The sequence below is a fragment of the Zingiber officinale genome, chromosome 11A (assembly GCF_018446385.1).
Source record: "Zingiber officinale cultivar Zhangliang chromosome 11A, Zo_v1.1, whole genome shotgun sequence".
NCBI classification, from domain to species: domain Eukaryota; kingdom Viridiplantae; phylum Streptophyta; class Magnoliopsida; order Zingiberales; family Zingiberaceae; genus Zingiber; species Zingiber officinale.
The window spans coordinates 34984248-35056336 of record NC_056006.1 but is presented as its reverse complement, the minus strand read 5'-3'; the positions used below and the strand labels follow the sequence as shown (position 1 = coordinate 35056336).

Here is a 72089-nt window from a genome sequence, read left to right as displayed (position 1 = left end):
GAGACATCGCTCGATATGTCAGCACCTGTCTAACCTGTCAGAGGGTTAAGGCAGAACATCAGAGACCAGGGGAGTTTTGCAGCCCATACAGATACCAGAATGGAAGTGGGAAGACATTTCTATGGACTTCATAGTGGGATTACCCAGAACCACGAATGGTTTTGATACCATCTGGGTAATAGTCTACAGGTTGACTAAATCAGCCCACTTCTTAGCAATCAGGATATCCTACTCCATGGAACAGCTAGCTCAGTTGTATCTCAGGGAGATCGTTAGATTACATGGAGTCCCACGAACCATTATTTCAGACAGAGACAGTAGATTCACATCACACTTCTGGGAGTGTGTACAGTCAGCTTTGGGCACGAAGTTGAAGTTTAGCACAGCTTTCCATCCTCAGACAGATGGACAGACGGAGCGGGTAAATCAGGTACTCGAAGATATGCTCCGAGCATGTGCCCTAGATTTCAAAGGAAGTTGGTGCAAATATCTGAGTCTAGCAGAATTTGCATACAACAACAGCTATCAGGCCACTATCGGTATGGCACCTTACGAGGCTCTCTATGGGCGGAGGTGTAGATCTCCAATCTGCTGGTATGAGAGTGGTGAACAGAAAGAACTAGAACTTCAGACAGATCTAGTAGCAGATACCACAGCAGCTATCCAGCAGATCCGCCAGAGGATAGAGACAGCTCAGAGCCACCAGAAGAGCTATGCTGATACACGGCGCAGACCCTTAGAGTTTTCAGTTGGGGATTCAGTGTTTCTCAGAGTAGCTCCCATGAAGGGAGTAATACGTTTTGGGAAGAAGGGCAAGCTAAGTCCCAGATATGTGGGACCATACCTCATCAGCAGAAGAGTGGGCAAGGTAGCATATGAGCTAGAGCTACCCCAGGAAATGTCAGCTGTTCATAACGTATTTCATGTCTCTATGCTGAAGAAGCATACCCCAGATGCCACCCAGGTGATTGAGCCCCAGTCGGTAAAGATCCGCGAAGACCTCAGCTATGACAGTCGGCCTATTCAGATAATAGACCGAGCAGTTAAGAAATTGCGGAACAAGGAAGTACCATTAGTCAAAGTCATTTGGCACAGTCACACAGCAGAAGAGGCAACTTGGGAGACAGAAGCCAGCATGAGACAGAAGTACCCAGAATTATTCTAAGTTCGAGGATGAACTTTTTATAAGGTATGGGGGATTGTAACACCCGAAAATTCTCAAAACTATTTTTAGAAATATTCTACGACTTTTCTAGAATTTTAGGATATTTTTACAGAATTTTTAGAGTAGCGGAAGTAGCAAAAACAAATAGAAAACAAAAACGGCCTAAGCGGGAATTGAACCCGAGACCTATGGTTTACGGATAATTCTAGTAACCAGTTGAACCCAGCAGGGCCGTGCTGAAAGGAAAGGGAGACAATTTTATTTAAGTTAGAGTTGGGCCGAAAGTTCCACTTAATATAAATAGAAAAGTTAAGTGGGGTTTGGTTTATTTTATTTGGTTCGGCAACTTCTCCTCCTCTCCAACCCTTACCGCCGACGCCCCTTCTCCCTCCTCTTTCTCTCTCGGCACACCAAGCCTAGGGCCCCAGGGACATCTTCCGGCAGTGGCTCCGACACAAGGATGCTCCCCTCCGCGAGAGGAACGTGTTGGCGCAAGAAGACTATCGAAAGGATCATCTTCTAGCGGAAACCTAGCGACTAGAACTGTAAGGAAACTAGCGTACGAGGTAAGAAACCCCTCACCTGCAGTATAAGTAGCTTCCGTGTGGATTTTATGTTTTAGTTTAGCAGTACATAGACTTTCGACACAAGGGATGTGAATTAGCGCACACCAAGTGTTCGATTAAATTGTTTATCGCAGTAAAATGTAACTTAGGCATTTTAGTAGCTTAGATAAATGCAATAGAAGCATTTTTACAGATTATTTAGCTTTGCTTCAGCTTTTACAGGACTAGATGTCCAATGGGTGGGCTCCCATAGTCGCCTCTAGGTTTAGATAACCTAGCTCTAGGTTCAGATAACCTAGCTCTAGGTTCAGATAACCTAGAAAGAGCAAGGCAGGCAATAATTAGTTATATTCAGTATTTTACTTTTCAGTGGCACTGTACAGGATTAGATATCCATTGGGCTGGGCTCCTATAGTCGGTCCCCAGGTTTAGATAACCTAGTAAACCCTATTAAATTCGGGACTTGCAAACCCGGGTCTAGTTAGGGACGCGCGCATAGCACGTATAGTTGCCGGGCCCAAACAGCAGCATGTATATGTATTTTCATCTATTATGTATGTAGTTTTAAACTCTCACAAAAACAGTTAGGTGAGATCAGTATAGCTTAAGCATTTGCTAGAATTAGCTCAGTTTATGCTTCAGTTCAGCTTATTTCTTTTATGATTATGTATGATAACACTATGTTCAGCTTGTGGTTACATATGCTATAGATGATAGTATGCCATGTTTAGCTCTTGATTTCCATGTACTGTTTGATAGCATGTCATGTTTTAGTTTAATCAGTACATATTTCAAATAGCATGTTTTAAAAGCATAAATGCATCGTATGCACTGTTTTTGTGAGGTAGATGGTTTCTTACTAAGCGAAAGCTTATAGATACTTTCTTTTCCATATACTACAGATAAAGGTAAAGGGAAGATGGACTAGAGGAAGCTGGGGTCAATGCAGAGATGATGTGTGTGGTAGGGACCTGGAATGAAGATCCTTAGGGAGTTTAGCAAATTAAGAACTTAGTTTCTTTTCTTAAGACACTTTTATGCATTTCTAGTGGTTTAAATGCTATGAATTAATGAACCTTGCATTATGGCATATTAGAATGTTAGTTAGTAGATATTAGAATGTTTTCCATGCATTGTATAATTGTTGTGTGAGATTTTGGCACGAACTAGTGCTGAAATCAGAGTTTCAGTGCGAAATCAGAAACTCCGATCGATCCATAGATCGATCGGGGGTCCTCGATCGATCCATGGATTGATTGGGGGATGATTCCGCGAACAGAAGGCTTCTGGATCGATCAGCCGATTAATCCAGACACATTCTGTCGCGAACAGAAGGCCTCTGGATCAATCGGTCGATCGATCCAAGCTATTCCTCGCGAACAGAAAGGTTTTTGATCGATCATTGGATCGATTGACTTATGTTTGATTGATCAGCCGATCGATCCAAATATAGTCCCGTACACAGAAGCATGCTGGATCGATCACTGGATCCATCGGTGAGCCTGGATCGATCAGCCGATCGGTCCAGATTATCACCCGAGCACAGTAGCAGTCTGGATCGATCCATGGATCGATCCAATAGAGAGCAATCGATCCAGTTCAGTCTAGATCGATTGGGAAGTTCAGTTTCGACCAAGAAACTTAGCAGATCAGCTTCTAGTCCATAGGGAATGTAGGATACACCTTGTATCCTTTAGATTATACCCTTCAGCACATGTAGAACCAAGAATAGTTATCAGTTAACAACTAAAACTTAAATTAAATCAGTTTTCCGCACAGTTAGCACAGCATAATGTGACGCTCAGCCTCACAGCCTAGTTAGTAGGAGGCGGGGCGTTACATCCTCGAGCAGCCTTCCGTCTGGCTTAACATCCCTCGAACGTCGCGCACGCTCTTCACGCCCACCGGAGTACTCTTCCGTAGCTCTCTCGTCCTTCGGACACACCGAGCCCGTCGGCTCCCTTCCCGTGCCGTCCTTCTCGCTAGCTGCGTCTTCCGCTCGACTTCCTGTGCTCCTAAGCTCCTGCACACTCAGACACAGGGATCAAACACAACAGGATCTAACCAACTTGGTTGATCACAACAAAACTACCACGGGGTCCAACAATTTCCCCCTTTTTGATGTGCATCAACCCAAGTTCAAGTTAGGGTTAAAAATAGACAAAAAAACAGTAATTTTAAAGAAAAATTACTAAACTAACAAGTTAAGAATATTTTTTTTTTTACAATTAGTAAAATTGCAACACTTTTTTTTTAAAGAAAATTTTAAGTTTTCTCTAACTCCCCCTAAACTTGTACTTTTCTCTCCCCCTTTGATTACAGCAAAAATGGGGTCTTTAAGAATATTCAAGTAAGATTGAAGTTTTTTGAAAATTTTCTAAGTTAAAAATGAATTTTTGAAAAAAATTGCTAAGTTAAAAAAAAATTCTAAAAAAAAATCCTAAGTAAATGTTCAAATGTTCCCAAAAAAAATTTCTAAGTCAAGTGAATAAACTTTTAGAATTTTCCAGAAGAAAATTTCTAACCCAAAAAATTAAGTTAGAATTTTTTTAAAAAAAAAATCTAAGGAATTTTTGTTTATTTTAACAAATATTTGATAAACTTTCAAAGCATTATTTAATTCTTGTTTAATGCTTTTTCAGAAAGTTAATTAAACATTTTCTTTCAATATTTTAGCTTCCAGGTCATGGCGAGGCACTAGGCCTTCTTGGTTATTGGAGCAACAACCACTTCCTTAGACAAAGCTTCCATAAAGAATTTCAATGTTTAATTTTCTTATTGTAAGCTTTTAATTTTTGAAAAAAATTAATTAAGCACAGATTTTGGAACCCAATAGAGGTTCCTTCCTACAGGATTATTCAAAAATCTAGAGGGTACATAGTTTCTTGGTATTTTCCTAAGTTGACCTTGATGCTTCCTTATATACCAATTTAATTTACCATAAATTCTTAATTTTGAATTTGGAAATTGATTTAAGCATGCATCAGATTTCAGTTTTTCAATTTCTAATTTCAAATTTTCATTTTCTGATTTTAGATGATCATACATTTCTAACGGGCATGCTCTTGCTAGGTTCAACTTTAGTTTAGCATTCTCTTTTTCTAATTGATCTAACTCTTTAGAAAGAGACTTGATAAATTTAAAAGATTGAGTTGGGGTTAAATTGCGTACTTTACTTACCTGGTCTGGTGACGCTCCCCCTTCACTGCTACTTTCTTCTTCTGATGTTCCTCCCCCTTCATCGATGCTCATTTCTGAGCTCGAGTCTTCTTCCTTCGATGATGCCTCTGCGATTTAAATTTATTAGAACTGAAAAACTTATTGAAGTGTCTTACCAGTAGTGCCGCTTCAGATTCGTCGACTGAGGCTTCGGAGTTAGAATTGTTCATCTTTGCCTTTAAGGCAATGTTCTGACTTGTCTTCTCTGCTCCGTTGGGTTCTGAAACTCGAGATTCGTGAAGTTCAAAAGTTGAAAATAATTGTTCTAACGTACTTACCTCGAGGTCCTTAGAGATGTAGTACGCATCTACTAAGGAGGCCCACTCTGGAGTTCTCGAGAAGGCATTGAGCGCGTATCGGATAGAATCCCGGTTGGTTACCTCTTCTCCAAGGTTCGTTAGTTGCGTTATCAGCTCCTTGATTCTCGCTTGGAGTTGCGCTACCTTCTCGCCTTGGTTCATCCGGAGGTTCGTTAACTGGTTCCGGAGGATGTCGCGCTTCGCTAGCTTCGCATCGGAAGTACCTTCGTGAAGCTCTAGGAATTTCTCCCAGAGATCTTTCGCTGAGTCGTAGCTTCCGATCCGATTTACCTCCTGTGGCGGCAGCACACTGAGCAGGTGGAACTCTGCCTTTTCGTTGGCAACGAAATCGGCTTGCTCCTTCTTGCTCCATGTGTTTTCTTCTTTGTCTTTCGGCGCTGCAAAACCATATTTCATTGTAATAAGAATATCAAAATCCGTTTTAAAAATACCTCCATTTTGCGCTTCCAAGTGGCGAAGTCTCCATCGAACTTCGGGGGATGGATGTTCGCTCCGGCCATCGTCTTGATCGTAGTGCTTCAGTTGGCTGTTAGTCCTTCTGAGGCGATCAGGCTCTGATACTACTTGTTGGTGCAGCGGAGACCGGCAAGAGGGGGGTGAATTGCTGAAAACAAAAACAAACTATACCCTCCTCGGATTTCAACTCAGAATTTAAATCAGCAATAAAATAACAACTAAATTAAGGAGACAGAAAAAGAAATAGAAACAGAATTTAACCTGGTTACAACCAAGGAGGTTGTTAATCCAGGGCGATGAAAAGCTCTACTATTAGAATCTCCTTTACTGTAGGCGGAGAAGCCTTTTTACACTTAGAACGCTCACTTAGTTGCTAGGAATTGAGTACAGATTGATTGCTTGAGTTGTTGTTGAATTCCTAGCTCCAGGGGCCTTTTTATAGCTCCTATAAAGTCTATCCCAAGGGTCCAAGGCGCCTCTAATAAGGTTTAAGGTGCCTCCAGCTCGGTCAGCGAACAAAACTTTATCCGCAGTGCAAACGGTCAAAACAGACCTGTTGAATGCACCTTCAATAGGCTTGAAGGCACCTTCAAGGGTGCCTTCAAGCTTGTTTAAGGCGCCTTCAAGCTACAGTAACTTCTGCTACAATAACTTCCTGCTACAGTAATTTCCAGTCTCTTTTGACTCCTTTTCTTCTTCGCTTTGACTTCCGAAGCTCCGTTCTTTTGGGTGATTGCGGCCAACCGGAATAGGGCTCACCCGAACCTAATTCCCGGGCTTCTCCTCGAGCAGCCTTCCGTCCGACTTAATGTCCCTCGAACGTCGCGGACGCTCTTCACGCCCACCGGAGTACTCTTCCGCAGCTCTCTCGTCCTTCGGATGCAGCAAGCCCGTCGGCTCCCATCACGTGTCGTCCTTCTCGCTAGCTGCGTCTTCCGCTCGACTTCCTGTGCTCCTAAACTCCTGCACACTCAGACACAGGGATCAAACACAACAGGACCTAACAAACTTGGTTGATCACATCAAAACTACCACGGGGTCCAACACCCACATGATCTTATACTCCCACAACAGTTACTTCAATTAATAAACACACATAAACCTGATTTAAACTCTCTCATTTCTATATTAGAAAAACTAGAAATAATTGGAGAAAATCCTACTAAATATTGGGATAGAGACAAAGTATACTGCAAACTATCAATCATTAATCCAAACCTTACAATTAAGGCCCAAGACTTAAAATATACAAATTGGGAAACTGAAGAATGCAAAATGCATATTAACCAACTCTTAACTAGGAGTCATTCAAAGGTCTACATCAAGGCACCGAAGTCCAGCTTTTATAGTTAATAAAGGATCAGAACAAAAACGTGGCCAATCTAGAATGGTATTTAATTACAAGAGACTAAATGATAATTGTCAAGAAGACGGTTATAAAATCCCCGACAAAGACCAACTCTTAAATAAAATCCAAAACTCAAAATGGTACTCAAAATTTGACATGAAGTCAGGATTTTGGCAAGTCAAAATGCATCCTGAGTCCATTGAATGGACAACCTTCTCTTGTCCCGAAGGACATTTTGAGTGGCTTGTTATGCCTTTTGGCCTCAAGGTCGCTCCTCAAATATTCCAAAGAAAAATGGATGACATTTTTCGAGATTTTTCTCTCTTCACTTGTGTATATATAGATGATATTTAAGTTTTCTCTAAGACTAAACAAGAACATTATGCTCATCTTTATATTATATTTAACTTATTTGAGAAACATGGTCTGATTATTTCTCGAAAGAAAATGATAATAGCTACTACTCATATTGATTTCTTAGGAGCAGAGATAGGACAAGGACAAATAGCCCTTCAACCTCATATCTCTGTTAAAATCTTTGCTTTTCCAGACAAGATGGAAGACACTAAAACTCTAAGAGCCTTTTTAAGACTCTTAAATTATGCTAGACCTTATTTAAAAAATATAGGAAAAATCAGTGGCCCCTTATACAACAAAACCTCCTTAACAGGACAAAAACACTTTAATCAACAAGATATAGCACTTGTAAAACATATCAAAGAGTTAGTAAAAATAATTCCTATGTTGACACTCCCACTTGATGCTGACTACTTAGTCATCGAAACAGATGGATGTGAAACTGGATGGGGAGGAATTTTATTTAGAAAAACATCCAAGTATGACCCTAAAACTACAGAAACCTTATGCAGATATGCCTCTGGAAAATTTCAAGAAAAAAGACATCTTACCTCGTTAGATTTTGAAATATTAGCAGTTATTTATTGTTTAGAAGCCTTCCGATTATTCATTTGTAATAAGCAAGAAATCACCATTCGAACCGACTGCGAAGCTATAGTCAAGTATAGTAAACAAACTAAAGGATTAAGAAAAGGATTAAGTACTAAGAGATGGCTAAAATTCACAGATACTATTATTAATAAAGGTTTACGCATTAACTGGGAACATATAAAAGGAATTAACAATTTTTTAGCTGATACTTTATCTCGTTTACTCCACTAACATTTTTTTGTTTAGGTAATGGATCGACCAAGGAAAGTACGCACCTCGTTTGCTACTAAAACATTAAGATTTGGAACACAAGAATTACAACAGTTTACACAGCAAGAAGATCAATTTTGCTCTTTATTCAGAGACAAATTAGATCACATTCAACACTGTTTGATAGATAACATTTGGCACATTCCTACCATCCCTGGTAGCTCAGGACACAAGATAGCAGTCATGAATGCTTTAACAAACTATTTTCTAACAACCATACAAAAGCCAGCAGGCAAGAAATTCTCTTGTTATGTAGTCTTTTCTGGGCCACAAGCTGGGGTATATGCTACTTGGGAGGAAAAAAATATGGCCATACAAGGCCTAGAACATCCTTTCTTCAAAGGGTATTATTCACTTGAAGAAGCTTTTGATGCTGCCAGAACTCAACTTGGTGCTAATTTCTTTATTAGCACTTTATTAAAAACAACAACAATGGTGCCAACTAGCTCACAATCAGAAGAGCCTCCTACATATGCACAAATTACTGAAGGAACTCATGGGTCTCCTTCCTCTTCCACAACATTAGAAGAAAAGAAACCACAACGGGCCAACTATCTAACACTGGCCCAGTTAAAAGAACAAGCTGCAACAACTTTTGCTCAAAGAACATCCGCAACCCATATATTGGGCCTGCCCAACACCATACCTGAGGATATCAACTCCTACGTTCGAAACCTAGCAGAACAATCTACACTACAAACATTTTTTGAATTATGTGAAGCACTAAAGGCCTTCCACAAAAATCCCCCTCCTGGGATAACTATTACTTATGAAGCAGAATTTGGCCCAAAACTTAAATGTCAGAAAATTGGGCCAACCTGTGAAGACTCTGCTAAATACGGATGTCCATGCCAGCTGCTATATTCCTTCCAAAAAGCCAACTTAGACTATGAAAGGTATAAAGCAATTTCATACAAAGGAAGGCTTATCACTCCTTTTCTTCTGATGGACTACGGACTGCTATACAAAGTTTGGGTACATGATCCAGATTCTGTTAAAGATTTTCCTAAAAAGCTTGGTACTATTATTTCTCTGGCCCTCGAAAAAGAGGAAACGTTTGTTGTATGTACTTTTGACAGCTCTCCACCGGAATGGCTTAACCTTAATATTGAACCAGCCAAACATCTGGTTAAGCTGAATATCAATGAAGTCGGGGGTATCCAAACAGAACTTGAAGATTACCCATCTGACCCCGATCTCCATTGGGAAGCTCTCCCTACTATTGAAGATCAATTAAAGCATTGGAGAGCATCAGTACAAGGAACTAATTGGGCTTGGGATCGCTTGACAGATCCAGACAATTACTTCCTAGTAGGAGAAACGTACACTGAGAAGATCTATTGGCCAAAAGATATGGGAACTAGATTCCTCCCTTTCTCCTTCAAAACACAGCATACGACATAGCTTTAACATTATAAAAGAAAATTTGAAAGATACTGTCAGAAGATACTAGCCAGCTCTATCCTTTCTGCTAGAGCATATAGAGTAGCACTCCATAGAAGTATGCAGCCAGACTTAGCCGGAATTTCACAAACTCCCTCTCTGGACCTTACCAGTGACAATAACCTCGACAACTTAATGGAGACTTAATGAAGTAACGTCATCCATGACGTCCTCTCCCATAAACACAACACTACAGTAACATCTACCCAAAACGTCATTCCTGACGTTTTTCTGTCAACCAGCCAATATGTCCGTCCACCCACCTAAAACGAAGCCATCTGCCCCCCCCCCCCCCAACTAAACCCTTCTTTTGCCAGGCCCCCTTCCCATTTCTTAGTGCTTTCCACTTGTCCTTCACCAAGCCTTCTCTTTTCAGGCCTCTCTCTTTCTCTGCTTTCCTTCTCCTCCAAGAAAAGCTCTCTCCTCCTCCTATAAAAGGACCCCAAAACTCTCTTGCTGAAGTATCCACTTCCCCCACTGCACTCACTACTGCCCATACTCTTACGTTGTTATTCAAGTGTGCTCAAGTGTGTTTGTAAGTTTTCTTTGTCAAGTTATGTAAAAATTCTGTACCTTTATGTAATATATGTTGTTTTCTATGTAAGCTATCTTTATGTAAAAAATTTTATGTAACTCTTTGTAAAAATTCTCTATTAAATAAGATCTATGCTTGTTGCTTGTTTTATGATGACAATCTAAGTTTAGACTCAAAAACAATCTGTCTCTCTCGTCTTGGTTCTTTTCCTCAATCCTTGTCATAGTAACCAACAGGTGAACAGTAACTGTATCAGGAATAACCCAAAATCATATAAGACCTGTGTGGGCTAAGTAAGAAGGGTAGCAACCCAAAATCTTACGCATAAGCCGGTGCACTGATTGAAAGGTGAGGTCCTGAACAAGTGGGTAATTTGTGCATATGTAGGGAGAGCTGATTAAAGCACCAATGCTTTAATTGATCTTCAATAGTAGGGAGAGCTTCCCAATGGAGATTGGGGTCAGATGGGTAATCTTCAAGTTCCGTTTGGATACCCCCGACTTCATTGATATCCAGCTTAACCAGATGTTTGGCTGGTTCAATATTAAGGTTAAGCCATTCCGGTGGAGAGCTATCAAAAGTACATACAACAAACGTTTCCTCTTCTTCGAGGGCCAGAGAGATAATAGTACCAAGCTTTTTAGGAAAATCTTTAACAGAATCTGGATCATGTACCCAAACTTTGTATAGTAGTCCGTAGTCCATTAGAAGAAAAGGAGTGATAAGCCTTCCTTTGTATGAAATTGCTTTATACCTTTCATAGTCTAGGTTGGCTTTTCGGAAGGAATATAACAGCTGGCATGGACATCCGTATTTAGCAGAGTCTTCACAGGTTGGCCCAATTTTCTGACATTTAAGTTTTGGGCCAAATTCTGCTTCATAGGTAATAGTTATCCCAGGAGGGGGATTTTTATGGAAGGCCTTTAGTGCTTCACATAATTCAAAAAATGTCTATAGTGTAGATTGTTCTTCTAGGTTCCGAACGTAGGAGTTGATATCCTCGGGTATGGTGTTAGGCAGGCCCAATATATGGGCTGCGGATGTTTTTTGAGCAAAAGTTGTAGCAACTTGTTCTTTTAACTGGGCCATGTTAGATAGATGGCCCGTTGTGGTTTCTTTTCTTCTAATGTTGTGGAAGAGGAAGGAGACCCATGAGTTCCTTCAGTAATTTGTGCATATGTAGGAGGCTCTTCTGATTGTGAGCTAGTTGGCACCATAGTTGTTGTTTTTAATAAAGTGCTAATAAAGAAATTAACACCAAGTTGAGTTCTGGCAGCATCAAAAGCTTCTTCAAGTGAATAATACCCTTTGAAGAAAGGATGTTCTAGGCCTTGTATGGCCATATTTGTTTCCTCCCAAGTAATATATACCCCAGCTTGTGGCCCAGAAAAGACTACATAACAAGAGAATTTCTTGCCTGCTGGCTTTTGTATGGTTGTTAGAAAATAGTTTGTTAAAGCATTCATGACTGCTATCTTGTGTCCTGAGCTACCAGGGATGGTAGGAATGTGTCAAATGTTATCTATCAAACAGTGTTGAATGTGATCTAATTTGTCTCTGAATAAAGAGCAAAATTGATCTTCTTGCTGTGTAAACTGTTGTAATTCTTGTGTTCCAAATCTTAATGTTTTAGTAGCAAACGAGGTGCGTACTTTCCTTGGTCGATCCATTACCTAAACAAAAAAATGTTAGTGGAGTAAACGAGATAAAGTATCAGCTAAAAAATTGTTAATTCCTTTTATTGTTCCCAGTTAATGCGTAAACCTTTATTAATAATAGTATCTGTGAATTTTAGCCATCTCTTAGTACTTAATCCTTTTCTTAATCCTTTAGTTTGTTTACTATACTTGACTATAGCTTCGCAGTCGGTTCGAATGGTGATTTCTTGCTTATTACAAATGAATAATCGGAAGGCTTCTAAACAATAAATAACTGCTAATATTTCAAAATCTAACGAGGTAAGATGTCCTTTTTCTTGAAATTTTCCAGAGGCATATCTGCATAAGGTTTCTGTAGTTTTAGGGTCATACTTGGATGTTTTTCTAAATAAAATTCCTCCCCATCCAGTTTCACATCCATCTGTTTCGATGACTAAGTAGTCAGCATCAAGTGGGAGTGTCAACATGGGAATTATTTTTACTAACTCTTTGATCTGTTTTACAAGTGCTATATCTTGTTGATTAAAGTGTTTTTGTCCTGTTAAGGAGGTTTTGTTGTATAAGGGGCCACTGATTTTTCCTATATTTTTTAAATAAGGTCTAGCATAATTTAGGAGTCTTAAAAAGGCTCTTAGAGTTTTAGTGTCTTCCATCTTGTCTGGAAAAGCAAGGATTTTAGCAGAGATATGAGGTTGAAGGGCTATTTGTCCTTGTCCTATCTCTGCTCCTAAGAAATCAATATGAGTAGTAGCTATTATCATTTTCTTTCGAGAAATAATCAGACCATGTTTCTCAAATAAGTTAAATATAATATAAAGATGAGCATAATGTTCTTGTTTAGTCTTAGAGAAAACTAAAATATCATCTATATATACACAAGTGAAGAGAGAAAAAAATCTCGAAAAATGTCATCCATTTTTCTTTGGAATATTTGAGGAGCGACCTTGAGGCCAAAAGACATAACAAGCCACTCAAAATGTCCTTCGGGACAGGAAAAGGCTATCCATTCAATGGACTCAGGATGCATTTTGACTTGCCAAAATCCTGACTTCATGTATTTTCAGGATATAGGTTACACTGCTGATGCGAGGGTTGCAAGAAAGAGTTTACAAGACTGTAATCAAAAGAAGGAACAACTTCTTCTATGTCATCTACAGAAACAATAGAGTAGATGGAGGATGTATCAGAAACATCTGATTGTACTTCTATTAAATCTAGATTTGTACAGGTAACTAGTTTTGCTTCTCGGGTATATAAATTCTTTTTATTTGGGCAGGCAGAGGATAAATGACCTGGTTCATTACAGGCAAAACATGTGATAGTATTGGCATATGTCTTCTTTGGTTTGAACTTCCGTACATGTTTTTCTTTATTTAAGTAAGGTTTCTTTTCTCTACTTTTACTAAGATAATAAGTCTTTTTAGGTTTTATTGCCTTTGGCCTTGTTACCAATTTTCTAGGTGTTCTTGCTGAATGATTTAGTCTTGGTCTAGGTTGGGTGAGGCCATATTGTTGAGGGGTATATATCTGGCTACAAAATCCATATTGTTGATTTTTTAATTGCTTTTGTATGTGGATATAGGTACATTTTTTTTTAAGTATGGAAATAATGTGTTGAATTCTTACTCCAATGTTATCGTATTATGGTGCTACATTCATGTCTGTCCAGGCTTTATGTATTTCCTTTCCTAAGTCTCCTGGAAGTTTGCTAAAAAGTCTTTCCCCTAGTTCCGAGTTACAATAGTTTCCCGAGACTGCTGTTAATGCTAGAAAGTCATTACAAAAAGGTTTAATCCAGTTCCAACTAAAGAGTTGTAATTGTTCTAAGTCTCTCATAGCTTCTCTTTGTCTTATATCTAATCCAGTATTAGCATCTTTGGCGGTAAACAACCTATGAATTGTATAGTAAAAATTGAGTATGTTATTTCCTTGTGACGCCATTCTGGCTACTTGCTCGGGATATGTAGTTTTATATGTTGGGGTTGCAAGGTTGCAAACATAGTCCCATATTGGAAACACGTGGGAAAGATCATGAGTTTATAAGAGAAAAGATATCTTCATTGGCATGAGACATTTTGGGGAGAGTCCAAGAGCAAAGCCATGAGGGCTTAGGCACAAAGTGGACAATATCATGCTATTGTGGAGATATCTAAATTCTTTTCGATCCAACAATTGGTATCAGAGCCCAGACTGCCAGAAGGTTTAACCGCCGACTGTGCACAAGAGCTATAGTCTGATTGAGCCATGTGAGTACAATATTGGCCTCGAACAAAGAAAGTGGGGGCTCCTATGTTTGGATCAAGAGGACCAGACACCAGGCAGGAAGTCCTAGTTGCGACTAGGCAAGGAAGTCCTAGTAGGTCGGGTGGACCGAGGGGCAGGAAGACCTGGTGGGTCGAGGATCGGACGTGGAAAGCCTATAGTCCTTGTTTGAAGGGGGGTTGTTGGGGTTGCAAGGTTGCAAACATAGTCCCATATTGGAAACACATGGGAAAGATCACGGGGTTATAAGAGAAAAGATATCTCCATTGGCATGAGGCCTTTTGGGGAGAGTCCAAGAGCAAAGCCATGAGGGCTTAGGCCCAAAGTGGACAATATCATGCTATTGTGGAGATATCTAAATTCTTTTCGATCCAACATTATAGGCTTCCCATGCTGCTCTAGCAACATCACCTAGGTAATTTTTTCCTACTCTTATCATGGCTTCTCCTATTTCTATGTCTAGCTTGATAATCTCTTTTAACAGAGACTATCCACTGTTCTAGATAAGTATCATAAAGTTGAGGATCATCGCATTCTCCAATATTTAACAAGACAAAATTTTTGTCAAAATAGGTAATTTCATGTGGTCTTCTTTTTCCTATTGTTCTTAATAAAGGATTATTATTAGTATATGGGGTAATCTTTGTTCTTGGGGGATGTCCTTCCCCATAATCCATAGTTCTCATAGAGCTTTCAGGATATCTTACTTGTAGCGGTTGTGATCTGAAGTTACTAGTGCTACTAGATTCTGCTGGATTCATTAGATTTACTGTTGAGAAGTAATCTTGTTTTTTAGTAATTATGTTACGCTCTTCATCGAAATATAACATCTAGTCAGGCTCTAATTTATGGTGTAAAAGGTCAAAAGTTTCTAATTCTTTTAAATCTTCTTTAATGAAATAGATGACTATTTCAAATGGAATGTAAACATATTCATTTAGATCGTTATAAAATAAATAATTATTTTCCGCATTATTGCTTATAGGAGTGTCCAGTATGCTATATTCAATGTTCATTAAATTCATATTAGTTTGAGTTTCTTCATTATCTTCTTTTTGTGATATTGAAGGTTTATAATTATGAAATCTTACTATAGAGCTTTCATGTCTATCTTTATAAATAATGGATTCCGTTGGTTGTAAGTTTGTGATTTATTGTTTAATTCTAAATAAAGAGTCCAATCCAATACTGCAAGTAATGTTGATGAGAAGTCTTTAGGTTTGAGGAAATAAATGTCTTTTGTCGTAAGAGTTTCAATAACATTAGTAATTTGAACTTTAAAATTATTGTTAATATTTGTCATGGTTTTTCCTAGAAAGATTATGTGTATTTGAATATTATGTCTTTGAAAGTCTCCATACCCTCTAGCTTGTACTGAAATTTTAATATGTTCTATAAAGTTCGGGATTGTCATATTGAAGTTTGGACAGAAATAGGAAATTCCTAAATTGCTATTCATATCTACTTCAATGAGTCCAATAACTGCCTTATCATTGTCAGAAAATCTTGAGTCGTAAAGGACTAAAAATACTTTAGCTCCTATACTTTTTCTAGTAAGTCCTCTTAGTCCAAACACTATTAATTCTAGATGTATGTAGTGATGTTTTCTTTGTAAAAGTGTTATTGCCGATTCTTCTGTCATGAGTGTAAATCTTTCTTCACCTCCATTTGGTAGATGAAGTGGTTGTGTTCTGTGATGTCTATAAAATGATGTATATATATATTACTTAAATAAAATATTTTAAACAGTAAAAATAAGGGAACATTTGGTTTGTTTGTATTTTTATTTTCATTTTCAGAAAATCATGTGCGTTTGGTTGGTACATTTTTCATTTTCATTTTCTAAAAAACACACGTTTCTTTTTCACGCATGTTTTATAAAAAAAATAGATAATAATTTTTTTGAAAAAATAGAGAATGTTTAGAAATCATTTTCTATTTTTCAGAAAATATGTATTTTTCAAAAAATTGAAAATGAAAATAAAAAAACGTAAAAAGAACGCATCCTTATTTTTAAATTTTTTAAAAAATAATTTTTTCATATTTTTCGTTTTCTTAGAAAATATTTTTTATTTTTAAGAAAATGACAAACTAAATATAATTTTTATTTTCTAAAAAAAATAAAAGTAAAAAATAATATGAAAAATATAAACCAAATGCTCTATAAGATATTTAAAAATAAGGAATGGGATGCCCTGGTAATTTTTATTTAATTATTTTTTTAAAAATACAAATATACGTAGTATATACTGTTTGATATATTTACATAATGCCAAGATAAGAAACAAATCCCTAATTGTAATTTTTCAAAAGAAAAAAAAAAAACAAAACCTTCCGGATTCTTCTTTTTCGGTACTCCCGTCTGCTTGCGTCTGATCTATTTCTTTATCCTCCCCTGGAAACGCATCGCACCCTCGACTCCGCCTCGTATTTTCCTCCTCCTACCTTTTCCCTCTACCATTCTCTACCCCGCACCAGTTTCGCCGTCGCCGCCCATTTTAACAGGTAACTGTTCTCCGCTGCATTTAGATGATTTGCTGAAATCGTAAGCATAGGTAGATCTTGGGCCAAATCTAGAGAGGGTGCAGTGATCTAAGAATACCTCGTGGAAATCGTTATGACTTTTGGGAAAGCTCCTCTTGTTGGCTGTTCGAGAGCCAAGGAGTTGGATCCTTAGGAAAGGAATCAATTGGTTATCTGAAACCTTGCCTTCTGAGAACGATCGGCCTGGTTTGGTCCTGTGCTTGTGCCTTATTCCATCGGCAATTTGTTTCCTTTACATGCATCTTTTTTTACTGAATTTAATATGTTGTAATATGATAGGAATCCCCATCTTATCTCGTATGAAATCACTGAAAGAGGACGACCTTTCGAGTGGATTGACCTTTCATAGACAAAAGCTTTTAATTCATTAACTTAATGAATTAATTAATTGATTGATTACTTGATTCCTAAAGGGATACGTGATATGTTTATTTATAGGCATCCAAGAGGTGCTTTGTTGACAATTAAAAAAATTAATTCTAATATCTAATAATAAGTTAGGAAATAACTAACTCTGAATCCTAAAACTATTTCTAGATAAATTAATTTATTTATTATAATTAAATGACTTATTTTAAAGATAATAAAGGAAGATAGTTTTAAGCTGAAAAATTAATTTTAAAATATTTCTATTAGGATAGTCTTAAGCTGAAAAATTAATTTAAAAATTATTCCTATCAGGATCATATCATTTCATTGACTTTTAAAACAACCTTGTCCTTGAGGTCAATCCTTTTTACTTTTTTTTTTCCTTCCAATGTCTTGCATAAAACATCTTCTGTGTTGCAAATTGAGACTTTTTCTATAGAGTTATGACACACAAGTAACCATCTATGGTTCTTCTTTGAACCCGAATGAGTATGCCTAAAATTCCTTCAGTGACAAAGTATAATGTGTGAGATCTTTGTTGAGAGGTTATGAGCATTCTAATACTTTATTTTAGAAGAATGACTTTTGCCTTGAGATTTCCTTCATCTTTGTCTTGCGTCGAGTCCTCACTAAGTTATAACAAAAGAATAATCTACACCATTGCTTCATTGAGTAGAGCTAGTGTGCCAAAATGGCTTGTGGTTTGTTGTCTTTTAGTAAAAATGAGTTTGCTAGTGCTGATCCAAGGAAAACTTTGGAGGTTGTCGATGAGAACAAGGTCTTCATTTTAGGTGATCTTTAGAAATTTGTTGTAGTCGCCAAACCTGCGGGCATAGAGGAAGATATTGCATTTGATGCACTCATTAAAGGAGAATGTGTGCCCACACTAAGAATTTTGGACAAGTTATTGTCCCTTGGTTCTCTCAGATGACGAAAGTAGATGATATAGGCACCTGTAAGGCTTTAATGCAGTGACTTTAAATATGGATGATAGATGAATAATTCTTGCTCTAAGCAACCATGACTTTGGTTAAAAAGTTGAAGAAAGTGACTATGGTACTTTGTTATTGATGTGATTTGTCGAATTTTAGACAACTCATCAACATTTTTTTTTTACTTTGGAGATGAAACAAGTGATAAGATCAACTTCTCTCATGATAAAGACTCATAGCATGACTCAAACAACTAGTACCATTAGACAACCTTTCCTTTACAATGCAGAGAAGCTGTCTACACCTTGGAGTCATCTGACGTTGCAGTGTAAGAGGAAAATTTTTTGAGTGCTTGAAATCCATCCACTCTAATCTCTACTTCTCAAATAATGGAATTCTTCTTTTGTTCTCTAGTTAGTTCCGATATGAAATATCCTTGCTGTGTTAGAATTGATCAAACATACTTTTTTGGAACATTTTTTTGTTCTTTTAAAAGAAATAAAAAATAATAGAATTATAAAGAAAGCATGTTCAAAGAAAGTTGCAACTGTGTTATGGAATGGTGATAACAATTGTGTTAGAGATGATATCAATGGGTTGTTTGTGGTGTTACAAGAATTATGATGTAGGAGATGTGGGAGTGTTTGGGGGGGGGGGGGTGGTTGTGGAGGGTTTGTGATGTAGGGTGATGGGTGGAGATGAGGAACTTTGCTTTGATATCAAGTTTGTAGGAACCCACTTTTTATCTCATGGGAAATGAAAAAAGAGGATGATCACTTTAAGGAGATTGCCCTCAAATACCAAAAGATTTTTAATTCATAATGAATTCATTGCTACATGATATGTGTATTTATAGGCATCCAATATATGCTTTGTCAATATCTAATAACAAATTTGAGAATAACTAGCTCTAGATCCTAAAACTAATTCTAGATAAAGTAATTTACTTATTCTAATTAAATGGCTAAATCAGATGAATCCCTTTTGGGATTGTATCAAGGTATCTCTTATCTCTCATTGGTAGGTAGGCAATCCACCAAAACAACGTTCCCTCCATTTTAGATATCTATTGTTGTGGTTGTTATCGTCGAGATGTGAACAAGTTTAATGTATAGGTGTTTTAATCTTCATTTTTTTTCCCAATTGCTATATATCATCTCTGCCAAACATCTTATGTTATTATCAAATCTTTCTCTTTATCCCCTTCCCATCTGCTTTGCAAACATGTTTTGGGTGATGTTTGTGAGTGTTTTTTTAGTAATTCAATTCCAGTGTCCTAGCATCCTAAAGGGGTTTAGACCAACATCTGATGTACATCCCTGCAATTTTCCTTGCAGTACAAATATATTTTACTTGTCCTGAAGACAACCTCTAAATTAAACTCTAAATTTATTCATCGATATGTATTATATCCCTCTTCCATGACATTTGCCCAAAGTTATATTGTATACTTGTAGTAGTTAGATCCTTTTCCTATTCCTCCCATCATTATTTTAAGCTATGATATCTCTCAACTTTTTGGGATCAAGTGCATGAGTCTTATCCCTTTATTAAGCTCTATGTAAAGCTATATGACTTGTACTATTTAAATTAATTAAAATATTTTTATTTCATTAATTAATACTTTTTTGGTCTATCTGCATTTTACATCTTCTATTGATTGACCTCTTCTAACTATTGAATTTACTATATATAGCATTTTATGGAGATAGGTAGTTGATTCACTTCATAGTGTCAAGGCAAGGGCCTAGGAGGTTAGTATTAAAATAATTTTAACATAAAATAAAGATGAGCAACCAAAAAAATATGTACAAATATCTACATGAACTCTATTGAATTAATTTTTTCATTTTATTATTTTTATATACAAAATCTCAATGCCTTTCACACATTTGTGGTTTTAAACTTGTAAATATAGCGAGGGCATAAATTCAACATGCATTATAGTGACAATGCTTGTTTGTACAAGACTTTGACATGTCTATAATATTATCTAAGTAGTTGTACAAGGCAACATTAAAAATATTGCGCACGTTATCATAATTAATCAAAATAAGTTTATAATTTAAATGATAATTAATAACTAAATATAAAATAAGAATAAAATACATCATATTTCACATTGGAACAAAGAAAACACGTAACACAATTAGATTACCATATATAACACAATAAAGTGAAAGGGATGTAGTAAGGTTGGGTACTTAGGGATTTATTCAAGTGAATTAATTAGATAAATAAATTATTTTTTTAATGAACCTACTTAGTGTGATGGGGAGCCTTGGCGCAACGGTAAAGTTGTTGCTTTGCCAAAAGGTCACGAGTTCGAATCCGGAAAACAATCTCTTGCAAAAAAAAAAGTAGGGTAAGACTGCGTACAATAGATCCTTCCCCGGGATTCTGCATGGCGGGAGCTTTGTGCGCCAGACTACCCTTTAACCTACTTAGCGTGCCCACTTGGAGCTCTTAGTTAGTCTGGTTGGTTTGCCTAGGCCATCTAGGTGGGTTGCTTGTATTGCTTGATCTGCCTAGATGACCACTTGGTAGAACTATTGCATGTTAACATATGTAGCTAAAGTGCCCCTTGTACAAACTATATTGGAAAGTACTATTTTAAATTCAAATCACCTACAGGCTTTTACTAAAAAATTGCTAAAATAACGGCAAATTTAAGTGATTCTGGTAGTCTTTTAAGATGTTCTTCTCTAATTTCATTTCCTGGCTAGGAGTCAAGTGACTAGTAATCTCTTCTCTAATATTGGAATGAATTATTGCCTTTAAAGTCTCCAATAAGCTGACTCTACTACAAGGGAGCACCAACTGGTTTCACCATGAAATCACATCCCTTGTATATCTCTTCTCTTACTGTATGTTTCATTGACTTCTGATATGACATCCATCTTTGTCTTTTGTACTTTTCTACTTCTGTATGTTTCATCGACTTCTGATATGATATCCATCTGTCTTCTGTACTTTTCTACTCTCTTTATCTGTCCCTCGTTACCTTACATCAAATGGTATCATAGCTTCTACTGTTAGACTTTCCCTTTTTGATCCTTTAGTCCAAGAAATCTTAATCCTGTAGATTAGTTGCTGCTAAGTGCTAATTACATTTCTCTTTCCAAGGCCCGATTGATATTTGAAGGAGATTGGTGGTTATTGTTAGAAACATCATAGCATACTTCTACTGTAATCTAGATTGAATTTTTGCAGAACACAATTATCATCATGCCTGCATTTAGATTCACCATAACACATCATGCATGATTATGGCTAATTGAATTACTATCATAATACATTATATTTTACATTTCACATTTTTTGTATAATCTTTCATGGGGCACATGGTGAAGAATCTTTTTTGATCCGACATGCAAATTCATGCATATGACACAAATTTGGTTGAATTGACTATGTGACTGAATATTTCTTAATTTTTATTGGATTGCGTAATTGAAATTTGATGGTTGGTTGAGCTCTGAGAGAAAAACAAAGATGTTGGTTTGATTTAGGTAGTTATTCATTTAAAAAAAAACTACTTTAGGCTTCTAGCTCTTCTCACCAATGTGACTGAAATTCCTTTTTAGTTATCAAAATTGAGAATGATGGAAGTGCCATTTTGCAAGGTTTCTATCAAGCAGCTTGTGCTGCTATAACTTACAGTAATGGTGATATTTCAAGTCAAGTGGAACATTCCATGGCATACTATACTTGAAAACTCAAGTATTCAAGCAAAAAAATGGTACTCTCTAGGTTATATAGTATATTGGGCATCGAAAATACCTGCTTATTACCCAATAATTTATATAGTTCTCTGATTTGTTAAACTTTGCAATATTCTTATCTCATTTAAGGAATTTTCAATGTAAACATAATAGGTTTGTTGAATTCTTAAATCATGTCTCTTTAAGCAGATTTGCTAAACGAGGCTATTGAGGTTTGAAGCGTGCTTGAACTAGAATTAATGTTTTGCTTCAAGCATGGGTGTTTTAGAGTAGAAGTCTGAATGCACTCTTAGATGGTCCAACCTTGTAACTATTGCTTGGTGAAACCTTATATATCTCTTAGCCTCTTGAAGAATTTTTATCCATTTGCAATATTCTGTTCATGTTCAATAAGACTCAAAATAGAAAAAATAAACTTGTAGAGTGATTAAAAATTTCCTATCTCAGTTAAGTAATTGAATTGCTGACATACTAGGCTTTCTGGATTCTTAAATCATTTCTCTTTAATCCTTAGAGGTTTGCAAAACAAGGCTGTTGAGGTTTGAAGGGTGCTTGAAGTAGAATGAATGTTTTGCTTCAGGATGAGTGTTAAAAGAGTATATGGCTGATTAGAACCTAAGATGGTCATTCCTATTGCATATCATGGTGAAACCCTATATATCTCTTAGCCTCTTGAAGAATTTTATTCAATCAATATTCGTTCATGTTCCATGAGACACTTGCAAAAAGAAAATCCATAAGCTCATGAAAGAAAGGTTAAGATCTGAGATTATAATTATAGGTCTCCTAAAAACACTGCCCAATCATTACTAGGTTTTCTATAACTAGATAATAATTAGGTTTTACAGGATTTTTGAAAATTTTCCAAAATTTAATATTTATTATCATAATTGCATTATTAGATTAGAGCCACTAGACCACAGGGATACTAATAGATAGTTGATAATCCGGTATCTACATGTACCTTCGGGTACCCTAAACCTATATATGTCAGGGTTTGATATCTAAATTTAAGTTTGCTTAGCATTGTGTACTTGTCAGTACCCATATACTATAGCCATTTTGGATGTATCTAAACAATTAAGGTAGCAGGTAGCTGATATGTATTTGAAAACTATACAAAAATTTATAGTTCATGGAATCAGGATTAATGTTGGTACTTTACAATGAAAAAACCTAAGCATTGCCAAACTTGTAGGATCTATGGGATCAATTTAAAAATGAAAAAATAAATTAAATTTGTCTAATGTAGAACATAAGATTTTTTTTGAAATATTTTCACAAAGTTAAAATTATGCTTCACTAAATTGGAAGTGTTAAGAAAATAAATACCTTAGCTTATCATATCAAATATGTAAAAGTTTCTTCATAATTTCTAAGCCAATTTAACTTCATAAGTTAATGCAACTTAAATTGTTTCTTGCCTTTGAAATTTCACCTTTCTTTTTCATTTTTAAAGATGTTAACCCAACATTAAAACCCTACATATTTGTAACTATATAGTGAATGAAAATTAGGAAGATATATTAAGTCTTAATTATTAAAATATAATAATCACTGATTTCTTCTTGATCACTCTGCCCTTTTGACTTTCATGCTAGTTGTTCTCCTATCTTTTGGGGCTTTCATTTTAGGTGATGTTAAATAGAGTGGGGTTGATTTCTTCGAAAGATGATCATTCCAAAATTCATGCTATCATTGAAATAGTAATGTTTTAGTGAATCATATGTATTAAGATTATTGTTATCATGTCAAAGGTAACGAGGAGGATATAAATGGAAACAATTTAGTTGGATGAAAACATAAGGCACGGAGAATCATAATAAGTAATTTCATGGTTTTAAATACTTTTCCTGCTAGTCGGGACAAATTGAAATTTACCGTTCTATTTGCTGACCGACACATGGATCAATCTCAAGACACAACATAGCTATGCTGTTCCATTTGCCGATCGACACATGGATCTATATTCTGATCAATTAATTCATAATAGAGGCAGAATCACAGTTTTGGTGGAAGTCGATGCACATCCAAATCCTTAGTATGAAGCTTCCCAATTATTTTCCCGACAAGGTGTAGAAGTAGACTTAGAGATTATATTTGAATACACTTTGAAGTATTGTAATGGCTACAAACAAATAGGGCAGTAAACTACTTCATGTAAGATCACGGCAGGAGTAGTTCTCCAGATGGTTGAGGGAACAAAACTAACCAGACAGATCTCTAGAAGTTTTAATCCAAGAATGAGGAATCAAGGAGGAAATGTAGAATGCCAAACACACAAGACAACACGGGAGTAAACAAATGGGTGATTTTGGGATCCATGGAGCAGATGGGAAGGTTTATATTGTTGCTGGACAATTAAATCTCCCAACAATGTTGTAGGCCAATCTAAAGCAGTCAAAGGATATGATAACGAATAGACTATATCTAAATATTTGCAATTGTGGCTGTTGGGACATAGATACAGACTCGGGCTGAAACGCTGAGCAAATAAAGTATAGAACAAAGAATGTATGGGGTTCTGAAAAAGATGCTAGCAAATACAGAGGAGTGGATCTGCCTTCTCTTTCCAGATTGACATCCAGATTGATGTTAACATGGATTTTAAGGCAATTGAGTTTGTTCCTAAGAGCAGAAGGATACTAGGAATTGGAGCAGTTCTTTTGTCTACTAAGGTGGTTGTGGCTGGGTGGACCTATCTGTTTGCCCCTTCTCAATAAAGATTGCATCGTGGAATATAAGGGGTCTTAACAAACCCCTTAAACAGAAGGGGTGCAACACTTCCTTCAAAAACATGGTATCTGCTGGTGCAGCGGGGCCGGCAAGAGGGGGTGAATTGCCTTAAAAAAAAATAATCCCTTTCTCAATCCTTTGATTATATTAGACTAGTACTGAATTAATTGAACAACTAAATAAAGGAAGTAAGAGGACAATTCTATTTACTTGGTTACAACCTAGGTGATTGCTAATCCAAGGCGTTGAAGAAAGCTCCACTAGAATTCTCCTTTGTTGCAGGCAGAGAAGCCTCTTACGAAAGTTGATAGTTCAAAAGAAAGACTAGGAAAGTGTACAATACTTATTGTTCTTGTTGAATTATTCCTAGCTCTAAAGGTCTTTTTATAGCGTCTAGAAAATTCTATTCAAGCTTAGAAGATGCTTTCGATAGGTGGAAGGCGTCTCCAGCGTGACAAATCTTATCGCCGAAGATAAAATTTTATCTTCGGCTAGCAGCTAGGGGAGGCGCCTTCGGTAGGCTGGAAGACGCCTTCGCATTGTTCATCAAGGCGACTTCCAGCCATGGAAGGTGCCTTCCATAGGGCAACTCAGCTGAAAAGCTGATCTCTTTGCGTAATTCTTTGCGTAGGTGATTCTCCGGTTAACCAGAGTTGAGCTCATCCAAACCCAACTCCGACCTCCTCGAGTAGCCTTCCTCCCCTTCTTCTCGTCCCTTGGACCGCCGTGCGTATTCTTCTCGTCCGCTGGTGTACTCTTCCGCAGTATCTCGTCCTTCTGATGTACCAAGCCAGTCGACTCCCTTCCCGTGCCATCCTTCTCGCTAGGTGCGTCTTCCGCTCGAGTTCTTGTGTTTCTAAGCTCCTGCACACTTAGACATAAGGATCAAACACAATAGGACCTAATTGAACTTAGTTGACCACATCAAAACTACTCCGGGTACTAACAATATTAGTATCATTGGGCTGTTGGAAACTATGCTGTCTTAGGCAATATTGCAGAAGATGTTGAGGATAGGTTTCTACATATGAAGATAGTTCATAACTTGGAATTCTCTTCATAGCGATGAATATTGTTGTTATGGGGCATTCGTATGGTGAATGTGGACATACTAGACATAGGGGAGTATATAATCCATTGCTATGTCACATGTGTCTCCAACCGAACAACACAACATAGATCACCTTTATGTATGAGCTGCATTCCGTTATCAAGTGCCAACCCCTTTGGAGCAATTTACATATGGTGGACTTGTACTCAGCGAATCCTGATTGGTTATAGGGGACTTCAATGTAATGTTGACTACAGAGGCAAAGAGGGTGACCACCCACTTACCAATTATGATACACATGGCTTTATATATTTTGCATCTCATACTACTCTGATAGACTTGCACTCTAGGTGGGCTGTTGATTCACTTGGACTAATTGTTCAATATTTTGCAAGTTGGACCGTGCAATGATAAACAATGAATGGCTAGAAGTTGACTTTTGTGGATACACATAAGTCTTGTTTTGGGATGTATATCCGATCATTCTTCCTTTGTGGTCTCCATTCTCGTAGACAGGCAAAGGGTGACCAAACCATTCAAATTCTACATGTGGATGTTGTATTAGGATTTCGTGCATATTGTGGAGGATGCTTAGGCCGAACAACCGGAAGGAACAACTCTGTACATTTTGAAACATAAGCTGATCCGACTAAAGAATCGGTTATAGATCCTGAATCAACATTATTATGAGCACATATTAAAAAAGCTAAGAGTGTCAAATAGGAACTGGAGGAAGCCTAGGTTGCACTAGGCACATGCATCAGCGGAACAAATTATCAAAGTATCCTGCATAAGGCATCCCAGTTAGCTGAAGCAGAGCTGATATTTTATTCGCAACAAGCCAAATGCACCTATTTAAGGAATAATGACCAGAATACAAAGTCTTTTAGGATGTAGTGAAACGGAACAAAAAAGAAGTATAATTGTGGCACTAAATCGGGAGTCAAGAGAAAGTATCACCAACATCCCGGAAGTAGCATCAGTGTTTGTTGAACACTGTTAGAACTAAAGTTGTTGAGCACCTCAGCTCCAAAAATAGGGTTAGATGGTAGATTTATTCAGCTATGGACCACTATTCTAACAAGAACAAGGGCAACAATTAACAAAACTTGAGCTAAGAGATCTAACATGCATTATTTAGTATTGGAGATGAAAAGACACTAGGATCGGATGACAGGCTATGGGGCCAAGTTCTATTAACACGCATGGTCGATGGTTGACAAAGACTTTCACAACAGTTATCGAATTCTTCTCTTCAGGTAGGCTGTTGAAGTAATGGAATGACACCTTGTTGTGCTTGTGCCGAAATTAGCTCATTCTTCAAAGGGTAATGGATTATAGATTTATAATGTTATTGTCAAGATGCTCGCATGGAGGCTAGCTGATCTTGTAGGTAACATACTGGAAAGGTGTAGATTGCATTTGTTCGTGGTCAGTCTATGATTGAGAATGCCCACTTGACACGAACTGTTAAGGAAGTATGCTCAAAAGTGAATATCTCTGAGATGCATTCTCAATGTAGACATTTAGAAGACATTTGATTCATTTAGGATTGTGTGTCAACCGACTGAAATCTAGAATATACATGGCTGGATTGGATGAGCATACAAAGAACATTTTGATTGAGGTCTCAATTTTTCAATAAGGTTCGCTTCCATTCCGGTGCTTGAGAATACCCCTAGACTTAAAAAAATTACAGACTTCAAATTATGGGGTTCTAATTGATGTAGTTATTGGTAAGATTAATTCATCGCCGCGGCATGCACTGTCACATGTAGGAAAGATGGAGTTAATCGGATCAGTATTACGAGTGGAGTAGAGTCGAGCTGTTTTTGTTATCCATTCTATCGATCTTATATGTTATCATAGATAGTTCTATTCACTATATATGTCATTCGTCTAGGTACTTGTAGGTATGGAACAACTCATTGCTCTCTCAGGTCTTATACATGAAAAGTAGGACACCATCTAGATCAAATAGTTTCACCATGTATATTTGAGCCGATTGGATATATGGACCTGGACGGTTAAACATGAAGATTCTTCGCTGTTTAAAAAGTTATTAATTTGAGATGAAATACTTCACTACATTGGTATGTTTGTCCTAGCAACAAATCACCTTAGAGGATGGTTTGCACAATTCTATAAGGGGTATCCAGAGCATATGATTTTTTTTGGAAGCAAGTAACCAAGAAAGCATTGGCCAACATAGTATAAAAGCGGTATGTTCAACCTATACATACATTTACAGTATGACTTCTTGCACATGGGAGGCTGTTGACACGTGATTGGCAATAATACATGTATGACAAGGCTTGTGTGCTCTGCGGAGCTGTGGAGGAAATGCTGGAACACCAATTTTTTTAGTGTCCTATAAGCGGTATGTTGTGGTGGAAGGTCCGGACTTGGCTTGGAATGCAACAGGAAATGAACATATATCGTCAAATGATACAAGTTCTTAAGCAATAATATAGATGCTCACAGATTTTGAAAAGGCAAGGTACTTCAGTTGAACTGACAAAATGTTTAGAGTTTGGGATATGACTTGGTTATGCCCAATAAGAGATGTATATTTAGAGTCATTTAACTTGCCTAATACTTCAGTTGAAATTAGTCATCATTCGACTTAAGTGTTATATCTTCTAGGTTATTTGATGGTTGCAACGTGTTCGCATTAGATTGATGACTTTTTTTTAGGTGTTTCATTGGTTTATCAATTGAGTAAATTTAATCGCTAGTCGACTAACTTTGCCGTTGGCTATTGACTACTCTACTAACTAATGAGTATCTTTCTGTTTCAACTTGAGTTGATTGATGAGTTCACTCAAATCACCTTTAGTCGATTGAAAGTCACTTTCAATCGATTGGATACTTAGCTCATATTATTTTTATGGTTGAGCACCCATTTAAGTTTAGTCTCACCTATATCTCTTTATACAACTTTTATACAAGTATACTTGACTCTTAACTTCACTAGAAGTTACTAGCTAAGAGATCGAGCTTTTGAGACTTCATGTTCCAAGAAAATTTACTACTGGGTCTTCCATTGACTTGTTTTAACTTCAATCTGCCAAGCCTGTAGTCACCCTTGAGTTGCCTAAGTTTTTCATGTGTTTAAGTATATGATACTCAACCTATTTTAACTTCTTTGATCACTTAGTGTAGGTCGACTTCAACCCACTTAGACTTCATTCATTACACCTAAAATTTCAATGTCAAATAACCTCCACTTGCAATCTTGACAATTGACCATTTTCATAATTCATATATCTTGATTACATTTGACTTAACTAAATGCAACGTAAAAAAACATTTGGAATCAAACTTATTTTCTTATCATCTCTCTTGATTTCTGTGTTCCTTAATATACAAATTGGATATAATCCTAAATTTCCTTTGAAGTGTATCAAATTCGAGTTTGGGAAGACATTTAGTAAAGAGATGACGCGGGACAGGATAACGATTATCATGCAGGCTAACGAGAAAGGAGATTAGAGGAGAACGCAAGAAGAGAAAACACCGAAAACAAAGAGAAAATCATCGTTCTCTAGGTTTTTTTTTTAAAAAGGAGTTTTATTATGAGGATCATTCCTTAAACAAATATACAAGTTTTTATATAAACTCTAGATCCTAAGATTAGAGAAAAGAAATAAATTCCAAAATATAGACCACAATTCCTATCTTGTAAAGAAAGGAAAGAAATTCTAAAAGAAATAAAAAATTTTCCAAACAGATTTACAATCTTAAAATTTCTAAATGGACTAAAAATCCAAAAAATATAAAAGATATGAATTACTAAAAATACCTTAAATACTAAAAAGGTGAAATTACCAAAAATAATAATAATAATCTATGGATCTTTCTACATCAATCATCCCAAGTTGAAAGAACTCACCCTCGAGTCTAGAGTAGTGTCAGTGGTAGCCTAAGAGGAAGATCTGACACCAAACTTATAAGATCTATTAGCAGCTATTGGACTTTAGGAATTCTCATCGATCTAAATGATGAACATAGTTGTACTAGAACTTGGACTCCCCTTCTAGTATGTTGATATCGTACATTAAAATTTTAAAATTTGTTGTATCCATCTGTTCAATGTCTGATCTTGAGATTTGCTTGACTTTGTTTTTTTTTGTTCTATAGCATTAATTTCTTTCTGAAATTGTTCTCTACAAGCCAACTCACAATGATTGTTTTCAATCACCAAGCATGTATTCATCTGTTCTGTCAAATTTAAGTGGTAAAAATCTTTGAAATCACTTGTGCAAATTGTATGCAATATCTTGCTTTAAAAGAAAAACGACAATGATGGGGAAGCTCTTTTGGAATAAATTCAGCAATCTTTAAAATGTACCTCATCAACTTCATCATCATTGTAAATCAGTTTGCAAATCTTTTTGGTCTTGCCTTCTAGGTCTTTCTAAGATGGTCTACAATCAGCTGCTTATATAATTTGATAAAAGGTTCAAAATTATCTTGCTGGATAGAACATGAATCCAGACTGAATAAAGGATTATCATTAAGTACTTTGTCCGCTCCATAATTATCATATACTGGTTTGCTAATCACCTTGGTCTCGTTTCTAATTTGAGATCGAGATTGAGATTCTTCAATTTCTTTTGGGTCAAATTCCTCCTCTAAATCATCCTTGAATCCGTCTAGGTCATCTTAGGCGTTGAAGCTATTGTTCCATACGACAAAACCTAATCGTCCTTGGAATGAAGTATAAGTGTACCCAAAAGGAAGAAAGTGATCTTTTATTTTTTTCTTCATCTTCTCCTAATCCTTAATCTTGATTTTGCCCTGTCTATCTCGTGAGCGCAGAAAGTGCTCCTACCATAACGATGCTCGATCCTTAAGTCTGATGACAATCAGTTTCACCTTCAAACGATCTGGAACTTGCTTATTGTCGAAGATCTGCTTCACTTTATTGATCCAATCAACAAAATTCTCTGTATGTGACGTACCAAAAAATTTGAGTAGATCAACTCGACATCCGAGGTCTCTATGTTGATCCTCGCGACCACACCCCTCATAATCTTTAAGATTTCGTGTTGCTAGACGTTGAGTTAAATCTATAATCTGTCTTTGTAAATTCTCAATCTCATCCTGGGCGCCACGACTATAGTGCGAGGCTTCCTTAGAAGGAACTTGCATAGCACGACCCTGATCATGACCATGACAATTTTCAATTGGATTCAATGCTCAACTTTCTCAATTAGAATATGTCTGCTACCAACTGACGCTGGGCTATCTATGGTGGTCTGCTACCAACTGACGCTGGGCTATCTATGGGCTAACGATAAAGGAGATTAGAGGAGAAGACAAGAAGAGAAAATATCGAAAACAAAGAGAAAACCATCGTTTTTTAGGCTTTTTTTAAAAAAAAGTAGGATCATTTTTCAAATCGATATACGAATGTTTATATGGACTCTAGACCCCTAAGACCTAAAGAAAGGAAATAAATTTCAAAATATAGATCATAATTCCTATTTTGTGAAGAAAGAAAAATTCTAAAAGAAAGACAAAATTTTCCTAAGAGACTTCCCTAAACAGACAAAATCAAAAAAATATAAAAGATAAAAATTACCAAAAATACTTTAAATATAAGATAAAAATTATCAAAAATAATAATAAAAATCTACAGTTCCTCTTATATCAAGAGGTCAATAAGGTTTAAATACTATATCTCTCTTTGTCGCATGATCTTTAATGAACAGAGTTTTATCTTTTTATGTTTTATCCTACAAGGGGTCCACCAAATTCTTGGTTAAATTTATACCGTTCATGTTATCACACAAGAGTTGAACATTTTGTAAAAGAGTTCATATTTGTGTAAATTATCTAAAGCAATCGTGACACACAACTACTCATGACCATATACTTGACCTTGGTAGAGGATAATGCAACTTAATGTTGCTTCGGGCTACTCTAACTTACAAGAGAAAACCTAAGAAATTGACATTTCTACTTGTACTCTTTATCCAATTTGCAACCCCCATAATAGTAATTGGAGTAAGCAACAAATTAATGCATTAATTCTTACACACCAAATACATATATTAAGAGTAGCTCAGAGATACCTTGCAATAATTAACTAAATGTGATCCGTTAGTACAAGATTGGTATCTTGTACATAAACCAACCACAAACAAAATATCCAAGCAAGCTACCAATTATACTTCTAAAGTATTTTAAATCCACTTGTTTACCCATTGTCTCACTATCCATCCTAATATTGGTGACCATTGGAGCTGACAACTCCTTGCACTTTTTATACCAAACTTGTTAATGTTTTTTTTTAATGTGTTTGATTTGATGATTATGAATTACTTCCCTAGTTTGTTTGATTTAAAGCCCTAAAAGGAAATTTAATTTGCCCATGAGGCTCATCTCAAACTTATTCTGCATAAGTGTAATAAATTCACTTGATCCTTTTGGTAGATGCCAAAATGATATCATCTACATAAATTTGGATAATAAAAATATCATTTTCATCACTATGAAAAAGTGGGATTTGTTTATCCTCTCTTAGAGATTAAAAGGTGGACAATTTATCATACCAAGTTGTTGGTGCTTATTTCAAACCATATAAAATTTTAAATATACGATTTGGATAATCTAAATGTTCAAGCTCAGATGATTATTTTATATAAGCTTCTTCCTTAACAAAACTGCTTAGAAATGGCAACTTAACATCAATTGGATAAAGCTTAATTCCCTTGTAAGTGAGTGATAAATACTAAAAGCATTCAGATTGATTCGAGATGAGCTACATGTGCATAGATCTCATCATAATTAATCTCTTAACTTAGTTGAAACTTCGAGCTACTAATTTAGTCTTGTTTCTAACCAACATTCTTGTTTCATCTAACTTGTTCGTAAAGACCCAACGTGCGTTAATAATAGTACTACCTTTGGGGTCTTGAAACTAAAACTCAAAGTGGATTCTCTAGGAAATTGAGTCAATTCTTCTTATATAGCTAACACCTAATCTAGGTTAAGCAATGCTTCATGTATGATTTTGGGCTCAATTTATGTATTAAGGAAAAAATGATTCCCTAGGTTTTTAAAGAATGATCAAGTCCCTGCTCATTGGGAAATATCCCACTGCTTATTATTTCGTTGGATGACGATTAATGTGCTTCTCCTACACACTCAAAATTCTTTTCATCTTCCTTTTTCATTTGAATCATCTTTTACTCCCCTTGAACAATGCTCTCTTCAAGATTGGTTTTTCAATACTATTGGCATTTTTCTTGTTTATTTCTTTATTGATATCCTTAGCACCTCAAAATAATTAGATAATAAGTATTTATTTAATATTGATCTAGTCACCTCTTAAAGTGCATGATTCCTCATTTCCACAATATTATTTTGTTGCAGTGTTTTAGGACCAGAAAACTCATGTGCAGATCAATTGTTCTTATAAAAGTTTTAAATTTAAAGTTTTGAAACTCACTTGTATGATCACTATGGATTCAGTAGATTTTGACCCTTCTCATTTTCAACTCTTGCAAAAATTAATAAAAATTTCTAAAGACTCATTCTTATGTTTAAGAAAACAAACCCAAATAAATTTACTTTAATAATCTCTAATAACAGGGCTATATCTACTACTACTAATAGAGAAAATGAAAGACTATCAAATAACTCAATATTCAATAACTTAGACTCGAGTTGTACGCACAATGGATTTACCTTTATGTGATGATTTGACTTGTTTGCTTTTGACAAGCATCACATAACTTTTTCGTGTTGCAACTTTTTTTTGACAAGCCGTTTACCAAATCCCTCATGGAAATCTTGACAATTAATCTCATGTTGGTGTTCCCTAATCTACTATGCCATAACCAAGATTAGAAATAAAAAGAAGACTAATCATGTAAATATTATCCTTCTTATGACTTACTAAGATAGCAGTATTGAGGTTTAGTATGCTTTACCAAGCACTTAGTTGAGTGAAACTCAACCTTGTACTTGGTATCGCACATAAATTAAATTATGCCTTTAACTAATGGTTTATGAATAATAAAATTTAATGAAAATTTTAGGTTATTTGAATTGATTATCTTAAGTTCATCATTCTTCCCCAATAAAAGTGTTCCCTTATCTTTGTATTTTAAAGAGGTGAACTTACTAACATCCTTAGGAATGTGTTTTGAGCACCCTTTATCCATTAACTATTTATCTGCATGCTCATCCGTTACTTTGCCTATTGACTATAAAAAATTAAATCTTTTGATACCTAAAAGACATTGGATCTTGTCGAATTAATAAGTAAATATTGCTTGGGAACCAAGCCTTAACTACTCTAGACCTAGATATGCCCTCATGCTCAGTGTACCCTCGTTGATGGATGGAAGGAAAGAAATCAATAGGAAAATAGATTCTTAGTGGAAAAGAAAAAATCATTGAGAAGGAAACAAAGGAAAGAGAGTGAATGGAAAAGACATAAAAAAGAGGGAAAAATTGGGGAGAGGAAGGCCTACTACAATGGTTGATTATTGCTCACAGCATGTTCGCTGCAAGGCCTTAAAGACCTTGCTAGGCCTTTGTGACCTCAGGAGGCATGCTTGACCGTTGTGAGGCCACCATGACCACCCAAGGTTGCGAACTCGCGATTGCGGTGTTGCTGCGAGGTTGAGCTTGTTGATGTGTGCCCGCAAGTATATGAGTGTCATCAAATAATAAAATATCGATCCCACGAAGACTGTTGATTAAACACTAGTTAACTTCGCACGACGAATTATCTAAACAATCGGAATGTGGTTCACAAATGCTAGGAAGAGAGAGCTTGAGTGGAGAGAAAAAAAGAGAATAGAGAGAGGAGCGTAAGTGAATAAAGGATGATAGATTCTAGGATTTCGGTTTCGTTATGATACTAGTTAATGGCCCTATGCATTATTTATCTACTTAATTCTATGCTTACACTCGTGTAGGATTTCTAACTAAAGTCCAACACAATCCCGCGAAAGTCGCACTGAAGAGTTTACCCAAGTTCTAACGCCATTAAGTAAAGAAGCAACTCTAGAAAGTTCAGTTAAAGGGTCACAGGGCCTCCCAGTTTTACAATTGCTAGAGTTATCCAATTTACTTCTTAACGATAAATTAATGCAATTAAGTAGAAAATGTAACATAGAAAGTCCGGTTAAAAGGATACTATCTGCCCCTGGTCATACAATCGTTAGATTACGCAAGCCATTTCCTTACATTAATTTGGAATTTTTTTTTAAAACTCTAATTAACCTTCCTAGTGGAGAATCGATCCCTGTTTCAAGAAAACATCATAGAAAGTAAGGGATACCTTTGTCACGAGGTCCCATGGTCTTACAATCCAAGGCCCTTCTTTTACATAGTGATTAAATCTTAATGTATTGACCTCACACATATTTTATCAAACACGTACAAGGCACAACACATAAAACATGACATAAACATTTTATTGAATAAGAAAACAAGCAAGTACATAGTTTATACATCAACATCGCATCACAAATACTCCCTACATCCTAAGAATCAGAGGATCTACTCCATAGAGAAGGAAATGCAATCAAGAGAAAAAAAAATAAAGGAATCTACAACTCAAAATATAAAGAGGAGAGCAAAGAAGTCTTATCTATGTAACACCGGTCTTCTTGGAGCATGGGAAAAATTTGATTGTCACATGGCTGTGTCTCATAGGCATGACCCGGACCTTTTGGAGGAGACTGTTTAAGCTTCGTTTTCCATCAAATTTCTTTCTTAAGATCATGCACATGTCAATGAACATGGCTAGAACGTATTTCTTGATTAAATCTCCAATTTAAAGGTCTTTTGAAAGCCTTTTCCTTCATGTATGTTTCATGTGAGCATGCTTCTTCCTCTGACTTCACGTTTTGAGGCTTTTTACTTCATTTTTGCTCAGAAAACACGTCCTATCAATCAAAACAAGCAAAAAAATAGATTTCCAAACAAAATGTGTTGAAATATGATATTATAATGAAATATAGTACAATAACTATAGATTATGCTCATAAAATATAAAATATAAGTAGATGTGTGTTAAAGTATGCATAAAAGTATATATAATCTACGTACATCACCTACGAGGTTACTGTAATTGTGAGAGTTTGTGGTGTTTGGGATTAAAAAATAGGGAGACTTTTTTAGATAGGTGAAATGTTTGTTCCACCCAATTTTAGATGGACGAAAAAAAGAACCAAAACCAATCCACGGACAGATTTGGAATTTGTCTGCCTATTATGTTTTTGATAGGTAAACAAAAAGAAAGTATCTCGACTCTCGTGCGATCCATCTCTTATTTGCACCTCGATGTAAATAGTAGTAAATTTTGGCATATAAGAAGTTTCTACAAATTAATTAAACATATGACACTTCTTTTTGCTTAGGCTTGTAGCATATATTCTCCTTATTATAGACAACATAAGTCGTTAAGTATCATATGTATACTTGGACCTTGATTTAAAATGCTATACGTACTTCTTTATTTACTCTACTTGCAATTTCAGGGAAGCATTCTTTTCCTCTAATTTTTCAACATGTGAAAAGCTTTGTTCATGAACCTTGCAATTGAAAATTAAAGTAGTCTCTTCCCTTATAGCCTTATGCTCTCTCTACTCTGTCGCACAAATGGAAGGAAAAGTATCCATAGTGAAAAAATATCCTTTTCTCTCAAGGAAAGGGAAAAGAGAGGTGGAGGAAATAAAAAAAAGAATGAAAACATTAATAGGAGGGAAAGGGTCCTCTTGGGGCCATGATTTGTCATCTAAGCAACAACTAATAACCACATCATTTAATGTGCATATTTGTTGGAGTTTTTCATTGCTTAACTAGAGCATTTATTGGTTGTCTAAGTACATGTTCGTACTATTTTAAAAGAATTTCTTATAATTTTTCCTCAATTGGTGCATCCCGATTTTTTCTCTAATGTTCTCATTTCTTATCTTATTTATCTTCGTATGTCCGTACATCCACCTTAATAATCTTATTTCCGTGACTTTCATTTTTTGCTCTTGTGATTGAGTCATAGTCCAACATTTAGCTCTATATAATATAACATGTGGAATTGATGTTTTGTAAAACTTTCTGTTAAGTTTTAGAAATATTTTACGATCACAAGAATATCTGATGTTTTCTATTTTAACTATTCTACTTGAATTCTATGTTAGATATCTTTCTCAACCTTTCTATCTTTTTGTAAAGCTCTTAACTACAAGTAACTCGTCATTTTCTGTCGTAATAATTGTCTTACTATGTCTAATATTATTAAATTTAAATTCTATATATTCTGTATTTATTTTACTAAGCCTAAAAACTTTCACTTCTAGTATTTTAAATTAAGTATTTACTCATTCATGTGTTTCATCTACCAAAATAATATTATTTGTAAACAATATGCACCATGGTAATATATCTTAGATGTGTGCTATAAGTTCATGATTAGTGTAAAAAGATTCCTTTGCAAACGACAAGCACTATTATATTATGTCTTGGATGTGTCAATTGAGTTCATTCATGATTAGTATAAATAGATAGACTTAAGTTGAGCTTTGATGTAATTCTATCTTTATAGAAAACACTTTGGTTAATTGTTCAGAGACTTTTTTGTCATTGCATCCTCATATATATACCCTTAATTATTTTAATACACTATACTAACACTTTTTTTATATAATTATTTATATAATTTTCCTCATACTATCATAATTTTTTTCTAGGTTAAGTCTTGCTTTTTCTCTAATATTTTTAAATCAATTGTTTAAGATGTGTAATTTCTATTGTCGACCTTGTATGAACTCAAATTGATTTTCGATCACCATGGTCTTCTTAGTCTTTTTTCTATCATTCTTTTATAAAGTTTCACGGTATGACTTATTGACTTAATGCCCTTATAATTTACACAGTTTTGTACGTATTATTTATTTTTATACTGGGACTAGAGTACTTATCTTCCACTAATCATTTTTTTTTTTTTCAATATCAGCCATTTAATACCCTCCTTCCTAGGTACTTCCGAAATATTATCTAATTAACTATATTTTCATTTTGCATCCCATTCAAAACTTATTCTACTTTTAAAATTTGAATTCTACTAATGCATCTTATTTGTGTAAGATTTTAGCTACTTTATAAATGTCTTTTTCTCCTTTTTTATCCAACTATTGATATAAGTGTTTGAAAGTTTCTTTTTTGGCCCCGCTGATTTATTCTTGGTCTCTTTTTTTTTTTTTGGCTGCTGTGTAATTCATTTTTCCTTCCTATTTCTTTTATATTTTCTTGTTCCACCATCAAGTGTTTTTACTCGATGATGTACGTCCTTTTGACTCACTAGGTATTCTTTTGGCTATCATTTTCAAATTTAATATCATCTTATCTAATATTATATTTGAGTTGTCATGTATTTTTCCTAATACTTGTACTCCTATCTTTTATTTAAATATACTTTGCTTTCTGTGTTATAACTTCCACCACTTGATTTTAGGAGTTATGCACATCTTCCTTTTATTGATATTATATTTGAGGTACAAACTTATATTATGTTGTTAAATTTTGCTGAGGGATGATTTAACAATTTTTACAAATCTTTCTATCATTCTTTTTGACCCTAAGAAAGTCAATTTATACCTTATTGTTCTCACATTTGAACCTAATCAAGTGTTTTTTTCTTTACTTGAAAAACATTTTAGATATTATAAGTTTATTTAGAAAACTATAGTTTTTCCTTCGTCATATCTGGTTCAAAAACTATCTTTTATGCACCTTATCATATTCATTTCTGACCTTTACGTGCCTATTTATATATCTTATTAAAATTATTTCATTTGGCGAAATTTTGTATGCTACCATCTTCTCAAAATCTATATTTAATCTTACTTTAGGTGCATATATGCTAACTAGATTAATAGTTTTTTTTGGCCAACAGTATTTTGAGAGCTATAATCATATTCCCATCTTAACTACTATTACTTTATCTTTTAATAAATTATCTGTAACAAGCTATTTTATTTCTTGTTTTATTTTTTCTTATGTACTATAATTTAAAACTTGAATTCTTTATCATCTTTGCCTTCTCTCCAATCTATTTTGTCATTTGTAAACACGAAATATTAATTCTTCTTATCATCATATTTACTATCTCTATTGCATTACTTATGAGTGCTCCTATGTTTTATATTCAAATTCTAAAATGATCACTATTCCTATAATGTTTATTCTGATTCAATTTATGGTGTGAGAACTCTTGAATATTTAACACTGCATCAGTTCACGTTACAATCTGATCCTACAACATGTTCTTTTTTTGGGAACAATCAAATATTTGCATAATAGTCTGATGAATCTATTCATAGAATAGTCGCCGTATTTGACGTTGTTTGACAACCTAACGTAATCTTCAACCTTTTTTATTCGGGCTTAGGACCAACATTGACTATTTTATATTGTGTTATATCTTAATTGATAAATGTATGTTTACAATATATTAGGCTTGGGCTTCTCTGAATAAAGTGATGATGTGGTTAATAGTGCATGTTTGGATTCGAAAATATTCTATAAGATTTGATACTAATTGAGTTATGTATATTTTTTGTTTATCCTCGTATCAATGTTGTGTTTAGGACTTTTCTAGTTGTTCAAGTTAGCTTGACGAGTTGAAGCTTGTATTCTGTATATGAATATTTAGTTCTAACATTTATATCTCTTAAATATCTTACTACAAGAGGTATTTCCTTCGATCAAGCCAATATAAACATGATGAAAAGAAATATTACTTACAAATAAAATAATATTATAAATTAGGGCACAATTAGCAAAATAGATTGAAAGATGAGTTTATTTTATGAACTAAAATACAAAAGATTTTCTTCACCGAGGATTTGATAAAACTATATTTTTGGCTAGAGTACAATGATATTTAGTTCTTGTGGAAAAAAGCTAATCTTCAAAAATTAAATAGAAGAACAATCAAGTTTTATCCGACTAGGTTTGGTGGGGTTGGCTAATCTTAAATATTAAATAAGCTAACAAACTTGAATAAAGTTGATTCTTAACCGTAGATGCTAACTTATCAGATTTTGGAGCTAGTAAGACAAAATTCAAAAAGTTGAACAAATAAAAATAAGTAAAATAAAATAAAATAATCTAATGCAAGAAAATTAAAATATTCAAAAACCTAATAATAATAATAATAATAATAATAATAATAATAACAGCCAACTAGAATGTCACAACTTTATTATTAAATATTCTGAGTTATTTTAATTATTTATATCATGTAATATTATAAATATGCTATTGTCTAGTTATTCAAGAATAATTACCTATTACATATCATTAATTTATTACTTGGTAATTACTTATTAATACTCATTGCCTCTTACTTTATTATTAAAATAGCGCTTACCCGTGATTTGGCAATATTACTATATTAATTATTAGCAGCTATGCTGTTTGTTACTGTATCAGTTATTTCCTAACCCGTGATATCTATATTATTTATAATTAGTTTTAGTCAATAGATAAACATATGATTAGTGTTAGTGCGTTTAGAATGTTGAGATATCGAAACAACTTATTATGTTAAGTGACTAACAGCTGTCTGTACACTTAGACGAAATATTCATACGCTCCTATATAATTCTCTGCTGGGATTTTTTTCCCCTCTTTCTCCAATTCATACAACGACTCCACCAGAATAGAAGCCTCTCAATGCTTTGCATATTTGCTCAAACTGATAGATGCCTCCACTGCTCTTCTTCATACCAACCATGCATGTCTCCTTCCACAAAATCAAACATCAACCTTACATGTTGATGTTTGACATGTTCCTGAGTTGGAATCAATTACCAATGTATCAATTGATTCTTCCCAATCAACCTATGTTTCTGCGTTTCCTACCCATTTTCTTTGGTAATCCAGTTCATCATAGTTTAGCTTGTCTGGTTTATACCAGGATTGACTGAGTTTGCCAACTATGTTCTCAACCAGATGGTGTGATTTTATCAAAAGTATGCAAGCCAAGTTGGATATTAAATTGGCCACGAGTTTCATGTCTTAAACCAATTATTGTAGTTATATTTGGTTTTGCTCTCTGCAATTACAATTAGAAATCTGTTTTGCAAAATCATTTTGTGATGTATGGTATAACAAACTATTGCTTGTTTATTCTAACATGGTGGGGTTCACAAAGTTAGGAGGGATGCAGTAGCTCACCATATTTTTAGAACAGCTGGTCTCTGTGTTAGAAAGATGGGAAAATGAAATCTAGGTTGTTTGCATTCGGAGATGGCTTATTTTTTTTCTTAATTTTTAGTTCGCAAGATTGCGTTAGTGTCTTGCATAGGAGGACCCAATGGTGGTGAGGAATGGTGCACTGTTATTTGGAGTTCACTGTTTGTTGGGAGGTGATATGCTGAGTGTGCCAGCTAGCCTGTGGTAGCATGCAGTGGCAACAACTCTGCAGATATGGGTGGAGAAGAGTGGTTTCTTTGGTGCTAAGGACATATGCATAGGCACAGGTATGATTTTTTTGGATTTATGAAGAAAGGAACACTTGACTAGCTACTGGACTCTGCAGATATTGGTGGAGGAGCAAAAATTGGTTTGTTTGGTGATGAGGAAGAATGTAGGCATAGGCACTGGTATGATTTTTTGGATTTATGAAGGAGCAATTGACTAGCTACTGCTGCTGGGGAATACAAGATCTGTAGTTGAATCACAGCTAGGAGGGCACTCCATGGCGGATCTCTGCTTCTGCTGATGCAGAGGACAAAGAAACCTGACAGATCTGTGTTCATGATAAACATTTTTTGAGGCTACTGCCAAATGACCTTGGCTACTTGTTCATTCCCATACCAAGAAATTCTTTTGTTCACCTTTTAGGTCTTACTACTAGGAAATAAAGAAGTGATAGTCTTGCATTCCAATACCTGTATATTCTAAAAAGGCCGTTACTGACTCCATTTTGTTTGGCTCCAGTTGGAGCTAAATTGATAGAATGCTTCTGAATATGAAAGGTTTTTCCCCAAATAACTGTGTTCTCTGGGAATGCTAATCATAATTGTTTAAAATTTTCATTTTGCCTTTCATATTTGGCTTTAATAATGACCGAGTCTTGCCATTATGGTATCAGAGCTACAAGCAGGCTGTACATGAGCTCCCAAGTATCACGAAGGAAGGCTGTTCTCCTTTCGCAGAAACATACAACTCAAAGTTCTTGGTGCCTTTTAATAGACTCTGATTGTTGTCATTATCAAAACAACGAAGAAGATTCGAGATTGAGGGATCATTGGGATGAGATTGTGTCTGTCTTTATATGACTACTCACTTGATCATTAATCCTTGTCTTCTGGATTGATCAACACTGATGCACAGGCCCACCTACGTGAATTAGGATATCTTTCCACCAGGTTTTCAAACAAATTGGCTTTTTATAGTCACTCTTCATGGGTATGATTCAACAATAGAAATGAAGCCTTTTGGGTTTCATCAGTTGTTTCAAATTAGGGGATTGGGATTTTAAGAGGGATGACAAGAGGGGTTGGGGATGGAGAAGTAGAGGTGGAGTATTGCTCATTTGTGGGGTGTCAGAGGTGGTGTGATGCAAAAAATAGTGGTTGGTCCAGTTGTAAGTAGAGGAAGTTGTGATGAAACAATGTATCAAATACTGAATGTGGGTATTCAATAGGGCTCGGAGAAGAAGTAGAATGTGATGTGTTGCTCATTCATAGGATGTCATGGTTGGTGGGATGCAAACAATAGTGGCTGGTCGAGCTATGAGAAGTGGAAGCATATATGAAACAATGTACCGAAGGGCATTTTATAGTGGAGACTCATAAATGAGAAAAACTCAGGGCCATATAATTTCTTTCATAAAAAACTATAATTAATGAAACCAAAGGAATTTTTTTGTATTCACCTACAATAGCCTTAAGTCTCCTAAAAACATAGTATCAGTTTGTTAAAACTAATCAAATAATAATAATAAGGTTTTACAAGTTCTTTGGAAAAGTTCTAAAAATTCAATAGTTGTAAATCTAAGGGTAAACATTCGGTTAATTTGGTCCATAAATTAACTGAAAATTGATTTAATATTGATTAACCGAATCGAATCAAAGTTTTACTAAAACCGAATTAATCGAATCAAATTAAAAATCGATTATTTCGGTTAACACTGAATTAACCGAATTTGTTTAAAAAGCAATAAAAAGAATTTATACAAAATTAATACCAAATTAACTGAATTAACCGAATGCTCACCCCTAGTTGTAATCAACTTATTATTTCACTAGTGTCACGGTCTGTGATTTCCAAGAGGTTCTAGAGTAGTATAAGTTGCATTTCCATCATTTTGGAATTTTCTAGACCAAGATTCCTTTTTAATTTTGTAGAAATGTAGTAGGAGAGTTTTTAGAATTTTCCTTTAGAAATATCTTCTGCAATGTTATGGAGACTTACTCTCCACTATCGGATTCCTTAGATCTTAATTGTTCACTCCTAGATTGAACGATATAAATAGGCTAGCCCTCTTCATTTGTTGCTCATCAAGTATTGTAAAACATAGTTCTTTACTCTTAAGATTTTCTAGTTTCTTTGCTTGTTTGAGTTAGGGCTTCCCTAGCATCATACAAGGAAGAGCATCTAAGTGCCACACGGTGCTAGTATCTAAAGAATTTAGCACATGGTAGGGGGTATCAGAGCTAGGTTATTATCATGTCAAGCGTTATCGAGCAATCGAAGAGCCGCGAGGAACATCTCAAGATATGCACTCAACAGAAGTATAAGAGACACACCACAAAGGTCTAATTCGGTGATCTGAAGGACCATTCCACATTGTGGGGCAAGTGGGTAAAGTAGCATAGAAACTTGAGTTCCCACCAAAACTCAAGAAATTTCACCCAGTCAATGTAAGTCTCTTTAATGGGGAACACATACAGGAACATCTCGAAAAGGGCACCTATAGGGCTAAAGATGTCATACGACTGAGAGGTAGAAATTATCCTGGTCGATCAGGTTAACCAAAGAAAACATCACCCAACAAGCCAATAATATCTTGTAAAATGGAGAGGATTGCTAGATAGCAAAGCTAGTTGAGAACCGGCCAAGGGACTTTGACAATTCAAGGACCAAATTGATCTATTCCATAAGGGCAATGAGGACGTTGTGAGCATAGGTGTGGGAGGATGTGGTCCATGATCTCTAGGAGATTATGGAGCGATCCAAGTTGCATCTCCATCATTTTGGAATTTTCTAAAATACCTCAAGATTATTCTCTAATCTTGTAGAATACTCTAGATATAAGTGCAATAGGAGAGTTTCTAGAGTCTTCATTAGAAATACCTTCAAGAATGTTTTGGAGACTTAATCTCCACCCTAAGATTCCTTAGGTTTTAGCCATTCATTCCTAGATTGAAGAATATAAATAGGCCGGCCCACTTCATTTATAGATCATCAAGTATTATAAAACATTAAATAATAACTTTCCCTCCCAAGCTTTTCTAAGTTCTTTGCTTGTTAGAGTTAGGCTTATTTAGCATCATAAAAGGCAGAGCATTTAAGTGTCGCACAGTGCTAGTATTTAAAAAATTCAGCACGTGTCACTAGACTATTGTTCAGTGCATTTTATTGGATGTTTTGATTTTTAACTGGTCTATCAGGATATGCATCATCGACCTTATTATTTAGACATAGTTTAGTTATGCCATAGTGTTGAATGGCAGGCACTTGGTTTGCTCCATGACATGATTATATTATTTTGGTCATGATGGCAGGGCAAACTCTCATTTGATTAATCAAGGTGACGAAGTTTACAACACCACCTTTTAGTGATAATTGGCACTTCAATCATTTGTTTTTCATTGTGTTTCACAAGGTTGGAATATGCTTATGCATGTAAGATTCTCAGGTCCATCTGGACTGGAAATAACTTTGTGGGGACTTAGCGGATTCATTGAAAATTTTCAATGGTTGTAGATGTAATCATCATTTTTTTCATTGGAATCACAAGAATAAGAGATAAATTTTCTCCACATCATTATGCTTGTAGATGTCATGTTCAATGAAGGCTGCAGTTGACTCCCTCACTGCCTGTTTGCCATACTTTGTGACTTTCTGGTTCATAAATGCTTCTTGGAAGCTTGTTGGTTTTCATGTTCTACCTTGTTGCATTTGGCAACACCGGGGTAACCATTAACTAATGTTGTTTTAGACACATGATTCTTCCATCTCTAGTGAATTGCATTGGAGAGACATTACTGATGGGTAGTTCTTCATCGTCCAGATTTCCACAAAGCAAAACGAAATAATGTAATGAGGAAAGAGACTGCGAGAAAAAATAGGAGCTTAAGACTAAGATAGAGATTGAGAGAGTTGAGAAAGAACACACGGCTGTGTGAATGGAGGGATGCCTTTGTGGACTTAAACAAGTTGATAGAACTAGAAAGTACAACTGTGACATTAGGGTATAGATAATTGAAGCAGTCAACTAGTTAAAGACAATTTTTTTAAAAATTTATTTAAAAGTTGTCAATGCCACTGTAGTACTTAACTGTATTTTTTTTTTTGTCTTTATGTGTAATGTAGTTATATATTTGCTTTAATCATCAATTGATTCAGTACATTTAACTTATCAGATTCATTTACCTTCAAGGATAAAAATAATGGGAAACTTGGTTCAGAAGAAAACAATGAACAATGTGATAGCTATGGATTTTAATGAATATTACCACATTAGCAAATAAATTTTTGAAAGTTTCTCCATAAGCATACATGTTTTGTATATTGGTAGTCTAAAAATTTCTCCATAGCATTTTATGTTTTGGAGAATGGTAGTGTCACGTCCTTAGATATACTAGCACTTTGTTATCCATTCTGTGGCAAGTGCAATCTATTTTTCTTTAGCAATTTTCTATTCATTATCTTGTTATTCCTGAGTTGCTAATCATGTACAACGTTAGCTGTTAACTATAGATGCCTTCTTAATTATAGTAGGAAGAAGCAATTTCAGTTTAAAGCAGAATTTATATTGTGGACTCGATGACTTTCTAAATCCTCGGTTATTACATCTGTTCCTAACAGTGTTTTTAAATAAATGATCAAATTTCAAAATTTATCTGATCTTCTGTCTTATTTGAATGAGACTTTCTTAATGTTTTAGTTTGTACTAATATTTGTGTTAATTTAGAGATTTTCATGTCGTCATCTTGCATTTTTTGAGTTTGAAATTATAATTTCTCAGTCTGTCAAAAATGGTGAGACATCCTAGGGCACTTCATAGACGTTCATCTCGTAGACTCAGGTTGGCCCCATATCCAATTCCCTCATATGACTGGAAGGTTTCCGAGAAAGAAGTTGATTCAAAAAAGACCTCTGTGACCTCAGAGAAGAGGGACTGGGAAGATGTCACTTGCTCAGTGTGCATGGAGTATCCACATAATGCTGTTTTACTTCTTTGCTCTTCGCATGACAAGGGCTGCCGGCCCTACATGTGTGGGACTAGCTATCGTCACTCAAATTGCCTTGATCAATTCAAGAATGCATATACAAAAATGGCAACTAATCATGATCAAGGTGTAGAAAATGCAGCCCTCAGATCACACAACTCTCACTTGATACCATTACCATTTGAGAAGTCCAAGAAAATGGAGCTTGCATGCCCTTTGTGCCGAGGGCAGGTAAAGGGATGGACCGTGGTAAATCCGGCACGAGAGTATCTCAACCAGAAAAAGAGAAGCTGCGCGCAAGAAGATTGCTCATTTGTGGGGACTTACAAGGAGCTCAGCAGGCATGTTAGATCTGAACATCCATCTTCAAATCCACATGAGGTGGATCCTGTGCTTGAACAGAAGTGGAGGATGCTTGAGCATGAAAGGGAGCGACAAGATGTCATTAGTACAATAAGGTCATCAATGCCAAGGTCAGTGGTAGTCGGGGATTATGTGATTGAGACGGGCAACAGTGAGACAAATACGGATGATGAGGCTGGTGATAGGCATGGAGATCTTGACTTGGAGAACCGTGGCATTAGTGGGAGCATCCTGTACCTTTTTCTGAGAGAAAGTGCACGTCTCATGAGTCTTTACCAAGACAATGAGGAGATAGAGGCGATAGGGGATCCTCCAAACAGTGAAGATGCTGATGTTGTTATCCTGGATGAGGATAATTATGTGACTCCAGTTGTAACTCAAACGAACCGTACAGATGCACAAAGAGCTGAGAGGAGGCATAGGCGGAGGCGTAGGAGCCATGGAAGGTCAGTTTCTGGCTAGAATTTGAAAAGAACAATTTACGTAGTTTTACAAACTCATCTATGATACCTGATTATTCATTACCCTTTTTTGTCTTTGTTTTAATTATAAAAGATTAAACATTTGTGTTTCGGGTGGGCAGGTGAAGAAGAGCCCACTTTGTTGGATTATACTGCCTCAAGCAGAAACTAAACTAGAGAATTTCATTCTCCCGTAGTTTCTCATCAGCAACTTAGTCTCTAGTTTATTGAAACTAAATCAGAGAATCTCTATTTCCCTTTCTGAGTGCCGGAAGGTCTGAGTGTTACCGGCAACCAAAATTGATGTCACCATATGCACTGCGACTCATTCATTTTGGATAACCGACTCTTCTGTGCATTTGATGACTTTGCCTCTCCCATATGCACTTTGATGTATCATTGTCTACATTATTAAAAATAGATTCCCCTCCCCCCCTCTTTTTGTATTTGGGCCGGTGTGAAACTGCAGTGGAAGCTCTTTGATTGATGGCTTGAAGGGAAAGATCTATCTATATATACGACTGACTATTAAGGGTGACCAGAAAGGATATAACTTTTATAGAGTTATTATTGACTTTTGAAAATAATTTCTTTCATGTGTGACCATTGGTTAAAAAAAAACGTCATTTAGTTACGTAACCAACTAATGCCTTAGGTTCTTTTGAAACTCCTTTGCGAATTAATAATTAACACATTAATCCATGTACAAATGAGTAGAAGGATTGATTTATCCATTTTAAATGTGCATAGGGTATGTGCCTATGGTCTGTGTGCTCCCTGTATTTACAAATACAAATATATGAACCAAGACACAGTAAATGCAGCAATCGCACGATGTATATTTACTCCCTGTATTTACAAATACAAATACATGAACCAAGACAGTAAATGCAGCAATAGCACGATATGTGTTTACTACCTGTTCATGAAAATAGTCTATCATTCTACTTATTGAACTCTTACATTTAATTTAGACTTTGATCGCGACAATGTCTTGGATACAAAGTGACAACTACACCCAAGGATAGTAGGGGTCATAGTTGTGCACAATCAACCCGAAAGAAGTGAGACAAAAGAGAATTTCTAATTCTGTAAAAAATTTCACTCAACGTTTTAAATTTTTTATCATACTGGAGGAAAATATCTTTTAATACGTCATAACTAGAATTTAAACTTGAGAAATTACTTAAGCATTTTGCCATTATACCGTGGTCCGAGGGTAAACAATTAACATGCACTAGCCAGGAAACAATTCAAATCCCTTTTGGTTTGAATTCATGTGGCTCTAATTTTCATGCCTGCCTACCGGATGGGTTCATCTGAACCAAATTTGGTTTCAATTTAATGTCCAAAATCTATTTTGTTGGTTCGATTCAACTGTTGCCAATTTTTTTAAAAGAAAATAAGAAAGTTTAAATATTCAAAATTTAACATCCTCCCTTCCCCACATTTAAAGAATTTGATCCTCCAAGTCAGCATTTAGTAGTCAAGGCTGTGGTTTAAAAAAGAGAAGCTGTTCTTTCTCTCTAAGAGAATGCGACCATAGTTTGACTTGCTACGGATCTCTAGCGGGGAGACTAGGAGGATTCTGAGCTGTGGTGAACGACAACAGCGCACCACTGCTTGGCCCTCGGGTGAGGCTATTGGTGCTACTGCAATGACGGTGGGTGATATGTTGTTGCTATGGGAGCGAATAGAGTTTCTAGTGTGCTGGCGAGATAGAAATCTGTAAACCAAGTGTGGTGGCCGCTTCTCGTTAGTGCTGGCTTACGGTCGCATTTTGAACGCCGAGGAGGAGGGTTGCTGGGGGTGTGTTCGTGGCTACACGTTGATCTTGTACTAAGAAAGGAACTGGCGGAGTGGCTATCGGTGTTGGGATGTCACGAGTGACATTTTAGAACTAGATGGTTGTTTCAACTATAAGGATGTAGAGGATTAAACAGGTAGAAAGCACAGTAAAAAAATTAACTAGACCTTTTTCAGAAGATCCATGTCAAGTAAATCATATACTAAGTTTATTAAAGGGAGTTATACCTTTGTTGAGTGTCATTCGTAATCAGGCAATAATTTTTCTTTGGATGCAGATCTCAGTGCGATCAAATGTTCGCACCTCTATGGTATCCACATGAACACATTCTGTCCGTCGTATGAACACAACTTCGGAGAAGAACCACCTTCTTGTGCTTGCAAGCAAGAGTGGTTCGGCCAAAGAGGAAGGAGGAAGAAGACAAACTCTCTTACATGAAAATGAATGAGATAAACCTTTTGTACGCATCCAAGGAATACCAAAGGACATTAGACTTTTGGTCTTCTTTTAATTAATGATCTATTAATCTCTATTAATGGACATTAACCCTCTTATTTCTCTTCTTTTTTGATTAATGATGAATTAATCTCTATTAATATTCATTAATCTCGTAATAGGTTAGATTAGTATATTAGATTAACTATTAATCTAATAACCTATTAACTCAATAAGCCTAATCATCTCATAATTGATTCTTAGAGCTAATACTAACAATCTTCTATTAGCACTAGTGTCAATCAGTACAAAGATGATACTGACATTTTGGATTAACCCATTATTCTTAAGTTCCTTAGTATTTTTGTCAAAACTAAAATAAACTCATCTCCAAACCAACATATTTTTTGTGTGTGACACAATAGGCTCTTATAACGTTGGCAATGTATCTAAAATCACTTTAGATACATAAGCAATGAGTGATATCTACCAATGCATCATTACTACCCAAGTGACAATAATGTCGAGATCCGACCTAACCTTTTCATGTCTATTATATTGTATGACTTAATTCTTTTATCCTAAATATCTAGATTGATCAATGAGGCATAAGACTGTATCATCCTCTTATCAATGTTTGTGTTTCTTGATCTCTAAGTAGACACACTCAATCAAATAAGTTCAATATTGTATATTGACTCATTTGAGCATGTCCATGCATTCTTATGTCCTACTAATCAAGGAGCCCACAAATATCGCTTCAGTCATATGGAAGGGATAAATCCTATCTACATCACTCATATCCCTCCGTATAACTTATTGTATATCCAGTGATTGACTTTATAGTGCACTTTGTTACAGGTGATATTTGTCGATACAAAAGTATACAACTTCTTATGTAGGGAACCGTAGCGACTTCAGGTCTAAGGACTATTCATACTAATAGTCACATGAGAATATTTATGACACTCATATAATGATCAATGAAATATCTCATAACAGGTCAATTCAGTACATATTCTCTAATATATACCTATGTATCAACATGATATCTCATATCCATAACTTGTGAGATTAAGTCATCTGTTGACTTACATACTAGTCTCAACGCATTAATATTGTCCTTGTATATTAATGCTTGACTAGGAATAGTTAAGAGTAGCATTTTATATATCTACAATATTCCACTATCAATTCAACCAATTGATATGTTGTAGACTAGAACCTACTACCCTAGGATATTATTATATTTATTCATTTGGCATTGAACTGAAGTAAATATAATAACCAACTTTGCCTTTTATTAATTAGTAAAATATGATACAAAAGTGCCCTTACCAATCATCTCATAACTGGTACTAGGGCTAATATTAACAATCTCCTTATGTCACTAGTGTCAATCACTGAAATATCTAATATCCATTGACCTAATGTAACCATCATGCTTTCTCTGTGCCGAAATCTTGGTCAAAGGATCCACAATGTTAGCATTGGTCGGTACTCTTCATATTCTCACATCTCATCTATCGATGATCTCTCAAATGAGATGGAACCACTATAGTATCTAATACCCAACACCACCATTTAAGTAAAATACATACACTAACTGTGATTTGAAATCATTCTTGTCAGTTTAGCAGCTAGCATTGGTGTAACCCTTTGCAACAAGTTCTTCATCAACTCTAAAGATCAAGAAATAATCTTGAGTTCTTCTCAAGTACTTAAAAATATTCTTGATTACTATCCAGTGACCTTCACCTAGATTTTACTAGTATCTGCTCATCATGCTTAACGCATACGAAATATCAGGGCGAGTACAAAGTATGACATACATGATAGATCCTATAGCAGATGCACAAGGAATCTGATCTATACGATCCCTTTCTTCTTTAGAAGAGGGGCATTGAGTCTTCAAAAGACTCACACCATGTGATATTGGCAGGAATTCCTTCTTGGAATTCTGCATGACAAAATGATTAAGCACCTTGTCAATATATGTACTCTAACTTAGGCCAAACAATCTTTTAGATCTATCTCTATAGATCTTGATGCCTAAAATATAGGCTACTTCACCTAATTCTTTCATTGAGAAACAATTTTCAAGCCACGTTTTCACTGACTGAAGAGTAGAGATATTATTTCAATGAGAAATATGTCATCTACATACAATATGAGAAAGATGACAGTTCTCCTATTAACCCTCTTATAGACATAAGGTTTATCTTTATTCTTGATAAAATCAAACGCTTTGATTGCATCATCAAATTGAAGATTCCAGCTTCTAAAAGCCTTCTTCAATGCATAAATGGATCTTTGCAATCTACATACCTTTCTAGCATGCTTTGGATCTACAAAACCCTTAGGTTATGTCATGTACATATCCTCGAGTAGATTTTCATTAAGAAATACATTTTTGGCATCCATCTACTAGATCTCATAATCATAGTAAGTTGCAATAGTAAACATGATCTGAATAGACTTGAGCATTGCAACTAGTGAAAATATTTCATCATAGTCTATACTATGAATCTGCTTGAATCATTTAGCCACCAATCTACCTTTATAGGTATACATAAGACCATCTATGTCAGTCTTCACTTTGAAAACCCACTTACACCCAATGTGTTTGATCCCTTTAGGTGGATCAACTAACGTCCATACTTGGTTAGTGTACATGGATTCCATTTCAAATCTCACGGTCTCTAGCCATTTCTCAGAATTTGGGCCTTGTACAACTTCCTGATAAGATGTAGGTTCATTAAAACCAACAAGCACTACATCACCGTGGTCAGACAAGAGAAAATAATCTCTTAAGTTGACGATGGGCCCTATCAAGTCTGCATAGAGCTTGTGCTACTTGAATAGGTTTTTGCTCCACAACTTCTTGCGGTATAATAAAATCATGATCCACAATATCTTGTGATACCTGTTCAATTTCCATTAAGGCTTCGGTGCTAGTTTGTGCATCTTGAATTTCTTCTAGATCAACTTTACTCCCATTGGTTTTTCCAAAAATAAATTTTATTTCTAGAAACACACCATCTATAGCAACAAACACTTTGTCTTATGTGGGATTATAAAAGTAATATCCCTTGTTTCCTTGGGATATCCTATAAAATAACACTTGTCTAATTTGAGCCCTAGTTTATTTGAGACTTGTTGTCAAACATAAGCCTCACAACCCAAAATTTTCATGAAAGACATTTTGAGATTCTTTCCAATTTATATCGTATATGATGTCTTTATGACGACTTTAGATGAAACACAAGTAAGTGTGAAAGCGGTCGTCTCTAGAGCATGGCCCCAAAAGGAAGTAGGAAGATCTATTTAACTCATTATCAATCATACCATATATAATAAAGTACGATTTCTCCTTTCTGATATACTATTCCATTATGGTGTTCTAGGTGAAGTGAGTTGAGATATGATCCCACACTCAACAAGATGGTCATGAAATTTTTGGCTAAGGTATTCCCCACCTCGATCTGATCGAAGTATCTTAATACACTCTCCAAGTTGATTTTGTATTTCATTCTTAAATTTTTTGAACTTTTCAAAGGATTTTGACTTGTGTCTCATCAGATACATATAGTCATACTTACTGATATTATCAGTAAAAGTAATGAAGTAATGATATCCTCCTCTAGCTTCTATTCTAAAAGGGTTGCATACATCAGTATGTATAAGTCCTAACAAGTCATTAGCTTGTTCGTTGTGTGGAGTCTTAGTCATTTTACCTTGAAGATAAGATTTGCATGCCTCATATAATTCAAAATCAAATGAGTCCAAAAGTCCATCCTTATATAGTTGCGATGTACAACTCTCATTTATGTGACCCAAGTGACAATGCCAGAGATGTGTTTGGTTTAAATCATTAGATTTGAATCATTTTATATTTATATTATAGATTGAGTTTGTAGGACCGTTGCGGCCAGCTAGGAGGGGGTTGTTGGATAGCCTTGTAATAAAAAAAAACAAAACAACTCTTCCTCGAACTCTTTAAGCTAACACTTGCATAAATAAAGTAAAGTAGTAAATTAAAATCATAAAGAACGAGGCACAAGATATTTACTTGGTTACAACCGATGTGGTTGTTAATCCAAGGAAGATTAAGCACTAAAAACTCTTTAAGGTGGAGAAGCCTCTTACAACGTTGAAGCGCAGAAACAGAAGCTTTAACTACAACTCTAGAGCACGTAAGCGTTGGAATTACAAGTAATGAGTTTGTTGAAAAGCTTCTGGACCAAGGCTATATTTATAGCCTTGGTCGAGGCGCTTCGAAGAGTTCCGGGCGCCCTGGGGGGATAAAACTTTATCTCCCAACGTTTAGAACACATTAGACGCGTTCTGGTCAAAACTGTTGGTCCGGGCGCCCGCAGGGGTTCCGGGCGCCCCGGGCTGGTCCGGGCGCCCCGGACCAGTAAAGTCAACCCATGTTGACTTTTTCATCCGGGACCATTGCTTTGGTTCAGTTCGCCTCGGTCCGGGTCTTCTACTCCGGATCCGCTCGCTTGGGTGATCTCTGCCATCCAGAAAAGGGCTCACCTGAACTCAACTTCCGGTCTTCTCGAGCAGCCTTCCGCTCCAGCTTCTCATCCCTCGGAATCGCTACGTGTTTTCCTTCTCGTCCACCAGCATACTCATCCGCAGTCTTCGTCCCTCGATCGCACCCCGTGCCGACCTTCTCGCTAGCTGCGTCTCTTGCTCCCTGAGCAATCTTCCGCTCCGGCTTTCGTCCCTCGGAACCACTGCACGCTTCCTTCTCGTCCACCGGGGTACTCTTTCGCAGCACCTCGTCCCTCGGACGCACCGCGTGCCGTCCATCTCGTTAGATGCATCTTCCGCTCGAGTACCTGTGCTCCTGCACACTTAGACATAAGGTTAAAATAACACAGGACCTAACTTAACTTGTTGATCACACCAAAACAACCTTGGGGTTTCAACAATCTCCCCCTTTTTGATGTGATCAACCCAAGTTAAGCTAGGGTCAAAAATAGATATGAAAATTAAACAATTGCAATAACATGCAACAAGATAGAGAAAATTAAATTTCAAAAATTCAATTTTCAATTTTCTACCTTCCCCTAAACTTATACTTTTTCTCTCCCCCTTTGATCACAAAAAGAATGGGGTTTTTCAAGAAAAAATCTAAGGGTTAAAAAAATTTAAGAACTTTGAAAATTTTGCAATAATTTTCATAGAAGCAAAAATATCAGAAAAAATATTAAGTAATTTTTCACAAAAATTTGAGAAATTTCTAAAAATTACTTTTGAAGATTTAAGAAATTTAAAGCAGAAATTTCTAACTTAAACAACTTTTGACTTATTATTATTTTTTTTTATTTAAACAAAATTCATTCTCAAGTTACTACCAAATATCTAAATTTCCATTTCAATCTTTCATTATTTTTTAGATCACAATTTTTCAGATTTAAAGCAGATAGTATTAAACATGCAGAAAATTGTATTATGTTAATTTCTATTATTAGTTTGTCGAGAATCTTTAATCGACAAGCTATTGATCGAAATTCTTTCAACTCATTATTACTTAATGATTTTGTTTTTAATTCGCAAAACTCTTTCGAGAAAGTAATTTGTAATTCGAAGAGAGTTTTCGACAATATTTCTAGTTTACATAATTCTTTCAAAAAAAAGTTTTGCAATACACAAAATTCTTTTGTCAAAATATTTTATAATTTGCAAAAATATTTTATCAATTTTTTTGCAATTCGTGAAACTCTTTCGATAATATTTCTAATTTGCAAGAAGTGTTCGGCAGTTGATTTTCTAATCCGAAAAACTCTTTCAATGATTCAATTTTTAATTCACAAAAATCTTCAGGTAATTTTTTGATTAATTGAACTAGTTGTTCAGAGGGTAGAGGTCATACCTTACTTACCTTGTCGGTCGTTGGTACTCCTCCTATTGAATTACTTTCTTCCGAAGGCTCTCCCCCTTCATCGATGCTTATCTCGGTTGAGCTTTCTTCATCTGCAGGTGGGTCTTCCGCTATGATTCCTGTCGCGGCAATTTCTTCGGTCTCGGACTCTTCAGATGACAGATCAGTGTTGGATTCAGCCTCGACTTGTTCTTCGTAGAGTTTCAAGAACTTCTCTGCTTTTGTATTCTCCGACTCTGTCGAAATCTTCATTTGGTATTGTGCTTAGAATGTGAAACTCTGCCCGAGCATTTGCCATAGACTTGTCACGTTGCTTCTCGGTCCAGAGGCGTATCTCGATTTTTTCTCCATTCGTGTTTTTCGGTGCTTCATAACCAAATTTCATTATTGAAAAAAATACCAGAATCAGAGTTTAGATATACCTCTATTTGTTGCTTCCATAAGGAGAGCTCCCCCTTGAATGCTGGTGGGTAGTCGCTAGCTCCGGCCATCGTTTTGTTACTTCAGACGGTGATTAGTTCTTCTGAGGTGTCTCGGCTCTGATACCACTTGTAGGACCGTTGCGCCCGGCTAGGAGGGGGTTGTTGGATAGCCCTGTAATAAAAAAAAACAAAACAACCCTTCTTCGAACTCTTTAAGCTAACACTTGCATAAATAAAGTAAAGCAGTAAATTAAAATCATAAAGAACGAGGCACAAGATATTTACTTGGTTACAACCGATGTGGTTGTTAATCCAAGGAAGATTAAGCACTAAAAACTCCTTCAGGCGGAGAAGCCTCTTACAACGTTGAAGCGCAGAAATAGAAGCTTTAACTACAACTCTAGAGCATGTAAGCGTTGGAATTACAAGTAATGAGTTCGTTGAAAAGCTTCTAGACCAAGGCTATATTTATAGCCTTGGTCGGGGCGCCTGGAAGGGTTCCGGGTGCCCTGGGGGGATAAAACTTTATCCCCCAACGTTCAGAACGCATTAGACGTGTTCTGGTCAAAACTATTGGTCCGAGCACCCCGAGCTATTCCGGGCGCCCCGGGCTGGTCCAGGCGCCCTGGACTGTTCCGGGCGCCCCGGACCAGTAAAGTCAACCTGTGTTGACTTTTTCATCCGGGACCACTTCTCTGGTTCAGTTCGGCTCGGTCCGAGTCTTCTACTCAGGATCCGCTCGCTTGGGTTATCTCTGCCATCAGGAAAAGGGCTCACCCGAACCCAACTTCCGGTCTTCTTGAGCAGCCTTCCGCTCCGGCTTCTCATCCCTCGGAATCGCTGCGTGTTTTCCTTCTCGTCCACCAGCGTACTCATACGCAGTCTTCGTTCCTCGGTCGCACCCCGTGCTGACCTTCTCGCTAGTTGCATCTCTTGCTCCCCGAGCAATCTTCCGCTCCGGCTTTCATCCCTCGGAATCACCGCACGCTTCCTTCTCGTCCACCAGGGTACTCTTCCGCAGAACCTCGTCCCTCGGACGCACCGCGTGCCGTCCTTCTCGCTAGCTGCGTCTTCCGCTCGAGTACCTATGCTCCTAAGCTCCTGCACACTTAGACACAAGGTTAAAACAACACAAGACCTAACTTAACTTGTTGATCACACCAAAACAACCTTGGGGTTCCAACATAGTTTTCAAAGTCTAGAACATAGTCTATTCATAAGATGTGCATGTTAGTGAGAGCCCTAGAGTCGATCATGTGATGATTGTTGTATGGACTCGATGTATCATATTCCTATATTTATAAAGACATTTCTTTATGATTATTATACTTACTTGTATTGGTGTCAAATAACTAAGTATAATAGCATCCTTGAGTAGAAGGTTCTTATCTATATCAATCGATTAGTTGAATTGATAGTGAGATGATATAGAGAACACTACTCTTAATTATTTCTAGTCAAGTATTAATATTCAGGGATAATGTTAATGCAATGAGACTAGCATATAGGTCAACTCGATGACTTGATCTCACAAGTCATGGATATGAGATATCAAGTTGACACATGAGTATGCATTGGAGAATATATACTGAATGACCCGCTATGAGAAAGTATCATGGATCGTTATATGAGTGTCATATACTTTCTCATGTGACTATTAGTATGACTATTAGTCCTTGGACCTGAAGTCATCATGGTTCGCTACATAAGGAGTTGCATACTTTGGCTTCGTCAAACGTCACCCGTAAATGGGTGGACTATAAAGGAGACTACTAGATATGTAACAAATTATGTGGGGGATGTGAGTGATGTAGATGGGATCTATCCCTCCTATATGACGGGAGTGACATCATGATTCTTGATAGAGTGAGACCACTAAGTGCATGGTCATGCCCAAATGAGTCAATATGAGATATTGAGTTCATTTGATTAGAGTGAGTCTACTTGGAGTTCAAGATGTAGATTGATTAGAGGATGACACGGTCTATGCCTCAATTGATCAATCTAGATGTTTAGGATAGAAGGGCATTGCCACATATTGTGAGACTCACAATTAGTAGTCACAATGGTGATGTTGGATCTCAACATTCTTGTAACTTGGGTAGTAATGATGTGTTGCTAGATACCGCTCATTACTTATGTTTCTAAATGGGTTTAGGAGCATTGTCAACGTTACAAGAACCTATAGGGTCACACACAAAGGGAAATTAGATGGAGATTAGGTTCATATGATGGACCAAGAGGATTAGGTTCATGTGATGAACCAAGTTGGATTAAGAGTAATCCAAATTAGACTAATTGAGTTGGACTTAATTTGATTCATGTGTCGAATGAGTCTAATTTAGATTATGATTCATTGAGTCAATTTAAAACAATGAATAGAGATTCATTAAATTAAATTGATTTGAGTCAAAGGTTAGATTTGATCAACCATGGAAGATAAGAGGTCAAGTTTGACTTGACTTGAGAGAGAAGATGAAGGGTCAAGTTTGACTTGACCAAATGCCACGTTATGGTGACTTGGCATGGGCCGGCCAATGATCGTGTTTCACATCATCAAGGCTACATCATTATGTGCCACCTCATGAGGAAGACCAAGAGCCATGACTCTTGGTATTACATGGAGGTATAAAACCTCCATTAAGTGGCCGACCACATTAGTGGTGAGTGAATTCTCATTCAAGGCTTCTTCTTCCTCTTTCTCTCTTCTCTTGCTCTCCTTCTCCTCCATTGCCGAAACCTCTAAAGGGTGCTAGCACACTCTAAGTGGTTTCTCTCCACCTTTTGTCCTGTGGATACGTGTAGAGGAGTGTACACTTGACACTCTACGAGATCCGGCAACCGTTTGGACGAGTGGGATAAGTGAAGGGCATCGCTACAAGGGTATACTTCTTTTTCATGTAGATCTAAGGTAGATCTAGTGTAGACAAACATGTACATGTACAATTTTTATTTATCTTCGCACGGATCCGTGGCTAGCTTCCGGGTTTCCGCAACGCAAAAAGCGATTTTTACGGCTCGAATTGCTAACAGTGGTATCAGAGTCACGTGCGAAGCATGTACATGTTTGTATTTGTTATTATGAAAAAGATTTAAATCTGTAATTTTTCTATTTTTATGGATTTTATTAGTATTTTTCTCATAGAGGCGAAGCAACAAGTGCTTGGACACTTGTAGGCTTCGAATACCGAGAAAAATCTTCTGAAACGGCAAGGTCTCGCCCAAACAAAAATTATTTTTTTGGGACAGCGACTTAAGGAGCTTTTAGATCATTTTGGGGCACTCGCGATATTCATTTCGCGAGAAGGATCGCTGCCCCTAACCCCGCAAGGGGCATTGTCTCGCGATTGTGCCTGAAAATCGCTAAACGGGACCGCCGCGGAGTTGTGACTCATAAAATTGATAAAAACAATAGTAAAATTATAGAAATTTATATAAAATACATAATTTAGAATTATGTATGATATTGTGATGGTCATGACCCAAAACTCCAATTTGATTGGTTTGTAATTGTATTGTAATTCATAATATGGCCTGCGCGCCATTTTAATATTGGGCGTGTTTTATATGATATGCGACCTACGCGTCGTGCCTCCTTTATTTATGTTCCTGTTGTAAATAGACTTTAGACTCAAATGTAACTCGAGTTTCATATTTGTAATATACAAAATGAAGCGGTGGAAGGTCCACTCAATAAGGAGTTACGAGCAGGATGCTGTCAACACATGGCAGTCAAAGGAGGCGCTTGAAGAAGCTGTTATCCCTAGGTTGACCGTCCGATCTTCTCATTGGCTTGAGAAGATCGTAGTAGGGCCATGACCTCATCACAATTTAATTTGCTTGTGTGTATGTGATGCATGCTAATGTAGGGTAATTAGTGCCTTAATGCGTATATGATACACATTCATGATTAGATTAGATCTTAATCAAGTTAACTCGAAATGCCTACCAATTTTTGATACCCATCACTACCTCGATCATTTGTTGTTGTTGAATCTATCAAAGCAGAGCAACGCATATTATCTTGGTAGGGTGCGGAGGGACAATCTTGGTCCCGCCTATCAAAGCTTGGGTGAGTACAAACTCAATTAGATTGAGTATAACTAGTTAACTCAATTGGATCGAGTAAAACTATAGACATTTTCCAACGGTTGGATAAACAAGAGTTGCATAAAGATGCAATTGGTAATTAGTTATCTATCGATCATACTAAGTCTTGGGCGATTTAGCCAAAGCTAACTCAAGGCGTAGTATGATGTGGATCTTGTCCCACGAGAATTATAGCTAATTGGTATGAATCTAGTAGTGTGGTTTGACCACATCCATGACTTGATTCTACAAAAGCCCTATAATTCAGTGGGAGCATCATTTAGTTAAATGCCTAATTAAATGATCAATGGAATATGATATTTACTTTCTGCTTTATTTATGTTGTAGATTGCCATGTCGACAAACACGAACACTTTCTCCCTGTGTTCTGTCCTTGACAAGGACAAGCTCAATGGAGCTAATTTCCTGGACTGGTACAGGAATCTGAGAATCGTTCTCACACAAGAAAGAAAACTATACGTCCTGGAGCAGCCCATTCCGAAGGCACCTCCTGCCACTACCACGCGAGCTGACCAAGATGCTTATAAGAAGCATCAAGATGATGCATTAGATGTGTCATGCCTCATGCTCGCAACCATGAAGTCTGAGCTTCAGAAGCAACACGAGTTGATGACTGCTTATGATATGGTTGAACATCTTCGTCAACTATATCAAGGGCAAGCAAGACACGAGAGATTCGAGATCTCTAAGGCACTATTTCAGTGCAAGATGCAAGATGGGACTCCCGTAGGTCCATATGTACTCAAGATGATTGGGTACATAGAGAACCTACAGAGGTTGAGATTCCCACTTGGCCAAGAACTGACCACTAACTTGATCTTGCAATCCTTGCCAGAAAGTTACAGTCAATTTGTCATGAATTACAATATGAACGAAATTGATAAGCCACTGCCTGAGCTGCTAAGAATATTGTGAACTACTGAACTCAACCTTAAGAAGGTAAAGCCCAACTCCATTCTGATGGTACAAAAGCATAAAGGCAAGGGCAAGCCTAAAAGCAAAGGAAAGTCCCAAGCCAAGGGCAAAAGCAAGGTAATGAAACCTAAAGGAGGGGTTGCCAAGGATGCTACCTGCTTCCACTGTGGTCAAATCGGGCACTGGAAGAGGAACTACAAATTATACCTGGAAGATCTTAAGAAGAAGAGAAATGAGGTTTCTACTTCAGGTATATATGTTATAGAAGTCAATCTCTCTATTTCTTCATCATGGGTATTAGATACCGGATGTGCTTCTCATATTTGTACTAATGTGTAGGCGCTGAGAAATAGTAGGGCATTGACGAAGGGAGAGGTGGACCTACGAGTAGGCAATGGAGCACAGGTTGCTGCTATTGCTGTAGGAACTTACTATCTATCTCTTCCCTCTGGGCTTATACTAGAATTAGATGAATGTTGTTATGTGCCTGCTCTCACAAAGAACATCATTTCAGTTTCTTGTTTAGACAAGAAAGGCTTTTCTTTTATAATAAAGAACAAATGTTGTTCCGTTTATTTGAAAGATATGTTCTATTGTAGTGCACCTCTGATAAACGGACTCTACATTCTAGACTTAGAGAACCCCATGTATAACATAAGTACCAAAATGTTCAAATCAAATGAAATGAACCGAACCTATCTCTGGCATTGTCGCTTAGTTCATATAAATGAGAATCGCTTATCCCAGCTCCATAAAGATGGTTTGCTGGACTCATTTGATTTTGAATCATATGAGACATGCGAATCATGCCTACTGGGCAAGATGACCAAGACTCCCTTTAGTGGACACAGCGAAAGAGCAACTGACTTGTTAGGACTTATACATAGTGATGTATGTGACCCTTTCAATGTTAAAGCCAGAGGTGGTTATAGGTACTTCATTATATTTACTGATGACTTCAGTAGATATGGTTATGTGTACTTGATGACACATAAGTCATAATCCTTTGAAAAGTTCAAAGAATTCAAAAATGAAGTACAAAACCAGCTAGGCAAGAGTATTAAAATACTTCGATCAGATCGAGGTGGTGAATACCTTAGCCATGAGTTTCGTGACTATCTAGCTGAGTGGGATTCTATCCCAACTCACTCCTCCTAGAACACCACAGTGGAATGATGTATCCGAAAGGAGAAATCGTACCCTATTAGATATGGTGCGATCTATGATGAGTCACACAGATCTTCCTATATCTTTTTGGGGATATGCTTTAGACACAGCAACCTTCACACTTAAATGTGTTCCATCCAAAGTTGTGATAAAGACACCATATAGGATATGCACTGGGAGAAATGCCCAGATATCTTTTATGAGGATTTGGGGTTGTGAGGCTTACGTTCGACGTCAAGTCTCGGACAAACTGAGACCCAAATCCGATAAGTGCTATTTTATAGGATCCCCCAAGGAAACGAAGGGATATTACTTCTACATTCCTAGTCACCATAAAGTGTTTGTGGCTAAGACTGGGGTATTTCTAGAAAAGGACTTTGTTTCTAGAAAAACTAGTGGGAGTACGTTCGATCTTGAAGTAGTTCAAGATATGGACCATAGCACTGAAGCCTTGATGGAAGTTGAACTGGAAACGCAAAATGTTGTGGATGATGAGATTGTTACACAAGGAGTTGAGCAACAACAACCAGTTCAAGTAAACCTACCTCTTTGCAGGTCTAACAGGATACATCGTCAGCCTGAGAGATACTCTTTTCTCTTGTTTGACCATGACGACGTTATGCTCATTGAGAATGAGCCTATCTCCTATCAGGAAGCTGTGATGAGACCAGATTCTGAGAAATGGATAGAGGCCATGAGATCCGAGATGAAATTCATGTACACTAACCAAGTATGGACTTTGGTTGATCCACCTGAAGGCATTAAACCCATTGGGTGTAAGTGGATCTTTAAGAGAAAGACTGACATGGATGAACTTATTACCTATAAGGGTTGTTTGGTAGCTAAATGTTTCAAGCAAATTCATGGTATTGACTATGATGAAACTTTTTCTCTAGTAGCGATGTTTAAGTCCATTCGGATCATACTTTCTATTGCAGCATACCATGATTATGAGATCTGGCAGATGGATGTCAAAACCGTGTTTCTAAATGAAAACTTGCTTGAGGATGTGTACATGACACAACCTAAGGGTTTTGTAGATCCACTGCATACTGGCAGAGTATGCAAGCTGCATAAGTCCATTTATGGACTATAGCAAGCTTCTCGGAGCTGGAATCTTCGATTCGATGATACAATCAAACAGTTTGGTTTCATCAAGAATGAAGATGAACCCTGTGTCTACAAGAAGGTTGTTGGGAATATAGTTGTTTTCCTTGTATTGTATGTGGATGATATACTACTCATTGGAAATGACATCCCTTTGCTGCAGTCTGTAAAGACTTGGCTGGGGAATTGTTTCTCAATGAAGGACTTAGGTGAAGCCGCTTGTATTCTAGGCATAAAGATCTATAGAGATAGATCTAAGAGATTGCTTGGCATAAGTCAAAGTACATATATTGACACGGTATTACTACGGTTTGCCATGCAGAATTCCAAGAAAGGATTTCTACCGATGTCACATGGTGTGAGTATTTCGAAGACTCAAAGTCCCTCTTCTAGAGAAGAGAGAGACCGCATGGAAAAGATCCCTTATGCTTCAGCCATAGGATCTATCATGTACGCCATGCTATGTACTCGTCCTGATGTATCGTATGCTTTGAGCATGACGAGCAGATACCAGTCAAATCTAGGTGAACATCACTGGATAGCGGTCAAGAATATTCTTAAGTACTTGAGAAGGACTAAAGAATATTTCTTGATATATGGAAGTGATGGCGAGCTAGCTGTAAAGGGTTACAGTGATGCCAGCTTCCAAACTGACTAGGATGATTATAGATCGTAGTCTAAGTTCGTGTTTTGCTTGAATAGTGTTGCTGTGAGATGGAAGAGTTCGAAACAGGACACAGTTGCTGATTCTACAATAGAGGCCGAGTATATTGCTGCATCAGAAACAGCAAAGGAGGTAGTTTGGATCCACAAGTTCATTATTGAGTTTGGGGTGGTTCCTAGCATAGCCGATCCTATAGAGCTTTATTGTGACAACAATGGAGCAATTGCGCAGACTAAGGAACCTCGCTCACACCAGCGGACCAAACACATACTACGGCGCTTCCATCTCATTCGAGAGATCATCGATAGAGGGGATGTGAAAATTTACAGAGTACCCATAGAGGAGAACGTCGCTGATCCCTTGACTAAGGCTTTGGCACAGAGAAAGCATGATGGCCAACTAGGTCATTGGGCCTTAGAGCCTATACTGATTGACACTAGTGTTAGTGGGAGATTGTTAGTGAGAGCCCTAGAGCCGATCATGTGATGATTATTGTATGGACTCGATGTATCATATTCCTATATTTATAAAGACATTTCTTTATGATTATTATACTTACTTGTATTGGTGCTAAATAACTAAGTATAATAACGTCCTTGAGTAGAAGGTTCTTATCTATATCAATCGATTAGTTGAATTGATAGTGAGATGATATAGAGAACACTACTCTTAATCATTCCTAGTCAAGTATTAACATTTAGGGACAATGTTAATGCGATGAGACTAGCATGTAGGTCAACTCGATGACTTGATCTCACAAGTCATGGATATGAGATATCAAGTTGACACATGTGTATGCATTGGAGAATATATACTGAATGACCCGCTATGAGAAAGTATCATAGATCGTTATATGAGTGTCATATACTTTCTCATGTGACTATTAGTATGACTATCAGTCCTTGGACCTAAAGTCACCATGGTTCGCTACATAAGGAGTTGCATACTTTGGCTTCGTCAAACGTCACCCGTAAATGAGTGGACTATAAAGGCGACTACTAGGTATGTAACAAATTATATGGAGGGATGTGAGTGATGTAGATGGGATCTATCCCTCCTATATGACGGGAGTGACATCATGATTCTTGGTAGAGTGAGACCACTAAGTGCATGGTCATGCCCAAATGAGTCAATATGAGATATTGAGCTCATTTGATTAGAGTGAGTCTACTTGGAGTTCAAGACGTAGATTGATTAGAGGATGACATGGTCTATGCCTCAATTGATCAATCTAGATGTTTATGATAGAAGGACATTGTCACATATTGTGAGACTCACAATTAGTAGTCACAATGGTGATGTTGGATCTCAACATTCTTGTAACTTGGGTAGTAATGATATGTTGCTAGATACTGCTCATTACTTATGTTTCTAAATGGGTTTAGAAGCATTGTCAACGTTACAAGAACCTATAGGGTCACACACAAAGGGCAATTAGATGGAGATTAGGTTCATATGATGGACCAAGAGGATTAGGTTCATGTGATGAACCAAGTTGGATTAAGAGTAATCCAAATTAGACTAATTGAGTTGGACTCAATTTGATTCATGTGTCAAATGAGTCTAATTTAGATTATGATTCATTGAGTCAATTTAAACCAATGAATAGAGATTCATTAAATTAAATTGATTTGAGTCAAAGGTTAGATTTGATCAACCATGGGAGATAAGAGGTCAAGTTTGACTTGACTTGAGAGGGAAGATGAAGGGTCAAGTTTGACTTGACCAAATGCCACGTTATGGTGACTTGGCATGGGCTGGCCGATGATCGTGTTTCACATCATCAAGGCTACATCATTATGTGCCACCTCATGAGGAAGACCAAGAGTCATGACTCTTGGTATTACATGGAGGTATAAAACCTCCATTAAGTGGTCGACCACATTAGTGGTGAGTGAATTCTCATTCAAGGCTTATTCTTCCTCTTTCTCTCTTCTCTTGCTCTCCTTCTCCTCCATTGTTGAAACCTCTAAAGGGTGCTAGAACACTCTAAGTGGTTTCTCTCCACCTTTTGTCCGTGTGGATACGTATAGAGGAGTGTACACTTAACACTCTACGAGATCTGGCAACCGTTTGGACGAGTGGGATAAGCGAAGGGCATCGCTACAAGGGTATACTTCTTTTTCATGTAGATCTAAGGTAGATCTAGTGTAGACAAATATGTACATGTATAATTTTTTTATCTTCACACAGATCCGTGGCTAGCTTCGTGGTTTCCACAACGCAAAAAGCGATTTTTACGGCTCGAATTGCTAACAGTGCACTGTAATAGAATATTTCATTGAAATAAATAGAACAACATTTGTCCTTTATTACAAATGAAAAATATTTTTTTGTCTAAACAAGAAATAGAGATAACGTTCTTAGTTAAAATAGGCACATAACATCACTCTTTAAGTTTTAAAACAAGTCCACTGGGCAAAGATAAAGAATATATTCCTACAACTATAGCAGTAACTCTTGGGCTATTGCTTACTCATAGGACTACTTCGTCCTTTATTAATGATCTACTATTTCTCAGTTCCTGCACATTAGTACAAATGGGAGATGTGCACTTGGTATCTAATACCCATGAAGAATTAATAGATAGATTGACTTCTAAGCATATATACCTAAGGCAGAAGTTTCACTTCTCTTCCTTTTCACTTTCTCTAGGTACAACTTGCAGTTCCTCTTCCAGTGTCTAGTTTCATCACAGTGGGAGCAGGTTCTTTTCTTAGCAACCCCACCTTTGGATTTCAATGCATGAGTCGTGCCCTTACCTTACCTTTGGGCTTCTATTTGCCTTTTCCCTTTGGCGCCATTAAAATGGTACTAGGCTTTTCCTTCTTAAGGTTGAGTTCAACAATTCTTAATATGCTCAACATCTCAGGCAATGGTTTGTCAATTTCATTCATGTTATAGTTCATGATAAATTAACTATAGTTCTTAGGCAACAACTCCAGAATAAGGTCAGTGGCCAATTCTTAGCCTAGTGGAAATCCCAATCTTTGTAATTTCTCCACGTACCCAATCATTTTGAGCACATAATGTTGGAGCAATCCCGATGGTCCGCGGGACCATGTGTTTTGGTGTTTGGGCAAAGGGTTTAAGTTAGATTCACCCTTATATTTGATATGTGTATTTGAGTTGTGCAGGTTTGCAGGATACACATGTGACTCAGGTTGATGGCTTCGGGTCCGGTGAAGGATGGAGCATCCGAGGGACCGTGGACAACGCAGCGAGGACAAGGGTCGAGGGAAGGGACTTCGAGGCATACGCGAAGGATGACATTGGGGACGAACCGCGGGCTTGAATGCATCCGAGGGACGAGAGCCAAAGGAAGTAGGCTTGAAGGCAAGAGGTCAAAGCTGTAAATGAAGCATCAAATGAGTCATAAGGGTGAGGGTACGAGTGCATGAAAGATTGTAGTCGGAGTAAAATCCTAGTTTTAGGGTTTTACTGTAGCAGTACTGCAGCGCTACTGTAGTAGTACTGTAGCAGTTGACTGCATGTTTTAGCAGTCGACTGGCAACGAACAGAATATCTCTGTTCGCTCGGTTAGTGTGAAATCGAGCCGTTGGGATGTAACGGGCGAATTTCCACAGAGGGCAGTCGACTGGTAGGCTGGGTTTTCCAACCCGTGGCCTATATAACCAAGCCTTGGGAGCTTGGTTGAGGTTGATGAAATAGAGGTGGTTAATCTCTATTAGTAGTCTACCTGTGCCCTAGCGTCAAAGGAGATCTTGTGAGGGTTGTGGTGAGGTTTCTCCACCCACAAGGAGGTTTGAGCTAGCCGGAGTTTGCCGGGGAATCATCCACCGACGGATCGGGATCGTCCACCTTACGGACAGCCGTGGAGTAGGAGCTTTATCTCCGAACCACGTTAAACAACGTGTCAGCGGTTTGCATTTCCTTTCTTGTCTTGTATTTAATTTAGCTTGTTTGTATTAGTTTGTATTTCCGCTGCGCAAGCTAACTAGTGTAGGAAGCGAGTGATTTGGGGGTGTCGTCTATCCAACCCCCCTTCAAGCCGGCCACCGATCCCCAACACATAAGACCCTACTGTTAGTTGCTACTCGGAAAACCTAATGGTTCTACTATACAAAATTTTGTACAAAGGTCTGAACCTTTTCCTAGCTACCATGTGTTCTTTTAAATTAAACTTGGATCATCTGCGGAACTTAACACGTTTGATCCAAAGTTTAATCTATTTGTTCTTTTAGGTTTAGACTTGAATCTCCTGCGGAACTTAGCACGTTCGATCCAAATCTCCTAGGTTATTAATTCCATTAAATATTAATTTCCACAATTGACTTCCAGGACTGCATGGCGAGGCACATGACCTTCTTGGATATGGGAACAACCACCACCGCCTAGACAAAGCCTTTTAAGGAAAGCTAATATTTAATTTCCTTAAATAACTTTAGGTCAACCGAAAAGAACAATCAAATCACAAGGAAAAGAAAAACAAAGAACACAACATCGAAAACAAATTCGAAATACTAGAATTGCATGCTTCTTGTATTTGGTATTTTTACATGAAGATAAAACTAGTATGATGCGGAAATTAAATACTAGTATACCTTTTCTTTTGCAAGTAAAAACCTCTAGGTCTTCTACCGTATTCCTCTTCTAACTTCGGACGTTGTGTGGGCAATGATCTTCCGAGATGAGAAACCACCAAAGCACCTTCTTCTCCTCCTTGCAAGGTTCAGCCACAAACAAGAGCTCCTTCAAGGATGAAGAGAAAACACCACCAATGCTCAAAGGGATGCAAGCTTTCTCTCCTTCTTCTCCAAGCTAGAATCCGGCCACCACTTGATCTCCAAGAGGGATGTGAGGTTCGGCCACAATGATGGAGAGAAGAGAAAGGGAAGGGCCGGCCACACCAAGGAAGAAAAGAGGGAGAAGAATAATAAAGGTTGTATGCCATGAAGGCACCCCAACCCCCTCTTTTATAATCCTTAGCTTTGGTAAATAAGGAAATTTAATTACAATAAAATTTTCTTAACTTTCTTTGTCATGAATTAATTAAGAAAAATTAAACAAAAATTTCCTTAACCTTCATGTCATGGCCGGCCACATTAATAAGAGCAAACAAGGCAATTTCAATCAACAATTAAAATTCCTTATTTGTCTTCGGAAATTTTAAAAAATAAAATTTCTCTTTAAAATCCCTTCATGGTTGATAAAAATAAATTTCTATAATTTTAATTTTTCAACATGTGAATAATTTATAAAGAAGAAAAATAAAATATCTTTCCAATCTACAAATAAGGAAAGAGATCTATTCTCTTTTTTTAATCTTTTGTAGATCCTTTTAAAAAAGATATTTTAATTTTAAATCTCTCCAATAAATTATATCTTTCACATAAGAAAATTTTAAAATTAAAAATTCTTTTAAATTTAATGGGGGTCGACCACCTAAGCTTGGGTTCAAGCTAGGGCCGGCCACCCATGAACCAAGTTTTGGCCGACCCTAGCTTGATCCACAAGCTAGCTTGGCCGGCCCCTATATCATGGGTATGAAGGTGGGTATAGGTGGGTATAGTACTCTATAAATAAGAGGCTACGATAGGGACCGAGAGGAGGAATTGGTTTTGGTCTCCCGATAAAATTAAGCATCCCGTGTTCGCCCCGAACACGCAACTTAATTTTATCAATAATAATTCATTCCACTAGAGAACTATTATTGAACTACCGCACCAATCCCAAATTACATTTTTGGGCTCCTACCTATTATGAGTGTGTAAGTCTCTCTGTGTTTAAGATGTCGAATGTCCACTAATTAAGTGAGTTACTGACAACTCATTTAATTAATATCTTAATCCAAGAATAGTACCACTCAACCTTATTGTCATGTTGGACTAAGTCCACCTGCAGGGTTTAACATGACCATCCTTATGAGCTCATCTTGGGGACATTATCAACCTAGATCTCTAGGACACAGATTCCTTCTATAATTAACAACACACACTATAAGTGATATCATTTCCCAACTTATCGGGCTTATTGATTTATCGAACTAAATCTCACCCATTGATAAATTAAAGAAATAAATATCAAATATATGTGCTTGTTATTATATTAGGATTAAGAGCACGTACTTCCATAATAACTGTGGTCTTTGTTCCTTTATAAAGTCAGTATAAAAGAAATGACCTCTAATGGTCCTACTCAATACACTCTAAGTGTACTAGTGTAATTATATAGTTAAGATAAACTAATTCCTAATTACACTACGACCTTTCAATAGTTTGTTCCTTTCCATTTTGGTCGTGAGCTGCTGTTTATAATTTATAAGGTACTGATAACATCATCTTCTGTATGTGACACCACATACTATGTTATCTACAATATAAATTAATTGAACAACTACAAACAAATGTAGATAATTTGACAAAATGTGATTCTTTATTCAAAATAAATGTTTACAAAAGCTTAAGCTTTCAGTATACACTCTAACAATCTCCCACTTATATTAATGACTAAGCTGTCATATCTTCTGCCATACATCTGATTCCCATTCCCTCCACATGTCGATCGAAAGCTTTTGCCGGAAGGGCCTTAGTGAAAGGATCTGCCAGGTTATCTGTTGATGCAATCTTGGCGATGACAACTTCTCCTCGCTTCACGATATCTCGTATCAAGTGGTACTTGCGCTCTATATGTTTACTTGCCTTATGGGCTCGTGGTTCCTTCGAGTTTGCAACTGTACCGCTATTATCACAATAAATTGTGATGATTTTGGGCAAACCAGGAATCACATTTAAGTCCATTAGAAAGTTCTTGAGCCATACTGCTTCTTTAGCTGCCTCAGAGGCTGCTACATACTCAGCCTCCATGGTTGAGTCCAAAACGCATTTCTGCTTAACACTCCTCCATGCAATGGCTCCACCTCCTAAAGTAAACACATAGCCTGATGTAGACTTACTGTTGTCCCTATCTGATTGAAAATCTGAATCCGTGTAACCGACAGGGAGAAAATCGTCTGCTTGGTAAACTAGCATATAATCTCTAGTCCTTCTCAGGTACTTTAATATATGCTTTACTGCAGTCCAATGTCCTTGCCCAGAGTTACTCAGATATCTGCTAACCATGCCCACAATAAAACAGATATCAGGTCTCGTACATAGCATTGCATACATTAGGCTTCCTACAGCCGAAGCATAAAGAACTACTTTCATGTCCTCTATCTCCTTTGATGTCTTTGGAGACATCTCTTTAGATAGAGCTACTCCATGCCTAAAAGGTAAGAAACCTTTCTTGGAATCCTGCATGCTAAAACGAGCAAGGATTGTATCTATATATGAAGCTTGGGACAGACACAACATTCTTTTCTTGCGATCCCTTATAACTTTGATCCCAAGAATGTGTGCACAATTTTCTAAGGCCTTCATATCAAATTGTTTGGACAACCATACCCTTACGTCCGATAATACCTTGACATTGTTGCCAATTAACAAAATATCATCTACGTATAGTACAAGAAATACCACCACGTTTTCATTACACTTCTTGTATACACAAGACTCATCTGGACACTGAATAAATCCATATGACTGGATTACTTCATTAAACTAGATGTTCCAAGATCTTGAAGCTTACTTCAGTCCATAAATAGATCGATTGAGCTTGCACACTAGATGTTCTTTGCCTTTTTCAATAAACCCTTCTGGTTGCTTCATATGGATGTTCTCTTCAAGACTTCCATTAAGGAAAGCTGTCTTGACATCCATTTGCCAAATCTCATAATCCATATGAGCAGCAATAGATAAGAGTATCCGGATAGACTTAAGCATGGCTACCGGTGAAAAGGTCTCCTCATAATCGATTCCCTCTTTCTGAGTGTACCCTTTCGCAACAAGCCTAGCTTTGAAGGTTTCTACCTTCTCGTCTGTCCCTCTTTTCCTTTTGTAGATCCACTTGCATCCAACGGCTTTTACACCATCAGGTGGTTCTATAAGCTCCCAGACCTTATTAGAGTACATAAACTCTAATTCAGAATTCATTGCTTTTTGCCAAGATGCTGCATCTATATCTTGGAGTGCTTCGTCATATGTTCGGGGATCAGGTTCATGTTTACCCGGGATCAAGTCCGAAGACTCTCCCAAAAACATGAATCTATCAGGCTGCCTTACAACCCTTCCACTACGACGAGACACTGTCTGTGGTTGTGTATCATGTGTGACACGTGTTGCAGTCTCTCGTGGTACTTCATCTTGTACTGTTAGTACTAAGGTAGACGTGTCCTCTCTAAGTTCTTCTAAAATAACTTTGCTACTGGGCTTGTGATCCATTATATAGTCTTCTTCTAAAAACTGGGCATTGGTGCTAACAATGACCTTCTGGTCTTTAGGACTATAAAATAAACCACCTTTTGTTCCTCTGGGATACCCCACAAACACGCGAATTTCTGTACGAGATTCTAACTTATCAGCATATGGTTTCAGCACATGTGCTGGACTACCCCAAATCCGAATATGTCTTAGACTGGGCTTTCGCCCATTCCACAATTCTGTGGGAGTAGAAGAAACTGATTTAGAAGGTACTAAGTTCAGAATGTACACTGCCGTTTCCAGAGCGTATCCCCAAAACGAATTTTATAATTATGAATAACTCATCATCGATCTAACCATTTACATAAGAGTCCTATTCCTACGTTCTGCCACACCATTCTGTTGGGGTGTACCAGGTGCGGATAGTTGGGATTGAATCCCAGCCTCTGATAAGTAATTCCTAAACTCTCCTAAGAGGTATTCACCACCA

The 72089-nt window shown here is 36.7% G+C and overlaps 1 protein-coding gene across 1 annotated transcript; it reads left to right on the top strand.

Moving 5' to 3' along the window:
- Positions 1–16509: 16509 nt before the first annotated feature.
- On the top strand, positions 16510–47260 carry LOC122031023. The gene is made up of 3 exons (XM_042590071.1): positions 16510–16695; positions 45784–46797; positions 46935–47260. The coding sequence occupies exons 2-3, from the start codon at positions 45794–45796 to the stop codon at positions 46936–46938; spliced, it is 1008 nt and encodes a 335-aa protein (XP_042446005.1). The 5' UTR covers positions 16510–16695; positions 45784–45793; the 3' UTR covers positions 46939–47260.
- Positions 47261–72089: the final 24829 nt, after the last annotated feature.

Excerpts from the sequence above, each read along its gene's own strand:
- LOC122031023 (XM_042590071.1), top strand. The coding sequence starts at position 45,794 with ATGGTGAGACATCCTAGGGCACTTCATAGACGTTCATCTCGTAGACTC.